The 72,089-nt window shown below is 33.2% G+C and overlaps 3 protein-coding genes across 3 annotated transcripts in view; all 3 read left to right on the top strand.

Annotated features, from left to right (window-relative positions):
• The window catches only part of LOC133197900 (multiple epidermal growth factor-like domains protein 10), a gene marked incomplete at its 5' end in the record, with an annotated part of 10,545 nt that extends 6,264 nt beyond the window's left edge, over positions 1-4,281 (top strand). The window contains one exon of the mRNA XM_061334080.1: positions 4,163-4,281. Coding sequence (XP_061190064.1) covers positions 4,163-4,281 — 119 coding nt within the window. The remainder of the gene's footprint in view (positions 1-4,162) is intronic.
• An 8,721-nt stretch (positions 4,282-13,002) lies between these two features.
• Positions 13,003-49,134, top strand: LOC133197899 (receptor-type tyrosine-protein phosphatase T-like). The gene is made up of 16 exons (XM_061334079.1): positions 13,003-13,104; positions 13,928-14,015; positions 14,409-14,482; positions 17,054-17,090; positions 40,180-40,277; positions 40,978-41,106; positions 41,343-41,491; positions 41,887-42,022; positions 42,404-42,550; positions 43,398-43,491; positions 43,843-43,916; positions 44,398-44,532; positions 44,745-44,864; positions 46,292-46,440; positions 47,107-47,242; positions 49,017-49,134. Exons 1-16 carry the CDS (start codon positions 13,003-13,005, stop codon positions 49,092-49,094), a joined length of 1,746 nt encoding a protein of 581 aa, XP_061190063.1. The 3' UTR covers positions 49,095-49,134.
• Positions 49,135-69,144: 20,010 nt separating this feature from the next.
• Positions 69,145-72,089, top strand: part of LOC133197898 (uncharacterized) — a 20,292-nt gene continuing 17,347 nt past the window's right edge. The window contains exons 1-2 of the mRNA XM_061334078.1: positions 69,145-69,238; positions 69,972-69,974. Of these exons, the coding sequence (XP_061190062.1) occupies positions 69,145-69,238; positions 69,972-69,974 (97 nt within the window). The remainder of the gene's footprint in view (positions 69,239-69,971; positions 69,975-72,089) is intronic.

Genomic DNA, 72,089 nt, shown 5'->3' with positions numbered 1-72,089 from the left:
GTCCGCACGGACCAATAAAAATTTCTGAAAAACAATATGAATAAATTACCGATGTCCGATTCTCGACAACTTTTACTGGAAAACCCCGCGTGTATTTTTAGATATCTAGCTTTTGGCGGGTAGTTACAAAATGCCGGGTCAGTTCAGCGCCTTAATTTTTCGACTGATCGATATGAAGTATAAGGTTTTAGCAATGACACTTTTAAGAAAGATGTTGGACGTTTTGGATGTAATGTAAAGACCAAAAAAAAAAAAAAAAAAAAAAAAAAAAAAACGAGATCGTGAATACGATCGTACTTGCTGATTGCGAGATTTCAATGTATTTGTGGAATAATATATTTCACATAAATGCTTTATTTCAAAAAATAATACGTATATACGTATATAATTGTCACGTTAAATTAATGTTAAAAAACATTGATGTTTCTCTTTTTTTTGGACGGACTAATAAAATCGCGTGCGGACTAGTAAAAGTAATGAAGCACTAGTCCGGCTGGACTAAAGCCTTAAAAAGTTAGTGTCGAACCCTGCCTCTTATTTTTTCCTCAATGAGAAGGGGGGTGGGGACTGGTTTGGCAGCGCCTCTTTTCACGAAAAAAAATCATAAAGAAAATTGAAAAAAAAATATGTACGGACAACTCTTATTGCTTCTCCGACTAAAATATTTTAAGCAAGCTTTTGTTGATTAAAATCAATCTTGTGCTGATTGTGAGACAATAAAACAAGGATAAATGAACACCTGTACATGTATTTCAATTATGATAGTGACCCACATATCAGCAATATCAGTGTAGCTCTACTCTTTTTATAAACCATAAAAACCATAATGTGCAAATGAAATCGAAAGTGTGGATTTTACACAATGGTTACGTGTGATAATAACGAAAAATTCCTCATGCTTAATCTTCTGATACATTTACATGGAAAATAATCATAGAATTTTCGCAGACTCTACCTTTACAAAATCCCTGCAGATATTAAGGTATTTGGAGAAAAAAAGATTCGAATATTTTGCAAAAAAATGGGGGGTCGAGGGTTCTAGCAAATATTGTTAAATATATAATAATGGACAGTGACGAGTGATTTTTTAACGAATTTATTTTTCTTAAGAATATTTTTTGAAGTGTACTCTACTGTTTTCCATATTACTCCAAAGAAACTTACATCTAGGGCTAGAATGTTTTGATGAGTTCTGTTTACTAATTAAACCATTCTGATAAATTGCGAAATCCCTTTCCAATTAATCTAAAATTTTCCCTGTTTCTGTATCGAAAACAACGTTCAAATTATTGTTACAAATGAATAAATGGATTAGAAACAAGTCCTTCCAACTTTTTCCTTCATCCTCTTGTCCAAATAATTTAGATCTTTTATACGTTAAAATACTCGCAATATCAGGATCTAAGAATTTTGCATTGAAAGTCTCTTTCAATTTAAACAAAACCTTTTTGCAATTAAACTTTTACCTACACTGTAGTTATAGAATTAGCTCTTCAGTTCAGAAACATTCGTTTCAAGATCATTTCAGGTATGTTTTCAATTATTTTTTTTTTCCGACTGTCCACTTCCCAACTTTGAAAAACGATACTACGTGCCTGGACGCACATGCCAAAGATCAGCTTAATATCTGCTGGCCTGTAGGGGAAAATCCGGAAAACTTAGTTGGTCAGACTATCGGCATTTGAAGCATGTCGTATATTGTTTATGATGATCTATACACAATACTTCACTAGGAGCGAAGCATCGCTCAAAAATGTGTTGAAGGGATATAAATAGAATATTCCTTTTTTTTAATATTATCATAGGGACCAGGTAGAATGAAAATATTCCAAGACAGTCACACAGATTATTAAACTCCCGCTTGAAAAGTTGGGGTATATAGTGATGGGGGTGTCCTTTCCGTCCGTCTGTGCGTCCGTCCATTACGCTTTGGGGTACACATCTCTTATCCGCAACTCCTCCTATACCACTCAATAAAATTTAATGATACTTTCGCAGAATCTTTGTAGATAGTGCCATTGTGCACCTCCTATTTCACTTTTTGATCGGACACATATTTCAGGTTTCCAATAGCAAAACATAGACACTGCCATTCTTTAAATAATATTTAGGGTACCCATCTCTTATCCGCAACTCCTCTTATACGCCTGAATAAATTAAAGATTTAATGATACTTTCACAGAATCTTTTTACATTGTGCCATTGTGCACCTCCTATTTCACTTTTGATCAGACACATATTTCGGGTCTCCCATAGCAAAACATGGACTTTGCCATTATAAATATATGATAGGCGGGGTATCAATTTGTGAGCTCAGTGCTCACAGTACCTCTAGTTTTTACTTCATGTATCTATATAATTCAATCAGTTAAACACGAGGTTACCATAAAGACGGCAAGTTAAATCAAGTTCCAAATGCTTTTAATCGTCTTAAATTAATTATGATGTTTATTATATTATTGATACTAGTTTTATTTCAAAGTCACATATTCATACATGCAAAATCGATCAAGGAAATTTTTCCGCCCTACGACGTTACGTTACAGAAAATGACGTTCTACTAGCATTTTTCTTTTAAAACACCACCATACTTCAAACTCTCTTTTTAAAAAAATATAATCGATATCGAAAAAAGAAAAACGGCAAAGCAAAGCTAAAGGTCTTCACTATCAATTGACAAAAACCCATTAATTTTTGACACAGGGCCATTTTTGATGGTTCGTGGCTTTTGCTCTTTGCCACAAAGCATCCTTGGGTAAAGGGAATTCAAGTTTGTTCAAATGAAGAACTACGCAGATAATTACGAATAAATGAAAATTTGATGGCAATCTGTTAAAAATCTTCTTTTCAAGAACCACGGGGCCAGAAAAGTTGAAACTTATGTGAAACCTTCACTACATAGTGTAGTTTAAAGTTTGTTCAAATCATGACCGCTGGGGGTACCTATGGGATAAAAGTTTAACATAGGAATAAATAAGAAAATAAATTCTCCTCAAGAACAACAAAACCATGTTTAGTCATATTAATGTGGAAGCATCCTCAGGTAATGTAGATTCAAGTTTATTCAAATCATGAACCAGGGGTGGGACCACAATGGGGGATCAAAGTTTAACAAAGGAAAACATAGGGAAAAAATCTTGAAAAAGCTTCTTCTCAAGAACAACAAAGTCATGATAAGTCATATCGATATGGAAGGATCCTCAGGTAGTGTAGAATTTAGTTTGTTCAAATCATGACACCCAGGTGTAGGGCGGGGCCACAATGGGGGATCAAATTTTTACATAGAGACATACAGGAAAATATCTAGAAAAATCTCCTCAAGAACAAGAAAGCCATTATTAGCTTTATTGATATGGAAGCATCTTCAGGTAGTGTAGATTTAAGTTTCTTCAAATCATGACCCCTGGTTTAGGATTGGGCCACAATAGGGATCAAAGTTTACATAGAATTCAATATAAGAAAAGAAAAATCTTCTTCGAAACAGCAAACCCATTATTAGTTATTTTCATATGGAAGCATTCTCAGGTAGTGACTAGATTCATTTTTTTTATATATCATGACCCCCAGGGGTCACAATTTGGGATCAAGGTTTTACATAGGAATATATAGGAAAAAATCTTCTGAAGAACAACAAAGTCATTATTAGCTACATTGATATGACAGTATCCTCAAGTAGTGTAGATTCAAGTTTGTTCACATCCTGACCCCTGGGGGTAGGGTGTGGCCACAATGTGGATCGAATGTTTACATAAGAGTCAATATAGGAAAAAAAGATATTGAATAATTTTCTTCTCAGGAACAGGAAACATTAACAGTCATACTGATATGGAAGTATCTTCAGGTAATGTGGAATTAAGTTTGTTCAAAAATTAACCCCACCCCCACCCCCGGGGTAGAATGGAGCCACATCTCTAAAAATCTTCTTTTCAAGAACAACCAAACCATGATTAGTCATATCAATATGGAAGCATCCTCCTATAGTTTAGATTCAAAATTTTTCTACAACAAGGGATAAAATATTTACATAGGAATATGTAGGAGGGAAAATCTGCTGGGCCATATTGACTCAGGAGAGCGTTGTGGCCCATGGGCCTCTTGTTTTAGGATGTGACGATGGATATTTTGGTAAAGACTGCAAAATCAAGTGTGGATATTGTCTTAGTGATGCGCAATGCCACCATATTAATGGGTCGTGCTTATATGGCTGTGCAGCAGGCTACAACGGAACTCAATGTTTTGAAGGTGACGATATGGCAGAATTCTCTGGTTTTAAAAAGATAAAGTTCAGTCGTATTAAATTGAATCTTATTATTATCATTATTATTATTATTATTATTATTATTATTATCAATTATAGAATTAATATTAAACCAAAATTACAAAAGCTTAATACAGATCCACCCTTCGCACAGGTTAGCATTTATGCTCCTCGTTATAAAGGGTAGAATGAAATAATAATAAAGCTGAATTCAGTAATCAGTTACAATGGCTTATTATGTTTCTATGAAGCATTTACAATATGCAGTAACTTAGTGTGCATTGATGTAAAATATAGTAAAATATAGTATAAACGTACCTAATTTTGCGTCAATCATATTTTAGCCCGTTTCCGCAGCACCCTTAAGGCTACATAAAGGGGATTGTTTATTGTGACATCACACACAAATATCAAATCAACACAATACCAGACAATGAAATAATTTGCAATTTTATTCTGTTCAAGAGTAATGAACTACATCAAATATTACCACTGCATCCATTTTAGACGCTAGTTAAAAACCGACACAGCAAGGTCTAAACAAGTCACTGATGGCAATACCCTTGTCGACATGAAGTCTTCATGGTAAAAAAAAATCTGTGCAGTGAATGGCGAATTAAGGATTTTTTTTCAATGTCAAAAATATATTTAATTGTTAAACAGAATAGTATATACAGATGTAAGGTAGAACATTAATACCAATGCAAACCCTTTGTCTAGTGCCACTAATTAATTATTATAGAAAGCATGTATTAAGTTGATTCTACGGATTTTTGAGTACAGGTTCTGCATATTTTACATCGATGTGTCTCATTAAACGGCTTTTTTAAAAGAATATACACGAATAAACTTTATACGAGGGTTGTCCAAAAAGTTCGTGGACAAATGATTTATTTTCTTAATAAAGTCCGCAATGGCAAACGTGTACGAAAATATCTTAATATTATAAATGTTAAATATATTAACTTCGTATATCTTGACCAGTTTTTGAATATGCATAAAATTAACATGATATGCTACTCCTTTCTTGAAATCGCTAATTTATGTACGTTTGCAATATATGCTTCTGAATAATGTGTTCTGAAGATTAAATAGAGGTCAACTAAATCTAATAGGATGTTGAGGCCTATTGCTGGACCCAGAGCATGCATTACAATCAATACCGATGTAAGCACTAAATGTGCAACCTTGGTTTGGTTGCTCCTCGGTTTTAGCTGGAAAGTAACTAAAACATTTAAAACAATTATCTGGAAATAGCGTTCAACTAGGGTACAAACAATATTTTCTATTTGAAAAAAAAAAACATTTTTTTCTTTAACTTGAAGTCTGCTATAAAGGATTCTATGGATTAAACTGTATACAAGAATGCAATTGGTGTAAAGAAAGGTACTGCTGGCCACATAACGGATCTTGTGTTTTGGTAGGTTGTCGACAATTTCATATCAGGGGTTATTGGAATTTGAGAAAATAAACTTTTTTTGAACATGAAATAGGAAAAAATATATAAAGATAAAGATTTTTACTTTTTTCACTTGTTTGGGTTTACTTTTATAAATTTCTTTGAAGCGTGCTCTAAGTATTTTGTTTCAGTAAATATATACAAGGCATTTCGGACTATATGTTCTAATTTCATTGCTAGTAAAGTACTGTTTCTATGACTTGTGAAGATTTTTAAAAAAAAGAATGATATTTGTTTTATTCATTCGAAACAGGGGTTAAAACTAAATACAGAGACAGACATCTCACAAATAGTAGGAGCAGCTGTGGGGACTGTTGCTTTTGTGCTGATAGCAGTAGTTTTATTTTTTCTTGTTGTGAAAAGGTAATTATTTATCTTCAAGTTTCTCTCTCTATCTCTCACTTTTTTGACAAATGTATTCTACAAGAAATCTGTCTCTTATTCAGCCAAGTTTTTCCCCCTTAACATATGTTCTAATTATACCCGCACTTTCGAAAGAAAGTGCTGGTATCTTCGCGGGTATGTTAAGGAAGCAATCAAATCATTTCTCGTGAAATTTAGACTTTTGTAAGAAAATTAAGATTGATAATTTATCAAAGTCACCGATAAAACGTAAACTATTATTAACTATTTAATAAAGACACGGGTGTCTGAGGCCAAGTGGTGCACCACCTCGACGTCATCACGTGACTGCTATTAATAGCAAAATATTCCTTAATAAAAAAGTTAACAGAACAACACTAACCCGGGGTTTAATAATTTCTTTGAGTAAATAATATAGTTGAAAAACAAAAACATCTCTTATGCCTAAAAAGTGCTGCTAGAATCCCACTGTCTGGTCGGGAAAATAATTATTCAATATATTTGCACGAAACCTTACCCGATGTTTTGCGTTATATACATATAACCCGAGATATTTCTTCAAACCATCTTTACCTAACGATTCTAGCAGCACTTTCCAAGAATTATAGAACACAAGCTTTCGATATGTACAAATCTAACGTTTTTGAGTATTCAGCTTAGTGTTGTTCTTTTGCATTATTGTTGTCACGAATGACAGAGGAAAGGCCAACCGGGATACACAAATAGCTGACTGTCTTCAATAGAAGATATAATCGATGAAAATAAATCAACATACCTGTTTAACAAACTTTAACTTCACATGAATCACACACAGTATTAACGGTATTTGCTTCTGAATCCCCTTTTACGTATCTTTTTACATGCCGTTTTAGCCAAATTCTCGTTACACAACTTGATCAATTCTCAAGTTACCTGTTGAACAGTTATGCCGTCATCGGTCGGAGATTTCAATTCAAGTGACAGATACAGCATAACAAAATAAAAGCATTTTATTTTTGTTAATATTTCCACGTTTCTATTCATTTTCAGGAGGTAAATTATATCTCTAAATATCAATATTAAGAAAACTTGTTTTCTAAAATTGTCGTCATCTCGCCTACTATGACGTCATATTGTATCACTGATTCGGTCAAGTCAGATTATCTTAGTGCTTTCTTAAAACACCTGCGTTGTTGTTTCCCTAGTCCTTCCGTCCGTCTGTCACACTTTCTTCTTCCTCAAATTCCTCTTTTATTTTAACCAGTAACTAATGAATCTTTCTGAATATAATAAGTAGTGTCCTGTAGATGTGCAATAAGGTTTTGGAAGTTTCAATTTGACCCTGAGTGTTAAATGGGGGTCAAAAAATGTTGTTTTTCTACTATAACCTGGTTCTTAGAACTCCTCTTACATTTCACGCAGTAGTCTAATCATCTTTTGAAAAATGATTGGTGGTGTCCTGTTAATGTGCAATAAGGTTTCGGAATTTTCATTTTCACCCAGGGTCAAACGCAGTACAGTTAAGGTGCCAAATGGAAATATCGGCAATTTTTTTAGATAGAAAATACATTCTTTACAAGGATGGGCGTTTCTTTTTAGGACTTTACTATTATCGGACAAATGCAATGTGGTTCAAAACTACATGTTGAGGACGATTAGATTTCTTATTTAGACTTGTCACGTGATGTGGCAGTCACGTGATTTTAGCAAAAATACCTGAAGTATTGAGGTCATCTATAAATTCTAATATTGCAAGGACATAACCAAGTTAAAAATCTAAGTTTAACATATAATTATTTTCAACACTCTTTGTAGTTTGTGAAAAGTGCTGCGAACCTTTATAGATTCTACTATCTAATTTCTAAAATTACATTTGTTAGACCGTATGTTGAATATTTTGCTAGTCAAGTACATTAAATATAGATATAATTAATTCATTTGCAAGATTTCAACAGGCTCGCAAATATCTATATATATATATATATATATATATTTTCAAATATCTTCATACTTCTTGAGTTTATGCGTAAAAGCTTGTCATAATTCATTGAGGGTATGTCCTTGCAATATGTCGATTTATGACGACCCTTCTATAACCTTTCAATGAATCTGCTTACAAATATACGACAGTATCGCTTGTCTAGGGAATGTGCAGGAAGTATATGAATAAAATCATGAAATAGACATCGCATCCAAGTTAATGGCCTCTTATATATCTACAATTTATATTTTATTTAATTACAAAATACATTTTTCATTGCATAAATATGACTTGATCCGCCTCTCACTGCATACAAACTGCGTCAATTTTTACGATATGACGTCACATTGACGAGTGCATTGCGATTAGTGAATTGTTTATATATTGCTCTGTGGGATTTAACCAACGACAATTATGCATGCACTAGTTAGTATTGATGTAGTTTAAAGCTATTCAACAGTTTAAAATAGCAAATTATTTCATTTTGTGATAATTTGAAGAACTTATATTTTGGTGTGATGTCATAGTAAGCATTTCCCGTATAAATTAGGCCCCGCCTCCTTACTGCAACCTTAACTGTGCTGCGAATGGGGGTCGAAAAATGGCGTTTTTAGACAAAAAACCCCTGGTACCCAGAACTTCTCTTACATTTTACGTAGTAGCCTAATCATATTTTGGATAATGATTGGTGGTGTCCTGAAGTTGTGCAATAAGGTTTCGGAATTTTAATTTTTACCCTAGGGGTTACATGTAAATGGGCGTCAAAAACGACTTTTTTTCTTAAAGGAAAAGAAAAAAAACTGGTTCCCAGAATTCCATCTATATAATTTCGAGGTTATCTCGAATCATCGGGTATCTTAAAGTTTAATATTGGTTCCATCTAGTTTGAAGAAAAAGAGGTTTGACTGTATCTTTTTTCAGTAACCATGGCAACATTGTTCAAGGAAGTCAAAAACAGATAAACAGAATTGTGTATTTTAGTATAGTCTACTTGTGCAGTCTTATTGAAATTGGATGAAAACTGTGGGAGGAATAGTGTTTTGAAAGAACAATTTTGATTCTACACTATGTAATGAATCTTTCAGCTCTGGTGAGGCTAAACTAAGGGGAGTGGAGGGGTTGTTAGGGTTGACCATGGGGCACTTGCCCAGCATAATACTCAATACATAGCTCTTCCTAAAATCCTAAAATTTTGAATGCATAAGATAAGCATATGTTGGAAAACTTTTCACAAGTACCATGAGATTTGGTACTGAGTAAACGGAGAGACCAAATGGACCCAAAGGAAAAGTTTAACAACATACAAAATATGCTATGTTTTACATGAAAATTAATTCTTTGTTTTTCTATCTATTTTATAATACCTTTAGTGTGTTTCTTGAGATTTTAATTAAGATAATGATGATTTAATCCTGCCTAGTCCATTTTTTTTAAGCAAAGGTCTTTTTTTTCAATTGTTTACCCTGAGGGGTATGTTTACATATACCTATCTGCAACAAGTCAGGTGAGGGTCCATGTGAGTAGTTTTCAAAGTAATTTAGTTCATTTTTGCATACTCAAAATAAGATGACAGTCATGTATTTTCTAATGGATTTAAGCCAGGATCTCACTTGTAGATTATTAGTGACTTAGATGGGAGAAAAATGATCGAGAAATTTATTTACAGAGGTTTGCTATAAACTTGACAAGCAACCTAGAAACTTGAAGTTTGAGCCAGGTAGGTCCAAGGGGAGAAAAATGTACCCTGGACAAGGATTTTACACAAAGATGTTTTCTGACTTTGCCCTTTCATCTATAAAAATTAGATCAAGGTCACTGCACACCCTCCACATTATGAATGCTCTGTGAGTGAAATATGAACCAAACTGAGCCAAGAGAAAATGTGCTTTGGACAGGGATTTAACGCAGAAAGGTTTTTCAACCTTGACATTTGATCTAGAAAATTAACTCAAGTTCACAGCACATCCTCTACCCATGTGCACTCTTAAGGTGACGTTTGAGTCAGACTGAGCCAAGTTGAAGAAAATTTGTATTTTTTATGCAAGGAGATTTTCTGACCTTGACCTTTCATCTAGAAAACTGGTTCAAGGTCACTGCATACATCTTACCCATGGGCACTCTATGGATGAAGTATGAGTCCAACTGAGCCAGAGGGAGAGAAAATATGCTCTGGACAAGGATTTTATACAAAGAGGATTTCCACCTTGACCTTTCCTCGAAAACATTAGTTCGAGGTCCCTACACGCCCTCTATCCATGGATACTATATGGATAAAGTTTGTGCCAGGTAAGGTCATGGGGAGAGAAAACATACTCTGAACAAGGTTTTCTTACGCAATTTTTTTTTCTGACCTTGACCTTAATCTAGGAACTCGGTTCAAGGTCACTGCATACCATCTACCCAAGGACACTTTTTCATAAAGTTGAGCCAAACCGAGCAAAGGGGAGAGACGGTGAGTGACTGGAAATATGCTCTGGACAAGGATTTTACACAAGATTTTCCACCTTGACCTTTGCTTGAAAATATTAGTTCGAGGTCCCTTAACACCCTCTACCCATGCGTGAAGTTTAGGCCAATTAGGGTCAATGGGAGGAAGAAAATATACACCAGACAAAGATTTTTATAATCAAGGTTTTTAAAGAAGGGTAGGGCTGACCCCAAGGCAATACCTTCATACAACTAAACTGTTCCTGACAAAAATGCAAGAATACATGTCTTTAAGAACCCTCTCTAGAATTCTATTTCCATGGTACTTTTTTGCACTTTGAGTGATCTGTCCCTCGATGTGAAAACTGCAATTCTACAGTGTATGTTTATATTTGTTTATTAATTTAAGTACCAGTGTATTCTAGAAATTAAAAAAAAAAAATAAGAAAAATAGTCGGAAACTTTATTTGAATGTATTTTCTCCAAATAAGCAAGCAAAAGTACTGGTACATTGTAATTTATATAAGTCAAGAAAATTGTTTCTGTGAAATTGTCATTAATTAAATTAATTAATAATTTGAGGAACTGAATATTACAAAAATATTTTAAGGATTGAATTTAATAACTACCAAAGTTATTGCTTTCAATTGTTTTTGAGGTATTTAACCATTTACAGTTTAAGAGGGAAGGGATGATTTCCATGGGTCATGACCTATATACTGTTAAATGCATCATGACACAGAGATGCAAAAAAGAAAGTATTTATTGTATTTGAAATTGGTTTTGGATAAAGCTTTCAACTGTTTTTGAGATATTTGGCCATTTCCAGTTGGAGGGGGGGGGGGGTGACCTGTATTATTTTTCATGTGTCATAATACAAAGACCAAGATTATATATGGCAAAGAGTAAAGCTTAAATGTTTTTGAGATATTTAGCCACTTCCAGTTTCAGCGGGTGGAAATGACATCTAGGAGTTATGAACTATATACCATTTTATGTGTCATGACACAAGGTTATATATCTGGTTTAGGGAAAAGCTTTCATTTTAGATACTTACCTGTTTTCAGTCTCCCATGCTGAGTTATCATTCATTCCCCTCTCAGAAACAGTGAATGTATGACCTGATGGTAGAGAGTAATATTCTTTTGTCAGTTAGTCCATAAGTCCATTTAAAACATGATACAAGTTCCAACTTAACACCACAAAATAGATTGTATATGAAATAATTCATCATGTTAGTACATGTAACACAGACACCATGTGCAAATCAAAGAGCATGGTGAAACTAGTACCACTGCTATAATTCTGGAAGGGTGCTTGTAACTTCGGGAGGATGCAAAAAGAATTTTTTTAAAGATGGATAGTTGGGGCAAATATGATAGGAAAACAAATGAATTTGGGATGTGTATTTGGGTGAAGTCAATTGGGATCACCCGGGTGGCTTTAGAAAGCCCGCCCCCATTATATTCCGATGTTTTCCCCGTAAAATGTAGTTTTAGCATCTAAAATTTTCAATTTCATCAAATTGCACACACTGAAAGGTATTATTTAATGTTTTGCAACAACATGAACAGATTCATCAACCACCAAACATAAACTGATTTTAAAAAAAAAAATCTTTCTTAAAGAGAACTCCTGAATTAATTTTCGGACTGGTAATGAATGTATTATTGAAATACTAACACAAGAGGCCTATTGGCAAAATGCTAATCTGTGAATTTTTTGCTCAATTTAATGAATGAATATATTTTACGCAGATTACAGAATAACAATTATGGGTTCTTCATTACCCAGGTAGAGGGAGAGAGTACATTTAGAGGCAAACACTTATGTTCTGGTATTACTGTCTTATGACAGCTTTTAGTTGGATTTGTAACCACATGTTAGTTCATTTAATTGTTTCTGGAAATAAAACCGCGTAATATGTGTGTATTTTTTCATGATTATGACAATTTAAAGTTAACAACAGTCTTGATTATCACAAAAGGGAATCATTATGTTTAGTTTTGTTGCACACAGAATATACATTATATGGAAGCTTTTAAACCGTGTCAATATTAATGCTTTTAAATCGCACTGCTAAATAGGTACAGGAAGCCAAAGGAACAAAGGAAAAACTCAAAACTTTTACCAGGTATGCTCATATGCTTTGTTTTATGTACGTCAGAAAAATAGAAATGTTAACTGCAAAAGTGTTCTTTGTTTCCGAGTACATAATTTTACTAGGAAAAAACATTTTTTTTTTTTTACATTCTTTCAACTGAAATAAAACCTAAAGGCGCTGCATGGCTTTTTTGGTATCTGATTGCTTAAAAAAATATAAAGTTCCATTTGAGATCTACTTTCTGGTTTCTAAATGTAGAAAGCAATGACGAGCATCAATTTAACAATGTATACACGAATTCAAGTGCTGTACAAGAATTGAGAAAGAAAGGATGTCAAAAGTACAATTCAGATGAAAATTTAAACATGGAACAGTTGATAAGTAATGGAGAAGATAAAGAAGAAATTCCTGATGATGTGGATGACTTATACATGAACCAGCTCAGTTTCTCCGATATCCCCATTGATCAGTTGGGAGCATCTATAGCTGAAAAGAAGGAAAATGACAATGAAAAGTTTCGAAAGGAATATGCAGTATGTTTTATTTAGATATTTTCAATATCTCCCAGTTTTAAGGAAAGGAAAGGGACGGTTTGCAATAATATTAAAGTGTCCCTTAAAATAGTAAACAGACTACAAAAATGCACTAAAATATTGCCGGTTAATTGTTTTCTATGCATATAACTTACAGCCTCTAGTTAAGTGCAAATTACCACATGGGAATATCCTAATTCCTCAATTTAAATCCTACTTGACAAGTTTCACCTACCTATCTAAAGGTTTCAGAAAGGTGTTTATGGTTTGAATAAAAATTGCATTTTACTTGCTAATATTTCATATTAATAGCCCTTAAGCTGGAGTAAGCTTGAGCTCCATCAATAAGATATGGAGATAACGAACAGTAATCAAGCTCAAAAGTCCATTGAAACAATACAAATCGGGAGCAGAGCAAACACACCCCAAAAAACATAAGATGTGGAATCAGGTGCCATTGAGGAGTAAGCATCCCCTGTCGAGCAAGACCCTGCCTCTTGTTGTTCCACCTTAACAATATTAAGTTACTGTATACCTTCATACCTCTCTTATCTTATTCAAATGGATAAAGTTCCTCTATTTTCCTGATTTTTAGATGTTTTTGTGGGTTTTTCTTCTTTTTTGCACAATCTTTTAAGCGCTTATTCATAAAAAGAATTTGCTTTAATGCAGATATGAAAAATGCAAACATTGCAGGTGTAAATCAAGACAAGGCAAAACGTCATTTGGGTTCATAAACATCAAATATCTTTAAACAACGTAAAAGAAATGTGCTTGCTATAGAAAGCTGTTCATAAAATCTTTAAATTGGTTACAATTTTAGGTCTTTCCACCGGGCCAACTACATAAATGCGATGTGGGGAAAAGATCAGAAAACGTTCCAAAGAACAGATTCAAAACAACATTTCCATGTAATTTTTTAAAATATCATTATTAAGTGTAAATCGATCAATCCAAAATTGTTATATTCACGCTGCAAACAACGTAAGCAGTGAAAATGATCTGAAATAAATAATAATCACATCAAATGTTAAAAGTACTTTCTTTTCTTTTTTCTGTTTTTAAAGGGTATTATTTTATTTGAATGCCTGAGATTTACCAAAAAAAAAAACAACAAAACAAAACAAAACAAAAAACAACAACAACAACAACAACAAAATTAAAAGTAAACACAGTCTTAATATTTAACATAGAAAAGAATATAGATCTGAATTAATGTTTATATTTTCATTTCAGAATTAAAGTAAAGCTCATTCGTGGCAGTGTTCAATTACAAAACATTGATTTTTTCTTTCTTTTTTAAGATGATCACTCCAGAGTTGTATTGAGAACACAGGATGAAAATGCATCGGATTATATTAATGCAAATTATATTGACGTAAGTTACAGTATTCCTTTAAGCAATTACGTACTTGAGGACTTAAATGTGACATTATTTATTCAACGCATTTAGTATTAATACTACATTTATAACAACCAACGCATTTCTAAATTGTAAACAGTCAGAATCGGAAATAGTTTTGCCTTAACTAGACACAAGACCCATATTGCGGAAAAGGGTCATTTAGTCACAACGGAACTTTACTCAACATATTGATAGTATTAATTTCGCATTTTAAAAAAATGTACCATTTGATGTGATTGAATAAATGACATAAATTTGCAAAGCTGTGAAGAAATTGTTTGATACCTGACAACAAAAGTGTCTAGAGCTTTTGACGGAAAATATAGGAAGTATGTGTGCGGGATTTTAAATAAAATGCAATGAAAAGCAAAATCAAAAAACTGTGACAAACGGTTCAAATCCTGGCCCCAAGACCATAAACTGAGAACAGACTTAAGTCAAAATTTCGAATCAGTATACCGGTAACCTTTGAAATAATTTTCATATTGAAATAAAATTTTCATCATATGTTTAAATTAGAATATTATACAAACCTGCAAATTTTTAAGTACATATGTTAAATAAAACTCAAGATATTCAAATTCAAAATTTTGACTTAAGTCTGTTCTCAGCTTATGGTATTGAGGCCTAGTATACAATTTATACTTAGGAAAAATTACGAAAGGCCAATCAAAAGCACACATTCCGAGGTATGCAAGTGCAGAGATAAATCCGGTCGACAGCGAAAACTTACTCCTATTGAGCCAATTAATTTCAGATGATTAAGTAAGTTAAAACTCTAGATACTGAAGTGGAATATAATACAAAACCACGATAAGCATACTTATATCAAAACTTTGTTAACTTACATTCTTTGATTTTGTAAATAAAATCAATTATTCTGAAGATCTAACAGGATAGTGTACGGGAATAAAAAAAAAGAAATCAAAGCCTTGGTTGTTCTCTGTATTATCGGTCTTCCTAGATTCGGAAAATCAGGAAACTGTTTATCATATGTTCGTTCAATGACAATCATGAAATGGGCGGTGAAAGTATCTTCTATATTTCTGCGAGTTTAAAAATCAGATTGATCATGCCTTAAGTATATATATATATATATATATATATATATATATATATATATATATATATATATATATATATATATATATATATATATATATATATATATATATATATTATATATATATATATATATATATATATATATATATATATATATATCTTAAACACCCAATTTTACGTTAACGCCCTCAAAAACTACCTGATTCAAGATCAATAATATACCGCCTGTCAATCATAGAAAAAAAATAGCTACTGATTTGATTGACAGACCAGCTACCCGTGCTACCTGATAATCTGAATTTGCAGGTTTTGAAAATGATCGCCTGGTCACGCGTCAAACACTTTCATGTACCGCGTGAAAAGTCGCTTTGTATATACACTGAGGGTTAAAAAAAAATCAAGTCGCTGTTATATTGCATGGTTAGTCATTTTATTAAAATAATTAAGAGTAGAGAATTAACCCTTGACTTCATATTTTTTTTTTTCAATCTCCACTGCTGTTTGGCACTTTTTAAAAGCGATATGATGTCCATGTCCAAAATAAATGTAACTCTTTTTTGAAGAAAAACTAGTGGTTCGATCTTTTTCAATTACTGCCTGGGACTTGGATCCGGAGAGGAACGAAGTTCCCGTAGCAGCTAAGACCAATAATTCTTCCGAGCCCCTTCTTCAACCTTTGCCGAGATTTTAGTAATCATCGTAATGCCCCTGTCGACCCTGCATTTAGGTGTACAGAAACTCAATGCGAAGCTCGCCAATTAAAAGCATGACAAAATAAAATAAAATGTATAAGAAAAATATTTAGCATAAACATCATGAATTACGAAAGATTCCTTTATCACATGCTTTATCTTTGCATATATATGAATACGAATAGTGATCGATCTTAATTAAAACTTACAAACAATACAAATCTGTGAACACGGACCTTCGGAAATGCTGAATATTTTGGACAACATTGTTGGCACCTGGAGAAAAAATAAATACATTCCGATTGTGGTAAAAATCCACATGCCGGATAGATGTGATAAATGGGATTTTTTTATTTCAATATTCATACTTATTTAATAAATTTTATATTAAAGTTTTTTTTTTTTTTTTTTTTTTTTTTTTTTTTTTTTTTTTTTTTTTTTTGCTCAAAATTAGACACGAAACGCGTAATGTTGACCGTGATTACCAAAGACAGACTTCCTGTGTTATGCAACGTGTATAGGGATTTTTGACATCTTGAGTATTGGGGCTCTCCAGGTAAATAACACCAGTACTACGAAGACCACTCCCCCTCCTCAGGTAACCGTACGGTAAAAAAAATTGGGTCTTTAAGTATATATATATATATATATATATATATATATATATATATATATATATATATATATATATATATATAGATTTATGATTTAAGACATCTGTAACAAGAAGAAAATATATCTAATTAATTGATATTGATTTTTTATTCACTTTTGCTGTGTTATCTAGGGACCAAATCGGAAGAAAGAATATATTGCTGCCCAAGGTATCGTTATTTATGATTTCTCTCTCTCTCTCTCTCTCTCTCTATCTCTCTCTCTCTCTCTCTCTCTCTTGGCCAACGTTTTCCATTTATATGACTCTTAAAACTTTAATTGAATAATTTTATACTGATTAGGAAAAATAATAGCATAATGCACTAAGAAGTGGAGTTTTTGGATTCGTAAGAGGAAAAAAACTGTTTTTACTTTCAACTACATCTAGTTTAACATCCTCCGTGTGTCCTGTTGGTATTTCAAAATATACTAGTTATAATTGTAACGGGGACCGTTACAGATGTTCCCAAAACGCTCCCCAGCTCCCTTTTGGTGTCTTATTTGCTGTAAGCTTCATTAAATAAGGCAATCAAGTATATTAGTCGTTTTACGCATTACACGTGCATGCACGTGCATGCATAGGCCTGATGACCATATCATCTTGTCTACACTTTAAATATATTTGTATTTTTCAGTTTCAAAGCATTTCATCAAAAAGTTTAAAAGTTATGGCTATATGAAGTATATTGGTCATTTTACGCATTGTGCGCGTGCGCACTTACATGCATGTCTTTGCATTCAATTTTGATAGTAGCATAATGTGGAAATCCGTTATACCTATTCATATTCTAAATTTCATCCAGTTTTGTTGAGAACTAAGGAAGTTATAGGCATTTCAAGTTTAAGCCAATCAGATTGCAGCACACATGCTTGCGCGTGTTTTCATAATGATTCTTATACATCATTTTGTAGAACCTCCTAATGTATGACTATGTTTTAAATTTCAAAGTATTTTGTCAAAAAACAAGAAAGATATTGAGACTTTTGTTTCAGCCAATCAGAGCGAAGGGCACGTGCCTGCACGTGAGTTCATGATAATTTGACCATGTCATCTAGTCTACACTTCTAATATATTCTTATATTTTGAGTTTCAAAGTATTTCATCAAAAAGTTTAAAAGTTACGGCTATATCAAGTATATTGGTCATTTAACGCATTGTGTGTGCGCGCACATACATGAATGTCCTTGCATTCAATTTTGAGAGTAGCATAATGTGGTAATCCATTATACCTATTCATATTCTAAATTTCATCCTGTTTTATTGAGAACCAAGAAAGTTATAGGCATTCAAAGTTTGAGCCAATCAGATTGCAGAACACGTGCATGCGCGTGCTTTCATTAGAATTCTTATATATCATGCTGAAGAACCTCCTAATGTATGACTATGTTTAAAATTTCAAAGTATTTTGTCAAAAAACAAGAAAGATATCGAGACTTTTGTTTCAGCCAATCAGAGCAAAGCCCACGTACATGCGCGTGAGTTCGTGCTATTTTGACCATGTCCTCTTGTCTACACTACTAGTATATCCTTATATTATGAATTTCAAAGCATTTCATAAAAAAATAAAAGCTATAATAAATATATCAGTCATTTCACTTATTGCACGCGCCCGCACGTGCATGCATGTGCGCGCAAAATGACCTTCGACGAGCACATCTACACAACATGCCTATTAACCCTAAAAAGGTTTTAACTCAATTGGATGAGCAGTTTCCGAGAACACTCGCGGAACAAAAAGTACCGGAGAAGAAATAAGAAAAAAGAAAGAATAATAATAATAATTATAAGAAACAGAGTAAAAACAATATGTTCCCAAACTTCGTTTGGGGGACATAAATATAAAATTACTTAAACTGCGTATTTGGTATCGTTATGTAAAGGAGGTCTAAACGAAGTAAACAATTGCATTGTAGATCTCTGATTTTTTGTCCCCCTTTATAAAAAAGTCGAGCAATTGTATTATGGTACAACCTAATAATTGAGTCCAATGCTAAAAAACCGATATGCTGTCTTTCTTCAGAATTCAGGTGTGCTACGTTCGTTACATGACTTTTGTGGATTTATTATGTTCCCCAAACGAAGCTGGGGAACATATTGTTTTTACTCTGTTTCTTATTATTATTATGTTCCCCAAACATAGTTTGGGAACATATTGTTTTTGTTTTGTTTCTTCTTATTAAGGTCTTCACGTAAGACTTTATAGTGATTCTACTGTTTCTTATTATAATTAAGGTCTTTCGTCTTCACGAAAGACCTTAAAGTGATTCTATTGTTTCTTCTTCTTCTTCTTCTTATTAAGGTCTTCCGACTTCCTTCGGAAGACCTTATTGTTTTCCGTCTGTTTTCTATTATTATTATTATTATTATTCTTTTTTCATAGTACGGCCGATATCTCAGCTGTAAGTGGGCGGATTTCAAAGATTTTTTTCAGGGAAGATGCATCGTGAGAATATCTCCAGACGTGTTTTTCATTTTTTGAAAAATCACTTCCGTTAGCGATTTTTGGGGAAATTTGTTTTTTTAAATGGAATTTTGTCCGTTAATTTTCTCGAGAACGGCTAAAGATATGAAATTGAAACTTATGGACGTGATAGAACATGAAATGGAGATATGGTGATCGACCTTTATTTTTCGTCGTTCATACTTCCGGTCGCGAACGGAAGTGAATTCAAAAATGTTAAATTTGCAACTTTTTTGTTTTTCAATATTTTTCTTTCAAATTTACAGGGTTAATAGAGAGTCTTTCAAGAATTCTATGTACGTTTTCATCATTTTGATTGATGCATTTATTGCAAAGATATGACCGATCCAAACTTTCTCGTATGTTGCGCGTTCGAATCCTGCTGGGGCGGGAGATTGTTTCTCTCTTTTTTCAGTTGAAAATAATATTTTTCTCCGTGAAGACATGTATGATAGTTTTTGCTTATTTTTTTAAAGCTTTGTTTTCAGAGATTCTACAGAAATCCTTTAATAATTATGATCTATGTTGAAAGACTGTGTTACATAAACGTAAACGAAAAATACCTTCAATAAAGTATTAAATGAAGTGAGATAGCAGAGCGTTCTGGAGAAAAGTTCGGTCGGAAGACCACTTGTTGCCCTAGCAACAAGAAACGCATCTAGTTATTATTCTTTTTTTTTTTTCGAAAAATTTGTGCAGGCGATCTCTCAAACAGTATTCACTGGATTTCAGTGAAACTTTCAGAGGTAATGGGCAATGATATGAACTTTGTTCATCACAAAGAAAATTTTAAAAATTCCCTTCCGGTTCCAAGTTATGGACAATTTCCTGTATTTTAATATGGATTTTTGTCTTCGCAACTCCTAAAGAACGGCTAAAGAAATGAACTGGAGACATGTTAAGATGATAGAGCATGAGTTGTAGATGTGCATTGTCAACTTTTTTGTCGTCGTCATTAGTTCCGGTCGCCGCCGGAAGCGAATTTCAAAAGTCAATTTTTTCAACTTTTTTGTTTTTCAATTTTTTTTAAATTGATATTAGTAAGGATAATAGAGACTTTTATTTGATAACTAGATGTATAATTTAGTTTAAAATTAATTTATTCACTTTCCAGTTATTATTCTTTTTTTCCCAAAAAATTTGTACAGGCAATTCCTCAAACAGTATTTACTGGATTTCAGTGAAACTTTCAGAAGTAATGAGCAATGATATGATCTTTGCTCATCACAAAGAAAATTTTGAAAATTCCCTTCCGGTTCCAAGTTATAGCCAATTTTCTGATTTTAAAATGGATTCTTGTATTCGCAACTCCTCCAGAACGGCTTAAAATATGAACTGGAGACATATCAAAGAGGATAGAGCATGAGTTGTAGATGTGCAACGTAAACTTTTTTTGGCGACATCATTACTTCCGGTCGTCACGAGAAGTGATCAAAGAAATCGAAATTTTCAACTTTTCTTTTTTTAATTAAAACTTGCATCACATTATTGCATCTCTTTCGCATTTTCGAAATATGTTGATCCCACCGCAAACAAAAACGACAACTTCCGGTTAATAGAGAAAAACTACATAATTTGAGTACTTTACTTTCCCATAAATATCTTTTATAGATAAAGTATTTGAAATGATTTTTAAGTATGTTATTTAGACTGGAAATATCTAGAGTGACGTCAAATATCTTTGTGAAAATTCCTTCCGGTCGTGTGTTTTCCTGTCCTCAAAATAAGAAGTTGTCTGAGCCAGGTCTCAGAAACGGTTAGAGATTAAGGCACCAAACTTATACTAATAATAGACCTTGAGAAGTAGGCGAAACCATTGCGTTAAACGCGTCAGTCGTCATTTCCGGTCGTCACAGGAAGTGATCAAAGAAATAAAAATGTCAACTTTTTTTTTTTAAATTAAAACTTGCATCACTTTATTGCATCTCTTTCGCTATTTTGAAATATGTTAGATTCAACCTGAAACAAAAACGTCAATTCCGGTTTAAAAGAGATAAACTACGTTATTTCTATATATATATATTTCTCATAAATATCGCTTATAGATTAAGTATTTGAAATGTCTTATACATGTTGTAGATACTGCAAATGTCTAGAGACACGTCAGAGATTTCTTATAAAATTCACTTCCGGTCGCGTGTTTTTTGCTGTCCTCAAAATTAGAAATTGTTCTCACAATTGCTCTGCAACAATAAATGACTGAAGTCTGAAACTCTCAGGACTGAAAGTCAGTCATCAGTTTATTTGCTTTGTGTGAAAATCGTGTGTCGCCTTTACTTCCGGTCGTGACATGTTGTGATATAAAAAAGTAATTTTTTTATTTTTTTTTCGGGGGGGGGGGGGGGGGTCTACAGAAGTTAAAGGCTAATAACGACGTAAGAAAGGACATGTCCATGCAAATTATTTCCGCCGGAAGTGCCGGCCGAAAAACTGAAAGTTGTCTCAAACATCAGTATATTATTATGGGAACTGGATGATCAGTTGCGGATACTTTAGATGCAGGATGTGCGTTGAATTCTACCCATCTATTTTAATGTGATATTATCCTTAATAAGCATTTCTTTAAAGTGCGTTTTATCCTGTGTATGTCACTAGCATATATAGTTAGAAAGATATATAAATATATTTACTTGCAGTCAATGATACAAGGATGGAAAATAGGACGGAAGACCTCTCGTTGCTCGCAACGAGTTTCTAGTTATTATTATTTTTCCGCCCATCTAATTTTGTGCACGTGAATTCTCAAAGACTACTAAATCGATTAACATGAAATTTGCAGGAACAATGTGTTGTAAACTTAAGTTATTTAATCCGAGAGGAAATATAGAAATTTTTTTTCCGGTGAAAAGTTACGGACCATTTTCTGAATTTAAAATGACATTTTGTCCGCGGATAATCTCAAGAACGGTAAAAGATATCAATGTGAAACTTTCAGGGATTTCAGAGATCGTGATAAATACTAGCCAGGACGTGACTTTTCGTACGTCGTCAATACTTCCGGTCGCTACCAGAAGCGAATTTAAAATAGTCTAATTTTTCAACTTTTGTTTTTCTCAGTATTTTGTAATGAAATTTACAGGAATTATAGAAATTCTTTTCAGCATGCTTAATATATAATTTGTTTGGAAATGGATAAATCCAATTTTGAGATATTTATCTGTTTTCAAAACTGAATTAGAATGCTTTTTGAAAGTCGAATTTCAATCCAATGTTTTCGCAGACGTCCGCGTCGAATTAAAGAGCGGACGTCCGAGAAAACATTAAATTGATTTTTTCTCAGACGTCCGCATTGGGTTTATTGCGGACGTCGGAGAAAACATTGGATTGAAATTTTTCTTTGAAGTTGAATTTCAATCCACCTTGATCTTTCTCTTAGGCAAAGTGTTAATGATTCATCTAATGGACAAACTTTTATTTTTAATTTTAGTTTTATATAAAATTAATACAAATAAGACCTTTCTATCCAATTTCTAAAAAGAAATTTATAACTTTCTTAGGAGTAATTTGACAATTAAGGACAGAGAAGATGGCATTTTTGGAATGAACAATCCGTTTACGAAAATATGAATACTCTGTCCTGCAAAAGCAATAAAGTAAGTAATTGACATTGAATTATAGGCCTTCAGTCATCTGATCTGTGAGTACCTGTAATAAATTCCAACTAGAAAAAATTGAAAAATCCAGTTCATTAATATCCCTCCTCCTTGTTTTGTTTAAACGATAAAATAGGATCCTGGTCATCTCAGGAAAAAATATATTGCCTGCAATGGCATAAAATGAACTTTGAGCAATAATTTTGATCTCAAACGTCTGCGTTGAATTCTACCCACCTATTTTATTGTGATATTTTCCTTGATAATTATTTCTTTTAAAGTGCACATTTCTTGTGTGTTACACTATTACAAGCATATATAAATATGTTAAATTGCACACAATAATACAAGGATGGAGAATAGGACGGAAGACCTCTTGTTGCTCGCAACGAGTTTCTAGTTATTCTTCTTCTTCTTTCTATTTTTCCTTTTTTTCCCCAAAATTTTGTGCACGAGATTTCTTAGCAACTATTCAATGGTTTTCAATGACATTTTCAGGAATAATGTGCAATTATAGGGACTCAATACATCTGAGAGGAAGTTTGAAAATTCTCTTCCAGTGCCAAGCTATGGACAATTTCCTGATTTTAAAATGAAATTTTGTCCGCCAATGATCTAAAGAACGGCTAAAGATATAAACTGGAAACTTATTGGAGATGATAGTACATGACTTAAAGGTGAACAGAATCACCTTTCCGTGCGTCGTCAGTACTTCCGGTCGCTATCGAAAGTGAATTTAAAAAGTAGAATTTTTCAACTTGTTTTCTTTTTCAATATTTTTCTTTGATGTTAGTATGGTTTATAGAAACTCTTTTCAAAATTCTAAATAAATGATTTGTTTTCAAATTGATAAATCCAAACTAGTTATTCTATTTTTTTTCCTCCCAAAATCTTGTGTACGCGATTTCTCAGCAACTATTCAATGGTTTTCAATTAAATTTTCAGGAATAAAGCGCATCTATGAGAACTGGGAGGAAATTAGGATTTAAAGGGTTTATAGAGTGTCTTCTAAGAATTCTATATATATACTTTCAATATCTTGATACGTACATTTATTGCAAAGATATGACAGATCCAAACTTTGTCACACTAGGGGGGTTCGAATCCCGCTGGGGGCAGTAAAAACAATTTTTTCTTTGTTTCTCTCTTTTTTTTCAATTGCAAATGAGTTTTCTCTCTTTGAAAACATGTCTGGTAGTTTTTGCTGATTTTTAAAAGCTTTTTTGTCAGGGATTCTGTAGAAAACCTTTGATAATCATGATCTATGTTGAAAGACTGTGGACGTGAACGCAAACGAAAAAAATACATTCTGCAATGTATTTAATGGGATGATGTAGAATATCGTTCTGGAGAAAAGTCGGTCGGAAGAACACTTGTTGCCCTAGCAACAAGCAACGCATCTAGTTATTTTTTTTTTTCCAAAATTTTGTGCACGCAATTTCTCAGCAACTATTCAGTGGTTTTCAATGAAATTCTCAGGAGTAATGCGCAATTATAGGAACTCGACACATCTGAGAGGAAATTTGAAAATTCGCTTCCGGTGCCAAGTTATGGACAATTTCCTGGTTTTCAATGAAATTCTCAGGAGTAATGCGCAATTATAGGAACTCGACACATCTGAGAGGAAATTTGAAAATTCGCTTCCGGTGCCAAGTTATGGACAATTTCCTGATTTTAAAATGAAATTTTGTCCGCCAATGATCTAAAGAACGGCTAAAGATATAAACTGGAGATTTGTTGGAGATGATAGTACATGACTTATAGGTGAACAGAATCACCTTATCGTGCGTCGTTAATACTTCTGGTCGCTACCGGAAGTGAATTTAAAAAGTCGAATTTTTCAACTTTTTTGTTTTTGAATATTTTTTGATAATATTAGGATGGTTATACGGACGGAACACCTCTCGTTGCTCGCAACGACTTTTTAGTTCCTATTATTATTCTTCTTTTTCTCTACTTTCTTCTCCGGTACTTTTTTGTCCGCGAGTGTTCTCATAGAACCACTCATCCGATTGACATGAAACCATTTTAGGGTTAATAGTCATGTTATGTAGATGTGCGGAACGAAGGTCATTTTGCGCGCACATGCATGCACGTGCGCGCATGAGCACTTAGTGAAATGACTGATATACTTGATGAATCCGTAACTTAAATATTTCTTGATGAATTGCTTTGAAATTCAGAATATAAAGATACATTAGTAGTGTAGACAAGACGACAAGGTCAAATTAGCATGAACTCACGCGCATGCACGTGCCCTTCGCTCTGATTGGCTAATACAAAAATCTCAATAACTTCCTTGTTTTTTTGACAAAATACTTTGAAATTTAAAACATAAGTATTTAGTATAAGTTTTACAACATGTTATGTCGGGAATTTCTTGAAAACACGCGCATGCAGGTGTGCTGCAATCTGATTGGCTGAAACTTTAAATGTCTATAACTCCCTTGGTTTTCAACAAAACAGGATGACATTTATAATAATGATTTGCACATTGTGCTCCTCCATTACGGTACTATCAAAATTAAATGCAAAGTCACGCATGCCTTTTTTTAATGAAGCTTGTAGGGAATGGGGCATCATAGGGGATTGAGGAACCGTTTGGGGAACATCTGTAACGGTTCCCGTTACAATTAGCACTAGTTATTAAGGTCTTCCGACTTCCTTCGGAAGACCTTATGTTTTCTGTCTGTTTTCTATTATTATTATTAAGTTCTTTCGTCTTCAAGGAAGACCTTATAGTGATTCTACTGTTTCTTCTTATTATTATTATTATTTTTCATCCCAAAATTTTGTGAACGCGATTTCTCGAAGACTGTTTGGTGGATTTGAATGAGATTTGCAGGAACTGTATGTTGTAATCTGAAGTTATTTTATCCGGGAGGAAATTGGAAATTCCCTTCCGGTTCCGAGTTACGTACTAATTTCTGAATTCAAAATAAGATTTTGTCCACAGATAATCTTAAGAACGGCTCAATATTTCACTCTCAAACTTTTAGGGATTATAGATCGTGATTGATACTAACTTTGTCGCTACTTTTCGTTCGTCGTCGGCACTTTCGGTCGCTCACAGAAGTGATCAAAGAAATCAAAAATGTCAACTTTCCTTTTTTTTAAATTAATATTTACATCACATTATTGCATCTTTTCAGTAGGTTCGAAATATGTTGGTCCAACCGGAAGCAAAAACGCCATTTTCCGGTTACAAGAGAAAAACTACATAAATTGAATATTGAACTTTCCCATAAATATCGCTTATATATACAGTATTTGAAATGATTTTTATATATGTTAGTCAGACTGGAAAAGTCTAGAGTAACGTCAAATATCTTTGTAAAATTCACTTCCGGTCGCACGTTTTCCTGTCCTCAAAATGAGAACTTTTCCGAGTGAGATCTCAAAAACGGTAAGCGATTTAGACACCAAACTTATGCGAATAATAGACCTTGAGGAGTAGGTGAAACTATTTGGGTTAAAAGCGTCAGACGTCACTTCCGGTTGTCACAGGAAGTGATCAAAGAAATCGACAATTTCAACTTTTCTCTTTTTAAATGAAACTTGTATCAAATAATTTTATCTCTTTCAAAGTTTCAATATGTGTTGGTTTCACAGGAAACGAAAAACGACAACTTCTGGTTATACGAGAAAAACAACATAATTTGTTTTTTTTAACTTTCCTATCAATATCGCCAAGAGATAAATTTTTTGAAATGATTTTTATATAATTTATTTAGACTGCAAATGTCTAAAGAAACGTCAAATATCTTTGTAAAAATCACTTCCGGTCGCGTACTTTTCTGTCCCCAAAATGAGATTTTGTTCACGCAATTGCTCAACAACAGTACAAGACTGAAGTACAAAACCTTCAGGACTGATAGTCAATTATCAGTTCATCTGCATCATGTGGAAAATCGTACGTAGCCGTCACTTCCGGTCGTGACAGTGATCAGTTGTGAATAATTTAGATGCAGAATTTAATTTTTATTCGTTTGGAGCACTTCCGGTCATGAAGGAATTCTACCCACCTATTTCATTGTGATATATTCCATAATAAGCATTTCATTAAAGTGCGTTTTTTCCTCTGTGCGTCACTATTAAGAGCATAAAATATAAATAAATATGTTTGCTTGCATACAATAATACATGGATGGAGAATAGAACGGAAGACCTCTCCTTGCTCGCAACGAGTATCTAGTTAAGGTCTTCCGTCTTCACGGAAGACCTTATAGTGATTCTACTGTTTCTTCTTCTTCTTCTTATTTTTTTTTTAGACAAATTTTTTCCAAGCAATATCTCGAGAACTATTCAGTGGTTTTTCATCAATCTTTCAGGGATAACGCGCTAGTTAATGGCATTGTTACATTTAAAAGAATTTTGGTAAACTTCGCTTCCGGTTCCAAGTGATGGACATTTTTTTGATTTTAAAATGAAATATTGTCCGCGGGATATCTAAAGAACAACTAAAGATATGAACTGGAGACTTGTTAGAGATTATAGAACATGACTTCTAAATATGCAAATCTACCTTCATTTTCGTCATCAGTACTTCCGGTCGCTACCGAATGCGAATTTTAAAAAGTCAAATTTTTCAACTTTTCTGTTGTTCATTATTTTTCTATGATATTTGTAGGGTTAATAGAGACTCTTTTCAGAATGATAAATATAGAATTTATTTTAAAATTGATACATCCAAACTCTAGAGAATTTTAATTATTTTCTTTTTTTAAGACAAAACATTTTGCACGCGAATTCTCGAAAACTATCAAATGAATTTCTTTGAAATTTTTAGGGATAAAAGATCTTTATATGAGTTTTATATTAAATTCCGTTTTTTTGTTTTTTTTTTTTTTTGTTTTTTTTGTTTTGTTTTTTTTTTTTTTTTTTTGGTAAATTCGGTTCCAGTGCCGAGTTATGGACATTTTTCTGATTTTAAAATGAGATGTTGTACGTGAGTGTTCTCAAGAATGGCTAAAGATATGAACAGGAGACTTGTTAGAGATGATGAAACATGATTTCTAGATTGAAGAGGGGGCCTTTTCATGCGTCATCGTTACTTCCGGTCGCTATCGGAAGCGAATTTAAAAAAATCGATTTTTTTCTACTTCAATGCTTTTCTGTAATATTTGTAGGGCTAAGAAAGGCTCTTTTCAAAATACTAAATATATAATTTGTTTTCAAAATGATAAATCCAAACTCTAGACATTCGTCATTTTCACTTTGAAGCGGGAGTCCAAATGGCGTAATGGTTAGTGCGTTATATTTTCACGCTGACAACAAGGGTTAAATCTCCAGTGTCTGATTTTTTTTTTTTTTTTTTACCACTTTTTAAACTTGAATTTACGTTTTCATTTTCAAAATCGGACGGAAGACCTCTCATTGCTCACAATGAGTTTCTAGTTATTAAGGTCTTCCGTCTTCACGGAAAAATAATAGTGATTCTACTGTTTCTTCTTATTATTAAGGTCTTCTGTTTCCAACGGAAGACCTTCTACCACTATGATTATTTTTTTTCTTTCCGATTTTTTGCAGACGATTTCTCGAGAACGCCTCGATAGATTTTCACGAAACTTTCAGCAATGATTGCAAATTATCTGAACTTTATGCTTTTTTTATTTTGTCGTCGTCACTTCCGGTCGCGAGATATGGCCAATTCTCCTTTTTTAAAATGGCATTTTGTCCGCGAGTGTTCTCAAAAACGGTGGGAGATTGAGTCTTAAAACTTTCAGGGATGATAGATTGTGACTTGTAGATTTGAGAAACCAGTATAGTTTTTGTTGCCGTGACGTCCGTTGTCCACCGGAAGTAGTTTAAAAATATGCAAATTTTAATTTTTTTTTTCTTATTGAAATGTTTTTAATGGAGACAAAGAGACTTTTTCGAGTCATATTATTTCCACCGGAAGTAGTCGAAAAAATGCTCATTTTTCCTCGAAACTTTGAGGGATGATTCCTCCAAACTCAGTGAGGAGTTAAAAGTCATTTTGAGTACTTCCGGTCATACCGGAAATGAATAAAAAAGACTGGAAATTGTTTAAAATTCATAGATTTCACTCTTTTATGAGTTGCTGAACAATTTTGAAGAATTGATATCAATATTTTTTTTACATTTAAAGTTGTTTTACTTTCTTTTATCAATCAAAATTTCCCAATCAAGATTTTATCAGAAATCTAAATGAAGACTTACTCGTTGCTCGCAACGAGATCTCATCTAGTTATTATTTTTATTTTTCAGACAAATTTTGTGCACGCAATATCTCGAGAACTATTCAGTGTTTTTTCTTCAAACTTTCAGGGATAATGCGCTAAAAAAATGCCATTGTTACATTTGGAAGAATTTTGGAGAAATTTGCTTCCGGTTCCAAGTAATGGACACATTTCTGATTTTGAAATGAAATTTTATCCGCGCGAGATCTAAAGAACGGCTAAAGATATGAACTGGAGACTTGTTGGATACCATAGAACATGACTTTAAATGTGCGGGTTTGTCTTTTCGTACGTCGGGAAAACTTCCAGTCGCTACCGGAAGCGAATTTAAAAAGTCAATTTTTTCAACTTTTACGTTTTTCAATATTTTTCTTTGATTTTAATAGGGTAAATAGAGACTCTTATTGTAATGCTTAATATATAATTTGTTTTTAAAATTGTCTACCAGAATACATTTTAAAAATAGATTTTTTTGACAAATCTTGTGCACGCAATATCTCGAGAACTATTCAATGGTTTTCCATCAAACTTTCAGGGATAATGCGCTATAAAATGCCATTGTTACATTTGAAAAAATTTTGGTAAAATTCGTTTCCGGTTCCAAGTTATGGAATTTTCTGATTTTGAAATGAAATTTTATCCGCCCGAGATCTAAAGAATGGCTAAAGATATTAATTGGAGAATTATTGGAAACCATAGAACATGACTTCTAGATGTGAGGGTTTGCCTTTTCGTGCGTCGTGAGTACTTCCGGTCGCTACCGGAAGCGAATTAAAAAAGTCAATTTTTTCAACTTTTAAGTTTTTCAATATTTTTCTTTGATTTTAGTAGGGTTATATTCCTTTATAGATGCAAGTTACCGAACATAATAGGTATCAGATTCCTTGAGCGTCATAAGGCGAGACGTGTTTTGTTGCAAAACATTCAAGTCTTTTCATTAATGTGTTACTTATTGGAATAGTCCACTTTGTGGGTAAAAAGGAATATAAAATGTGTAAGAAAACTTAGCGCTGCCTTTATGTCACTTGCCCGTATACGGTATGTTATATGTACAGTGTGATAAATAAACATTCTTAGGCTCGAAAATCGGGGTATAGCAACATGGTTTTTTTTTTTAATTTCATTGAAGCTATCACGTACACTTATTCAATTGAAGACACATTTCAAAGAAAAGGTGCGAAGATTTACTCATAACGTTTGGCGCGAAATAATGTATCTTGACCCGCCTTTCACAAATGGTCTGATGCAGTAGTGTATAAGTACAGAAAAAGATTACATGGACATGTCTGTATTTGGAATTGCATAGAATAGAAAGTTGAATGCATAAAGAATAAAGGAAGTAAACACAATAGTTTATTTTTTTTTAGTTTTTATCAGTAACAGATTATTTTCTCTGCTATCAGTTATTGATAAAACTCAAGTAACAAATCCGATGTAAATCTACTAGCACTTGCACAAAATTTAACTGGCTAATTTTCATCCTATAATTCCGCACCATAAGAAAAAAAATAATAACCTGCCTGACACTCGTTACTTCAGGGAATGAGTGCAAGGTAAACATCGATAATAGCTGGTACATTGCACTAGTGTAGTGGTTTCAATATTAAAAAACAAGGTTCACTTAGGGCCTTTTTTGGCCCTGTGAATTTCAGAAAAACTGAAACTGCTTGGTTTTAGTTGGCAATGCATTAAATATCATTTAGACCTTTGATGACTGCGTATCTGTCAAAATGACGTAATTTTCTGGCTAGCCTATGCATTAAGACGTCATGAAATGCGTCATTTTCCTCGTATCCTGAAAATTTCTACAAAACAGCCATTTTTTAAAGCTATTTTTCGATATTTAATATAGGACGTAACCTCTGATCTTAAATATGCAACTATTAAATGATACAACTATTTCTGAGGATTATAAACCCTGTTTTATTTTTTAGATCAGAGGATGCGCTCATATGTTTTCTCTTCTTTTTTTTGAACTAAAACTTGCATCACTTTATTGTGTCTCTTTCGCTGTTTTGAAATGTTTTGTTAGATTCCATCGGAAATAAAACGTCAACTTCCGGTCTATTTCTCGGCAACAGTAAACGACTGAGGTCTAATACTTTCAGGACTGATAGTCAGTCATCAGTTTATTTGAATCGTGACAAAATCTTGTATCGCAGTTACTTCTAGTCCTGACAGGAAGTGATGCAAAAAAGGGAATGGTTAATGGTTAGCACGTTGGATTTTCAGGCTGACGACCAGGGTTAAATCTCCAGAGTGTCTGAATTTCTTTTATCACTTTTTCAGCTTGAGTTTTTTTTATTTTTTATTTTTTTTTTTTTTTTTTTTTTTTTTTTTCAGAATCGGACGGAAGACCTCTCATTGCTCGCAATGAATTTCTAGTTATTATTATTATTCTTTTTTCATAGTTAGGGCGATATCTCAGCTATGAGTGGACGGATTGAAAAGATTTTTTAAGGGATAATGCGTCATGACAATATCTCCAGATGTGTTTTTCATTTTTTTTTTTTCAAAATTCACTTCCTTTCGCGATTTTTGGGGAAATCTGTATTTTTTAAATGGTATTTTGTCCAGAAGTTTTCTCGAGAACGGCTAAAGATATGAAATTGAAACTCACTGAAGTGATAGAACATCAAATTTAGATATGCGGAACGACCTTCATTTTTCGTCGTCGGCACTTCCGGTCGCAAACGGAAGTGAATTTAAAAAGTCCAATTTTTCAACTTTTTTGTTCTTCAATAGTTTTCTTTTGGATTTATAGGGTTTATAGAGTGTCTTCTAAGAATTCTAGTTATGTTTTCAATATTTTGATGCGTGCATTTATTGCAAAGATATGACCGATCCAAACTTTGTCACACTGGTGGGGGTTAGAGTCCCGCTGGGGGGAGTAAATTTTTTTTTCTTTGTTCCCCCTTTTTTAGTTGCAAATGAGTTTTCTCCCTTTTAAAACATGTATGGTAGTGTTTGCCGATTTTTAAAACCTTTTTTGTCAGACATTCTGTGGAAAACTTTAAATAATCATGATCTATGTTGAAAGACTGTGGTACATGAACGCAAACGTAAAAAAACATTCTGTAATGTGTTTAATGGGATGATTTAGAATATCGTTCTAGAAAAAAGTCGGTCGGAAGACCACTTGTTGCCCTAGCAACAAGCAACACATCTAGTTATGTTCCCCAAACGAAGTTGGGGAACATATTGTTTTTACTCTGTTTCTTATTAAGGTCTTTCGTCTTCACGGAAGACCTTATAGTGATTCTATTGTTTCTTATTATGTTGCCCCGAACGAAGTCGTGCGACATATTTTGATTGTACGCATGAAAACTTTGTCCGGGGATGTTCTCGCAGAGGGCTGGGATAATCTTCCTGAAACTTTCCACAAAAGACGATCACTAGGTGTACTTGTGCAGTGAAGTCTTTCAGTTTCAAAATGGCTACCGTTGCCATGGAAACGTACGAAAAGTGAGGAATTTTGTCCGGGAGTGTTCTCACTGGTCCCTTGAACATTCATCATGAAACTTTAGAGAAATGGTGATCAGTAATTGTAGTTGCGCAATTCACATTTAAAAATTTCTAATTACCAATCGTTGCCATGGAAACGGAGGAAAAGTGAAAATTCTTTAACTTCATTTTTTTCAAGAACTGCTCAAGCATTCACTTTGAAACTTTAAAGGATAATTCCTTGCATTATGTCAAAGTTATTTCTATTTTTTAAAGAAACTGAAATTGATCGCAAACAGTTACCATAGAAACAAAACAGAAAAAAAGGTATTATGCGCACATATGTTCTCAGAGATGGCCTGGACGATCTTGATGAAAATTTACAGAAATTATAATTAGAAACTCTAGGTGTGAAGTCAACATTCAAAATTTTCTAAATTTCTACCGTTGTCATGGAAACGGACGAAAAGTGAAAATTCTTTAATTTCTTTTTTTTTCTCAGTAACTACGCAAGCAATCTTTTGGAAACCTTAAAGGTTTATTCCTTCAACTGTATCAAAGTGGCTTCTGCAAAAAAAATTGATTCGATTGCGGTAGGTCTATCGCTTCAGCCACCGGAACGATGTCGTACCTTAGTTTTGTCCTCGAGTATTCTCATAGATGGCTCTCAAAATCTTTATAAAACTTTACAGAAATAAAAATCACTAACCCTAGTTGTGCATACGATATTTTATTTTTTCAAAGTTTGTCGCTGAAGCCAGGTAAAGAACATATGATTTGAGAAAAGTCGCGGTCACGTGACCATGGTATGCTATCAGAAGTTTCTTTAAAAAAAAAAAAATCATTTTTTCACTTTTTCCTCCGACATTCTTGTTATTGAATATTTTTCTGTGAGGTTTTTAGAGCTTTAAGTCTATCTACAGACTTAATAAACATTTTTGCAGGTTCTTAGTACGAATGGCCAAAAACGTTGTATGTACATTTATTTCTGATTTTCTTTATCAAACTATATATTATTATTCACGTTATGTTTATTATCTATACCGAAGTTGTCAAGTTACAGTAACTGTGCTATGGTAATAAATAATTGTTATGAGTGCAGAATAAACCTGTTTGATGAGGGAAAAAAAACTATTTGTTTATTTCTAACCTGTTAAACACTGCAAATTATTCACTTTTATTTTCATTGATATTCATCAGAACTGTTGATTTAGTGTGAGAGCACCGAGTGAACACGGAATGTGTTGTATGTGCAAAATAAGCCTCCGAAGGAGTTGAAGGGGACGGAATACCTTCTTGATGCTTTTAGAAATAAAATTCGGTTGTATATGTAGTACACCGGCGTTACTTTTTCTATTTCTAAACGATTAATAAAAATATGTTTTTGATAAGTGTCGTACTTCTCTGAGTTTTTTTGTTGATTAATACTTTATTTTCACATGCAGTTTTCAAATAAAATTCTGTTACATAATAAAAGTAAAGATAAGAAAGTTATTTTACATTTTTATTTAACATTACCGCTACACACACACAGACGAGCGCGCGCCTCACCCAGAATAACAACATAAAATATTTCTCTTAACCTGAAATCGACCTCTGATCGACTTTAAATGTACTTAAGACCCAAATAAATTTTCTTGTCAGTTTGTTTGCCTTTGACCCATGCATGAGGAAATGATTAGTTAATTAGCGAATTTCTGTACAGATGAACAGAGAAATAAAATTTATCTTTTGTCTTGTTTATGGCTTTCACAATCGTTATGAAACTTTACAAATATTTTCATCCGTCAAAAATGCAACTTTATTGATAATTTAAATATAAGTTGAGATCAATGGAGAAATAAATATTTTGAAGCTAAAATGCTGAGATCCACCCACACGGCCTTTTAGGTTTTTCCAATTTGGAAGCAAACAGGTTTTGGAGTTTCTGAAGTATTATATACATGTATTCACTAAACTAACTATCTTTATTCCTTCAAAACATAAAACCGTTCACGGTAGCTCAGTCGGTAGAGCGCTCGCTCCGTGATCGGGAGGTCGTGAGTTCGAATCTCGGCCGCGACAGACCTAAGTCGATAAAAAATAGGTAGCAACTGTTCCTTCGCCATGCGCTCGGCACTTTGGAGTGAAAGTTGCGGGTCTTTCGGATGAGACCTTAAAAACCGAGGCCCCGTGTCACGGCAGGCGTTGGCACGGTAAAGATCCCTCACTGCTCAATGGCCCTGAGTGCCGAGTAAAGGTCAAAATTTGAAGCCCTTCACCGGTATATGGTGACGTCTCTATATGAGTGAAAAATTCTCGAATGGGACGTAAAACAATATACAATCAATCAATCAATCAAAACATAAAACAAGTAAAAATGAGGTATATCAGAAAAATCAATATTTTATTTTACACCAACCACGTCTCTCAAAAACATTTTTTTTTGGTTCAACTACAAACAAATCAATCGGCAATCCTCGGCTGACTCCGCTACGCTTTATAGTGTGCAAGGTACGAGCCACCCGAGGAGCTCCGTGTGACAAACAAATACGCAATCTCTACTTTCGCTTTGTAAAATTTGGGTTTCACCAAAGCAAGCAAACATAAAGTGTTTCCTTTTGAGTGTATGTTTATGTGTATGTGTTTTTTAAATGCATCTTTCTTTGAGCATCAATCAATCAGTTTTGGTATCAGTTCGGGGTGACATAAGCTATTGCTTGCAATAGCAGATTTTCTAGTTATTATTATAAAGGTCTTTCGTCTTCACGGAAGACCTTATAGTGATTCTACTGTTTCTTCTTATTATTATTAGGTCTTCCGTTTTCAACGGAAGACCTATAGTGATTCTACTGTTTCTTCTTTTTATTATTATTAAGGTCTTCCGTCTCCACGGAAGACCTTAGAGTGATTGTATTGTTTCTTATTATTATTCTCTTTTTTTAAGACAAAATTTTGTGCACGCGATTTCTCGAAAACTATTCAATGAATTTCCTTGAAATTTTCAGGGATGAAAGGTCTTTATATGAATATGTATATTCGGTTCCAGTGCCAAGTTATGGACAATTTTCTGATTTTAAAATGAAATTTTGTCCGCGAGTGTTCTCAAGAATGGCTTAAGATATTAACTGGAGACTTGTTAGAGATGATAGAACATGATTTCTAGATTGGAGAGGGCACATTTTCGTGCGTCGTCGGCACTTCCGGTAACTTCCGGAAGTGATCAAAAAATCGTTAAATTTCAACTTTCCTTTTTTAAATCAATACTTACATCACATTATTGCATCTCTTTTGTAGTTTTGAAATATGTTGGTCCTACCGGAAACAAAAACGTCAACTTCCGGTTATAAGAGAAAAACCACATAATTTGAGTATTGTTCTTTCCCATTAATATCTTTTGTAGATAAGGTATTTGAAATGAATTTTAAATATGTTATGCAGACTGCAAATGTCTAGAGTAACGTCAAATATCTTTGTAAAATTCACTTCCGGTCGCGTGCTTTTCTGTCTTCAAAATGAGAAGTTGTCTGAGCAAGATCTCGGAAACAGTAAGAGATTAAGACACCAAACTTATATGAGCAACAGACCTTAAGATGAAGCCAAAACCACTTATGTTTAGAGCGTCAGCCGTCACTTCCGGTCGTCACAGGAAATGATCAAAGAAATCGAAAATTTCAACTCTTCCTTCTTTAATTGAAACTTGCATCACTTTATTGCACCTTTCTCGGAGATTCGAAAGATGTTGGTCCCACCGGAAACATAAATGGCAACTTCCGATTATAAGAGAAAAACTAAATAATTTGAGTATTTTACTTTTCCATAAATATTCTTTATAGAAAAAGTATTTGAAATGAATTTTAAATATTATTCAGACTGCAAATGTCTAGAGTATCCTCAAACATCTTTAAGAAATCCACTTCCGGTCGCGTTTTTTTCTGTCCTCAAAATGAGAAATTGTCTGAGCGAGATCTCAAGAACAGTTAAGAGATTAAGACACCAGGTGAGAGATTAAGACACCAGACTTTTATGAGTAACAGACCTTGAGGAGTAGGCAAAATCATTTTGGTTTAACGCGTCAGTCGTAACTTCCGGTCGTCACAGGAAGTGATCAAAGAAATAAAAGATTTTAACTTTTCTTTTTTAAATTAAAGTTTGCATCACTTTATTGCATCTTTTTCACTGTTTTGAAATATGTTAGATTCAACCAGAATCGAAAACGTCAACTTCCGGTTTTAGGATATAAACTACGTTATTTCAATATTAACTTTCTCATAAATATTGCTTATCGATAATGTACTTGAAATGTTTGTTATAGATACTGCAAATGTCTAGAGAAAAGTCAGAGATTTTTCTAAAATTCACTTCCGGTCGCGTGACTACCTGTCCTCAAAATTAGAATTTGTTCTCACAATACTGCTCGGCAACAGTAAACGATTGAAGTCTTAAACTTTCAGGACTGATAGTCAGTCATCACTTTATTTAAATCGTGAGAAAATCTTGTATCGCCGTTTCTTCCGGTCGTGACAGGAAGTGATGCATAAAAGTGAATGGTTAATTGTTAGCACGTTGGATTTTCACGCTGACTACTAGGGTTAAATCTCCAGAGTCTCTGAAATTCTTTTATCACTTTCTCAGCTTGAATTTTTATTTTTATTTTCAAAATCGGACGGAAGACCTCTCATTGCTTGCAATGAGTTTCTAGTTATTATTATTTTTCTTCTTCCTGGGTATTTTTTTGTACGCGAGTGATCTCGTAAACTACCCATCAAATTGAGTTGAAACCTTTTTAGGGTTAGTAGGTATGTTGTGTAGATGTGCGGGACATGGTCATTTTGCGCGCACATTCATGCACGTGCGGGCGCATGCAATGAGTGAAATGACTGATATACTTAATATAACTGTAACTTTTATATTTTTTGATGAAATGCTTTGAAACTCATAACATAAGGATATATTAGTAATGTAGACAAGATGACAGGGTCACAATAGCATGAACTCACGCGCATGTACGTGTGCTTTGCTCTGATTGGCTGAAACAAGAGACTCAATATCTTTCTTGTTTTTTGACAAATTACTTTGAAATTTAAAACATAGTCATACATTAGGAAGTTCTACAATATAATATATAAGAATTACCGTGAAAACACGCACATGCACGTGTGCTGCAGTCTGCTTGGTTTAAACTTTAAATGGCTATAACTTTCTTGGTTCTCAACAAAACAGGATGAAATTTAGAATATAAATAGGTATAATGGATTCCTACATTATGTTACCATCAAAAATGAACGCAAGAACAGGCATGCACGTGCCGCAATTCGTTAAATGAGGAATATACTTGATATAGCCGTAACTTTAAAACTTTTAGATGAAATGCTTTGAAACTCAAAAAATAGAAATACATATAAAGTGTAGACAAGTTGATATGGTCATCGTGCATATGCAAGCACGTGCGATGCTGAAATGACAAATATATTTGATATAGCCGTCAGTTTTATACTTTTTTATGAAATGCTTTGATACTCAGAATATAGAAATATATTAATCGAGTACATAAGATGATGTGGTCAACATGCACATGCATGCACGTGCACGCGCATGCAATGCTTAAACGACCAATATACTTGATATAGCCGTAACTTTTATATTTTTTGATTAAATGTTTTGATACTCGGAATTAAGATGCATTTATAGCATAGACGAGATGACATGGTCATCCTGCACATGCATGCACGTACGCGCGCGTGCAATGCGTAAAACGATCAATATACTTGATTGCCTTTTTAGCTAACCTGAGCTGAAAGCTCAAGTGAGCTTTCCTGATCACCCGATGTCCGTCGTCCGTCCGTCCGTCCGTCTATCTGTCCGTCCGTCCGTCCATCTGTAAACTTTTCATATTTTCAGTTTCTTCTCAAGAACCAATGGGCCAATTTTAATCAAACTTGGTACAAAGTATTCTTTGGTAAAGAGTTTAAATTGTTAAAATAAACGGCCAAGTCCCCTTACAATGGGAGATAATCAAGAAAAGACAAAAATAGGGTTGGGTCATTAAAAAATCTTCTTCTCAAGAACCACTGGGCCAAAAAAGCTGAAACTTATGTGGAAGCATCCTGGGATAGTGCAAATTTTAAATTATTAAAATCATGACCCCCGTTGGTAGGGCGGGGACACAATGGGGAATCCAAGTTTTACATTGAAATAAATAGGACAAATTTTTAAAAATCTTCTTCTCAAGAACCACTAGGCCAGAAAAACTGAAACTTATGTGGAAGCATTCTGGCGTAGTGGAGATTCTTAATTGTTAAAATCATGACCCCCGGGGGTAGGTCGGGGCCACAATAGGGAATCCAAATTTTACATTGAAATATATATTGATTGATTGATTGTATGTTGTTTTACGTCCCCATCGAGAATCTTTCACTCATATAGAGACGTCACCATTTACCGGTGAAGAGCTTCAAATTTTGACCTTTACTCGGCACTCAGGGCCATTGAGCAGTGAGGGATCTTTACCGTGCCAACGCCTGCCGTGACACGGGGCCTCGGTTTTTAAGGTCTCATCCGAAGGACCCGGAACTTTCACTTCAAAGTGCCGAGCGCATGGCGAAGGAACAGTTGCTACCCATTTTTTATCGACTTAGGTCAGTCGCGGCCGAGATACGAACTCACGACCTCCCGATCACGGAGCGAGCGCTCTACCGACTGAGCTACCGTGAACGGTCATTGAAATATATAAGAAAAATCTTTTAAAATCTTCTTCTCAAGAACCACTGGGGAAGAAAAGCTGAAACTTATATGGAAGCATCCTGGGGTAGTGTAGATTCTAAATTGTTCAAATCATGACCCGCAGGGGTAGGGTGGGGCCACAATAGGGAATCCAAATTTTACATTGAAATAAATAGGAAAAAAACTTTAAAAATCTTCTTCTCAAGAACAACTGGACCAGAAAAAACTGAAACTTATGTGGAAGCATCTTGCGGTAGTGTAGATTCTATATTGTTCAAATCATGACCCCCAGGGGAAGGGCGGGACCACAATAGGGCATCCAAGTTTTATATTGAAATATCTAAGAAAAATCCTTAGAAATCTTCTCAAGAACAACTGGCCCAGAAAAACTGAAACTTATGTGGAAGCATCCTGGGGTAGTGTAGATTCTAAATTGTAAAAATCATGACCCCCGGGGGTAGGGCTGGGCCACAATAGGAAATCCAAGTTTTACTTTGAAATATGTAAGTAAAATCTTTAAAAACCTTCTTCTCAAGAACCACTGGGCCAGAAAAACTGAAACTTATGTGGAAGCATCCTGGGATAGTGTAGATTTTAAATTATTAAAATCATGAACCCCGGGGGTAGGGCAGGGCCATAATAAGTATTACAAGAGGGAAATCTGGTAAAGAACAGGATGGCCAAAGTTACTCAGGTGAGCAATCTGGCCCATGGGCCTCTTGTTTAATGAAGCTTACAGGAAATAAGACACCAAAAGGGAGTTGGGGGGCGTTTGGGGAACATCTGTAACGGTCCCCGTTACAGTTATAACTAGTTAAATATATATTGAATTAAAGTATAATGGTATATTTAAAGGTCCAAAACAAAATACACTTGGTGATTTCTGGACAATGCTTTGGCAAGAGAATATATCCACTATTGTAATGTTGACTAACCTACGAGAAGGGGAAAAGGTAAGATGTTTATTTCCTTATTTTATATTTAAAAAATCATTCATGAATCTATGCAGCAATGTTGCTTTAATCCTCTTAGTAATGAAAGCATCTATTGCTTTAAATGTACTGATTTAAAGGCATAATTTAAAATAAGTGCTTCCCAATGCATTGTATTCATCAACAGTTGTAAAATTTTGATTTCACGCAATAACCAACAACTCATAACAAAAATCCTTAAATGAAACAAGAATAATCATCCATCTTAGATTAATCCATATGTTTATCTTACATGAAGAGTGTTTTTTTTTTTAAAGTTCCTGAAATATTATAAGATAGATTAAATAAACTATCCTGAAAGATACTAAAACTTACTCAGTTTCTCCAAATATGTTGTTAAATTCATATTTACATTTTTTTTCAAACTCATAATCTCTTACCGTTGACGTCTAAACCGCTCAATTATGACTTCACAGCCTATGACACTGTGTTACGAAAAGAAAAGGCAAAGGGAAAAATCACCGAAAATGTAATAAACAAAATTCAATGTTTTGCAGTTGAATATGGAATTTATTTCACTCATGAGACAGGATTTTTTGACATTTTTCATTCGCTGCACAATGGTGAAAACAAATATATAAAGAATCCCGTCCCGCTAGTGAAATATTTCATTAATTTTATTCAACTACAAGACCTAGAGTATCCTTTATATATATTTTAGATTAAGTGTACACAGTACTGGCCTGATAAGGGCAAGCACATTAATTATGGGCCTGTCTCCGTCAAATGGATGGAAGAACGAGAATACGCTTTCTTTGTTAATCGTAAATTAAAAGTCATTAATAAAGAGGTATGTAACACATATGGCCTTCTTTCTGATCCTCCTTTGATCCTTTCATTTCAGGTTGTTTTTTTCTAAAACGCTATGTGTATTTCCGTGATTAACAGAGTTTTAGTAATGTTAGAATACCCAGTTACTAAGCCTTTGCATATTTCAAAGATTTCTTTCTTGTCTTTATATAATTATAAGAAAAATATTTTTGGGCAACTTGAGAAAACTATATAATGAATTTCATGCTTTAACAGATGAAAAAGTCACGTGTTCTGACACATTATCACTACACAGCTTGGCCAGATCACGGAACTCCAGATCCACTTTGTTTAATCATATTTCATAATCACGTGATCCGAACCAAATCCAATCAGAACAATGCACCGACTGTTGTTCATTGCAGGTATTTCGTAAAAGTTATGCATGCTTATTTTTAATTCATTTCCCCTTAAAGCTTGAAACCTAGTGTTTGCCATAAATGTCCATTAGGGAAAGTATTTATTAAAACATTCACCTCTCACTTCATGAGAAAAAAAATGAAATAGCAAATTTTCTTTTATACAAAATAGTTTTTATTACACCTTAAGATAATTTTATTCAAAATATTATATTTTTCTTCCAAATGCATATAGTGATGGCCATATGTTTTAGTAATGGCCATATGTTTGATGACTTTTTTCATTATACAATACTGGTAATGACTAAGCAACTTCAGAATCTATACATTCTGGCCACATAAAATCAAATTGCATGTTTACTTAAAATCAGCACGACTTGTTATATATTTCTTTTGAGTAGCGCGGGGGTTGGTAGAACAGGCACATATATGGCGTTGGACATACTTCACCAGATAGGGAACGAGACAGGGAAAGTCAATGTTGCTGATTGTGTCAGAAAAATGAGAGAAAACAGAATGACCATGGTCCAGACCTACGTAAATATTCCTATCTGTTTTATCTAAAAAATAAAATGAACATCTTCATGAACTCTGTAGAGGGGGATTTTTACTGGAGTATACAAGAGTCGATTATTCTAGATTGAAAAAGTAGAGAATGTATTTTCTGATTTCATCGCAAGGTTTCATAGGGTTACTGAATTTATCAAATAATAATAATAATAATAATAAGAGCATAAACTATTGCATTTTTTGGCATGTACATGTACATGCAGAATTATTTTCAGACATTTGTCTAATTTAAGCTGAATAAGTTTTTACCTACTTGTTGATTCTGGCCAACAACATGCTAAACTATATGCTCAATTGCACCTGTTTATGTATTTTCTATTACTTGTTTCTTCTGATTTCATGCGTCAGGAACAATACATCACAATATTCCTGACTTTACAAGAAGACTTCAAAGCGCCAATGAAGGTAGACACCATAGACGATATTAAGGAAAAGATTGAAAACTCTGGAAAAGATACGCCTCTCAATCAAAGTGTTCTTCATAAAGAATTTCAGGTACGGAATTAAAGACACCACAGAGTCGGCCATATATATTTCATATTGTATTTTACAGACTATAGCCAGTAAAGGCCAAATAACAACTAAGTTATATGACAAACGAGATATTTTTAGTTATTCCATCATCAACTTTCCTTATCTATGTAGTAATAGTCACATGAATGGTGTTAATGTCTTCCAACTTATTCGATGAACAAGAGCATGCTCTGAGTACGATTAATTTTCTAACTAAGGCACTCAATTGCCACAAAGTTAAAGAATTTCAACAACATTTAAAGTCAGTATTTCATAAATTCAATCACCTTTTCAGCAAATTTAATCTATCATTGGGTTGCGTTTTGATTGACATATTACATACATGTGTACCAATTGTTAGGCCTTCGTTTGTATACTAAATTTGACTACAGAATATTTCGTCTACCTGATCAATACATATGACTCACGGCGGGTGTGACCGGTCGACAAGAGATGCTAACTCCTTCTTTGCCACCTGATCCCACTTCTGGAATTTTTGGCGTCCGTGTTTTATGACCTGTTCACAGATTTCTAGTCTGTGGGTTTCATTGAGATCAAACACTGTTCTTTATCTTCACCTTTTTCCATTAAGGTGATACAGTATTTTTTTTAACATTTTGTGAAAGAAGTAAGACGATGCATTAGAATAAACGTGTATATAGTTGATTTATATGATCATTTCCTCTATGTAAAATATCAAGAACTTGTTCCATAACATAAAATAATCTCCTATAGCATATAAAAAAAAAATCTTTATATTAAATGTCAAAAAAAATTTGTTCTGTACTCAATAAACTTTATTATTTATTTATTTATTTATTTATTGCAGCTTCTACTTAAAATAAGGCCAATTTATACTGAGGCAGACTACAAGTTTTCTAAACAGAGTTGTGGAAATAAAAATAATAATGGAATTCTTCCACGTAAGTTTTCATGACACTTGATCCCATCTCACGGATCCATGTTTTTTCTGTTCTCATTTTGTGTGTGTGTGTGTGTGTGTGTGTGTGTTTGTTAATTGAATTTAGAGTTTGATTACACTTCCGCATCTTCATTTTTTTTCAATCATAATAATTGAAAAGGAATCATAATAGTGGCAAAAATATGTTCTGGATTATAAAGTATTCACAAGGACCATAAACAAAAAAAAAAGATAGAAAAAAAACCAAGGTCTCTGCTGCCTCTGGAATCGGTCCTTAAATAGTCGTAAGAGTTATCGAAATAATGATTTTGTCCTCTTTTTTTTCCCTTCATTACACATATTTTTTTTTCAGTTGACAAATACAATGTTCACTTATCATCATACGTCCCAAAGAGAGGCAGCTACATTAATGCAATTTCAGTGCCAGTAAGTTGATGTTAATTTCATACTTTATTTGATTAAACAAACTTTATGAATTTATATTTGTTTACAATTGTATATACATGTATTTTCAAGGACTGAATTATCTTATCTCTGTCTACATCGAACCTTTCAATACATGATAAAAATAAATATCACATTTCAATCCATTTAGATGTTATTTACTATCTTACTTTCAAGGAAAATTGTTTGTAATGCATGGTCATTACACAACAAGGTCTCAAATTGAGCTAAGATATAAAATTTCAACTTTTGTTTAATTTACCAAACAAATTGTATTTTTTTTCCAAATGTATTTCAATATATATATATATATATATATATATATATATATATATATATATATATATATATATATATATATATATATATATATATATATATATATATATTCAAATAAAGTTTTGGATATATATATACATTGTATTTTATTTGCATAATATAATGGTCTTAAAAAAACTTTCAGTCCTTTACCAAACTGAGAGGATTTATAGTTACGCCATATCCTGCGGCAGAGGACGCTGTTGACTTCCTACGTCTGCTTAAGGATCATGAATGTGACACAGTCATATGTATGGACCCGTTGGCAGAAATCCAGTCAGTATGTATCAGATAAGGGAGAATGCACCAATTAAAAAAACACACAAATGTCTAAAGTAATACCGTATTGAGGTTAAATCAATATTTGGAATTGTTTTCTTTTTTGTTAGAATTTCCTATAATGTTTCTATGCTGAGAAAAACAGTCTTCAATGTAAACCAATAATAATAGTAATTAAAATAATAAGATGCATATATTTTGTACATTTTTTAGTCCAATGAATGGTTACCCTCTAGTTCGTCATCCAAATGTGTTCCTCCATTCATGGTTCACTGTCAATCATATTCTCAAGCAGATGTCACTAGCAGCACCATCCAGATTGTTCTTGATAAAGTGAGTTGGTTAAATTCTTTTCTTTTTTTTGGTCGCCCAAATTGTGCAGTGTTAAGAGCGTTTAGAGGAGCGGAGTAAACAGATGATCCTTACAATGGGGTTTCGAATCTTAATGTGAGACGTTGCTTCAGGTCTCTGTCTTGTGTTACAATGGGTGCTGGCTCGAAAAAGAGTTCTCACTGTTCAATCCCTAACAAAAACAATACTTTTGTAAACTATATTTGCTATAGTAAACTGTATTTTTCTATAGTATCAAGTTTCTATTATAGCTAAAGAGAGTTTTTTTTTGTTTGTTTGTTTTTATGCAACTAACGTATTAGGTAATAAAATATTCAGATGCCTCGTCAGGCAAAATATCAGAATAAATTCCTCTCGGTAGTTGGATAGCTCATTGAGTTTAATTTCCCTCAGCTGTTAGCTACGGGCAATGGAACACAATTTGCTGTTCCCAGCGCCTTGAAAAATATATTTCTAAAACATATTTCTATTAAGTGCATGAGTAGGCATTATGCATGTATAACTGTATGAAATTATAGCCTTGTTAAAGAATAACCATGAGAGCTGAGCGCAGGTCTGGTTTTGTATAATTCCATCATTTGCAGCAATTCAAAGGAAATTCTCGAAGAGATGTACACCATACACAATCAAAGAATTTTTTTTTAATGTGGCTTTTGCACTTTCAAATAGTATATAAAATTGCTGCGTAATAATACAATTTACCATGTTTTGCCAAAAATAGCTAAAGCTAAAATTTTCCGTTTGTCGTATTTCTTTATTATTTTTTACGGCAAAAGCTGTAATTTATATCTATTAGAGAGAGAGAAATAGGGACCAAAGAGAAGGAAAGCTTTCAGAAAGAAATGCATGTATTAAATTAACTGACCTAGGAATATTTTTTCAAATAAAAAGGCGCCAACTCTCTTGCACAAAAAATGTTCTCTTGTAACTGATATAATTTCTATATACATCTTTATTTATATCAGAAAATGTACTGTCATTTCGGATACATAGACCTATAAGTGTACGATTGTTACCCATAAAGACAAAGATATAGTCTATTGTTTATGTTAGTGGAGGGATACATAAAAGTAGGTTGGTCCAATTTTGAAGATCAATCAAGATACGACTTGCATTTTTAGATACGTGTAATATATTTTCAAAGTCACCATACATATGGGCGCTCTATTTCGTACTTTTTCGAACTAGCACATTCGAATGAATATAGTCATGAACGAGTATGGCATTCCAAAATCTTGACTTGCATGAAGCTCACCAGGAGTTAAATTGTATTGAGGGGCTGTTGGGTAATTTTACGTTACAGATTTGACTTGAAATTCCTTCCCTGCCTTCACATTCAAATTATTTTTTTTAAATATAACGCACACATAATTAAGACAAATTGCATTTTCGTATCATTGTATAAATAGAAAGAAGATGAAGCACACATTGTGAGGATTGTCGAACCTACGGGGAAAATGAAATCATCTGGAGATTCACTAGACACATCACAGCTTCGGAATCTTGTGTCAGCTGCTCTAAACACCAATACTGAAAACCCCATTGTTGTGATGAGCAGGTACTTGATTATAATGATTGGTTAATAGGAATAAGGCCTGATGTCTCTTTGTTATATTTTTATTTTATTTTATTTCAGTACAATTTGCATTTGTTTTACTTATTTATTTATGTATTTATGTACGTATTTCTTTCTTACTTCTTTCTTTCTGTTTTTTTTATTTATTTAATTGCTATTTATAGGCATTGGTACAGACGTGATGCTTTTACACAGTGATCAAAATACTCACCCACCTCATTTTCTTTTTATTTTCAACCATCAAGCCTCATTGTAGTGAAGGAGAATATTTTCAGTCTGCAGTTGTTAGGTTACATCCATCATAGCATTTTCTCTAAATGTACGAAAAACATTTTTTCTAAGAGAAATGTGACATAAAATCCTTCTCCAACCTAAAGGTGTGCATGTAGAATTACGTATATATATTAATTATTCATTATTGTGACTGGTCGGGAGTTGTCTTTTAGCAGTGATTTACATTCCATTCCAGAAATGCATGTATTCATAATGAAAAAGAAAAAAAATGAAAAAAAAAAAATCGTAGCTGCTTTTAAAAATCTACCATTTTCTTTTTTAATCATCAATTACATGAAACCGATTTTCTATCTTCTTTACTTATCGCCTACATTAAAACAGAATAACAGTTCTCAATGTTTACTTTTCAAACAGAGACGGCGCTTCCCTATGTGGTGTCTTTTGTGCAATACACAATATCGTAGAACAAATAACCATAGATGAATGTGCTGATATTTTCACTTCTGTGAGACAAATTCTCATTAGAAGACCAGAGTTCTGCAATAAAATAGTAAGTATTTCTCTGTCCGACTTCATTATTTATTATTATAATTAGCTACATGTATTTAAAAAAAAATGTTCCCCGAATTTAAAAAAAAAAATTATTTTGAGTGTTTCAATTAAAAAACAACCATTTTGCAGTTGCACAAAATGAATATCAAAAAAGAAAAGAAAATAAATAAATAAATAATATGAAATAATAAAAAAAAATTATAATAAAAAATCGAAAAAAAGGCATGATTTATAATATACCTTCACAATGTAATGCTCATCTACCCTTCAATTAAGAATGACGAAAGCATTGAAATTATAACCATATATAAGTATACTCATTAATGTCTGTTCTGTGATGATATACATGAAATGAATTGTTACACTACACTTTCGATCAGGGGGTCGTAACATAAAGCTTGCTAAGTTTTTGACTTAAGTAGGGTCATAAGTATGTTTTAGGTTCAATCTTAAGACCTGCCTAAGTACTACTTAAGTATGTCTTAAACCGTAACGTAAAAAGGACTTAGCTAGGTCTTAGCTAAGTCAAACTTATGTTCAAAAATATTTTTTTATGAATCATCCTAGTTATTCAATTTATATATATATATATATATATATATATATATATATATATATATATATATATATATATATATATATATATATATATATATATATATATATATATATTTGTAAAAATAATTTAGTAAAATTTTTAATCACACATTTGTTAAAGTTGACGTCCTTGCCTATCGGTTTTAGCTCGGTTAGATTAGATTTCGTATTTAAAGTATAATTCTGTTTAAATTATTCTTAATATTTGAAAACAAATATTACACGGTCACAAAGTGGCACTAGTGGTTCATAGTAAATGCGTGAATATTGTTTATCGATCACTCGAGACTGCGATGTTTTCAGTTTACCGTTTGTTGTTATTCATTTGTTTTGACAAATGTTCACTTGCTTTCAAATTATCATTCTCGCAGACATGGCACGATAACCGAACGTCTATGTACTTGAAATTGAAACTAAAATAAAAAAAAGTACAAAATAATAGGGACATTTTGAAATTTTTCCTCCCAATATCACAAGCAGAGACTGGCTGCAGACGTTTTATGATACACTTATTTACAATTTAATGAAGGATGGAAAAGAATTGTTTTCAGAAAACAATTTTTCGTATATCTCCAAGTTATCAACAACTCTCTCCCTCTCGAACAGTAGTGAACCCTGTCTGAATCCTCGCTTGTTGCGTTATACATTCAATCAATTTATTTTACAGACAATCTTTGTTAGTTTTCTATTCATCATCCTTTAATTTATCGACAATTTTGAAAATCTATTTGATCTCATTTTTTCACAGTGAACAAACAAATCCATGATTACTGTGTACAATTTACTTATAATGATTAGTGATATTGAATGATATTGGAATCGGTGATGAATAACCCCCCCCCCCTCCCCCCGACGAAAAAATAAAATTCTTATTCCAATATATTAGGTACAGAAAATTATTCTTTAATGCATTATATAAATAGAGGAATGTTTTAACATAGAAAGTCAACCTCAAATAGTTCTAAATATATGTTGAAGAAAGTTAAGACATACTTAAGTCACCTCTACCGGCCGCCTAAGTTTTGCTAAGATTGTCAAATCTTAGTACGTTTCTAGTTACAGTCTTAAGTTTAAGACTGTACTTAAGTCCTACTTAAGCATGGTCTTAGACTTAAGTACCCTTTATGTTACGACCCCCTGCTGACTAAAATGTGTGTTTTCATGTTAATTTACAGGAGGAATACAAGCTAATCTACAAAGCTGTCAATGACCATCTACAGAGTTCATTAGAAAATATCTACTTCAATCAATAAGGAATCGTTTGTTTACAGGCGTGTTTATTTTTACTTGGATCAATAAGGAAAAGTTTGTTTGTAGTCGAGTTTATTTTTACTTCAATCAAAAAGGAATCGTTTGTTTGTAGGCGTGTTTATTTTTGTGTTGTTTTTGTCGAATAGTTAACAGGACACTCAACCACAAACAACTGTTAATTTTTTTTTTCATTTAATTGATATATATATATATATATATATATATATATATATATATATATATATATATATATATATATATATATATATATATATATATATATATATATATATATATATATATATATATATATATATATATATATATATATATATATATATTTCATCTAAGTGTTTAAATCGTTATGCGATTACCACCTCATCAAAAGGCTAAAGTAAGCTTTTCTGGTGAAGGTTTGATCGTCTTTTGTTTTGTCACACCGATATATAAATATGTCATCTTTCTTATTCTAAACTCCCTCTTTTAAGCTCATATTACTATATTGGTTACTATTATCGTTTATAAAATAGTTGCGAGAATTGAAAAGTGCTTAAATCGAAAAAAGAAAAACATGTCTTCTTCAAATGTGTGTAATATTAAATGCTGAAATGATGAAACCGTTAACAGATCTTCTAAAGAAATACAAAAGAAATTAAAGGACATATTCAAATTTATTACTTTTTTTAACTTAGATTTCTCTTAATGAAAAACATACCTTTAATGGTTTTATGCTATAATCACAAATATTGTTTAATATATTAAAAAGTTTTAACAGAAATTATTGTTTTTCTTGCAATAATATCCCATCATACATGTTGTTACTCAGGTGACTGTGAACACATTGTAGATTATGAAACCTGGAACAAGGGCACAGCTGCAGTAATGGTTCAAATTTTACACAGGAAAATTTAAATAATTGATTTGCTGGGAAAGAGTCTGTAACATTCAGCATGTATTTGTCTGAGATTTGCACTGAAATATGCAGTGCAAGAAATGATCTTTATTATTATAATCTTATATATACAGCCAAACTTGCCTTATCCGGACACCACTGGTTCCATGAAATTGGCTGGATTAACCAACATTCCGGATTAGACAATATTTTACACAATTGATTTTACTGAAAGGGACTGAAAGTTTACATCGTATTTTTTTCAAGATTTCGGAATACACAAGGTCCTGATTAGACAAGTTTCATTGTACTTCTGTTAAATCCATAAAACACTTGAAAAATTTAAGATTTATTTTCAGAATATTCTCTTTACCCATGTCAATCTTTTAACATAAGTTCAATTGTCGTTTACTGATTTTTATATGAAAATTAGATAGTACACGACTATTTAAAAAAAAATCAGTAAACGAGACTTCTGATATGCAAAAATGATTATTATTATCATATTATTATTATTATTTTTTCTTAAAACCTCTAAGTAAATATAAATGATTCCATGCTAAAGGGAATTTGTTTCATTAACCTGTATGGGGTATTCATACATTTTTAAAATACATAGAATATATTCTTCCTTGCAAGCTAAGACATTCGTATTTATAATATCTAATCCTCTCATCAGATCAAACACAATGATAAAACTTGTGTTACTATCAGCATTGTAAACGAGTTCTTCGCTCAAACTTCCTCGTGCACATTGCACAGCATGGGGTCTAAACCTGTTCACGGTTTTTGGAGGAGGTAAGCATTATATCAAAAGGTTATGATGATTACAATTATAACAAGTGTCATTGTTACCAAAGAATTCCTGACAAAATGAAAATCAATAAAATATAATATCTTCTTTTGCCAAATTATTAATACTACAAAAATTAGTAGGGGGCTAAGCCCCCCTCCCCCCCCCCCCCCCCCCCCGGTTCCGATGCCTATGAGACACATGTATCACCTATCATCAAAAATATATTTGACCTAATGAATATAAAACACAAACTGTGTAACGTACGTTTTTATGCGATAAGTAAAATTTAATGTTCTAAAAAGAGGGACCTGTGGATCTGTCCATAGTAAATGATAATTAAGCAAAATTTGTGTATTTCATATGAAAAACATATATATTTTTAAAGTTGTACTTCATAGAAGTAAATCTGAGGTGTATCTCGTAATTTATAAAGGGAAAGAACATTCTGATGTATAATCTTTTTAATGTATAGTTAACCATTAATTCTTTTTTTTAACCATTAATTCATTTTTTTTAATGGCTCGATGACAATCTTGATGGTTGCACAAAACCTAAATTATATGCTTTAAGTAATGGTGGCTAATTCTGTAACATATAGTAGTGATATATTTGTCATCATATGCAAATACATTGCAAAAATAATATTTAGGTTCTATGTACATGTATCATAAAATACACCAGCCCTGCAATTTTTGTTGTAATTTCTATTTTTTTAGTGTGTTGAAATGAATTGATTATCAGTAATACACTTTATTCAAATACCAGAGCTTGTTTTTGTATAAAGTAAATAAAAGAAGTAAATGTAATGTATTACAGGTTTGCGGATATAAAAACCGATACAATACACGTGAAAACACTGCCAGAACTTAGATTTATCGTATATTATCTCAGACCAATTTTCTTTCCATGCATTGAACAAATCTGATTTTCGTTTCTTGACAGGGAAAAAAAAATACAAACAAACAAACAATAAAAAAGAAGAGTATTAGACAGAATCCTGAGATATGTTGATGCATGTTTGTATAAGGAAGAATTTGAGTCAGGAAGAAAGTCAAGTGTTATAAGTTTATCTCTCATCATCATGTAGTGTAATTATATATACAGAGGATTAATGCAAGTGTTTGAAAAGCGTGTAATAGAAGAGAAAGGAGACAGTTGTATAGGAGGATAAGATATAATTTTACTGAATCTATAAGAATAGGCTATTTATAATTTATCATTTCAGAAAACTACTTCAATCTGAAATTAAAACACTTTTTCTAATTATATCATGCACAACAAGGATTCGCTAGTCACATCTCTCTCTCTCTCTCTCTCTCTCTCTCTCTCTCTCTCTCTCTCCGATATCTGAGTTTTTTAAATAGCATTTCTTCAGGACGAATAGATACACATCAGTATAAAATTTGAACCTAGAAAGGCATACATAAGAATGTTGACGTTTTTTATGTTGACTATATTATAGAGTCAACCCACTCCTTTTTGAATTTCCAGGTTCAAATATTACATACTTATTAGAAAATATATAGTTCGAAAAAAGAGAAAAATAAAGCTTATGAATGAATTATCAACTTCTTCATAGTATATACTCATATTCATTACTAGTTAGAAGGAATAAGAACAATTCAATATTATTATCATCGTTTCATAAATGCACTCAAACCATGGCACAGACACTTACAGGTACGAAGAATGATATGGTTTAAAAGAATATAATGATAGAAAATACATTGAATTGGGATTGGTTTATTACAGTTAGCATCTCCTCTTCTCTGAAAGGAATTTTAAGATTGTTCTTTTCAATTTTCTCCCACAAGTTTTACCGTTGCCACAACTGAGTTCAAGGAAATACTTTTTTTCTGAAGATGTGAAGGTATCATTTCCCGACACAACTATTTGTGTATCCTGTTTTAACCTTTTGAACTGAGTACTTAATGTTGATCATGAATAGCTGTTCACTAAGGATTTATAATCTGTCTCATGTTCCTTCTCCCCTGTTGATGTGATGAGACAATCGAGTTTTACACAGTTATGTATGAATTATTTCTCCTTTTTGTCTCTTGAGGTAATCACAGGCATACGGTAAGAAAATCAAGTCTTTAATTTTTCTGTGTAAATTTTATAAATTATTCATTATTGTCATATCTTTGATGTATGAAGGTAAATTTATATCCTGTGTCATATATTTCTTTTCAAAATCTGAACACAATAAATTTCCCTTTGTTGCTTTATTCAGTTAAGAATAGTCTCTTTATTCTCTACGAAGGTTGTCCGGTAAAAATCTCAACAATGCGGTTTTAATAAATAATGGCACACTTAGCTGAAATTTTCAGCAACTTTTTTATTTATCGTATTTAAACATATTATAACTTTTTTTGATAAAGTGTAGACAGGAATAAGGTTTTTATTATGTATGAGCATAGGGTATGGTCCTACGGCGCACGACCACACCACCACCCAAAAATCAGGGTTCATCAGAGAATAGGCCAGTCTTTTTTCATAATAATAGGCATAAAATAAATCAGCTTGAAGTATCTTCTATGCCATTATGTATAGATGTTCGAAGTAAATTTTGACAGTTTTCCGGGTATTGGAAAGCTCAAGAGAGGTAAAATGGTGACATTTGATGTTATTACGGCGCAACGGAGAGAATTTCATCCATGACAGACGCCTCTTCAGACTTTTTACCGAAAACAGAAGACGAAAAATATAGGAAACTCACTTGGTGTTTAATATAAAAATAGTGTGCTCGACTTTTCAAGCTGAAGTATTGATTTCGAGTTCATAAATACGGTATACAGGGAAATTTTCGACCCCGTTTTATTTTTGCTCCTTTCGCCCTATTCACAGGTGGGCGAATATGAAACGGGGCGAATTTAAAAAACACTGTATAATTTCATAAACAGAATTATGACTGGGCGAATTTAAAATGAAACAAAATTGCCTGCATGTGTGAAAGGGCGAAAATAACACGGGGCAAAAATAACCCTGTGTACAGTAGAACAAACCATACTACTGGCAGTAGTCATTGTAATGAAAGAAGCCATCAAAGCAAACAGTACAAAAACCGTGAGATGCCTATTTAGTCCTCTTTAGTTGAATATTGTTGGTCTTAGTGTATGTCGATAACACGCCAATGCAAAACTTCAGGAAATTCCATGTGTGTATCTGAGATAATTCCTCTCGCCTGCATAAAAAGTGAAAATCCTGCTTAGCAGATTATCAATAATCCAATCCACACTTTGCAAATTTGTTTCCCTTTGTTGGGTCAACCAAACTGTCAAAAGGGAAAAACATTGTGTCTCTTCTTAACACTATCAAACATTTGGACATGCTGCAAGGAATTCACTGTGATTAAAGTGGATAGTTTCATCCTGACGCAATCAAAATCCAAAATACAATACAGTTAGAGGATCATATTGGTATATAAATGTAATATTTATGAGAAAATGTACTGTGATTGATATTTTCCAGTTAGACACTATTTTTGAGACTGTTTACAGGAGATAATCACTCTTTTCTTTTTATATAATGTATATAGACATTTACATATATGTGTAAATATTTACATACATGTAATTAATACACATAGATATTCACATTCATATAATCAATATACATAGATATTAACATTCATATAATTAATATACATAGATATTTACATTCATATAATTCTCGATTTCAAATTATGTTCTTAAAAGAAAAGTAAGATAAGTGATTCCTCTGTGCACAAAATGCTGTTAATATATAACTTTGGGCTCCCGGTTATTTAAAAAAATTTGACCACGTACCAACCCGTATTTATATCCCGATAGATGTTTAAAATGATACCTTACTATTTATATTTACATTAGTGACTTATAAATAATGTATATTTGCCTGATTATAATCCCTTACGCATGAAATGTTTCATTTTTCAAAACTCAACGGCACAAATTTGTTCCATTGAATGCGCTTCGACCCACTAAGAAATTACATCGAACATTTATGACATTAGAAACCTGTGTTTATACAGTGATAGATACATGTATGCGTTGCTTTCATAGTGTTATATCTAAAAAAAAACATTTACAAATGTAAATATAATAATAATAATAGTAGTAGTAATAATAATACTAATACTACTACTACTACTAATAATAATAATAATCAAATGGTCGTCCCTTTAGAAATAATGGAATCTTTCTTTTATATATTTTTTTCTTTTTTATTTTCTCTTAATATATCTTTATATTCTGGGTATCAAAGCATTTCATCAAAATCCCATATACTTAACTGAAAGTTAAGAAGACTCAGAGACCATCTTTTTCTCAGTTTCCTAGAAACTATCTTCTTTTTTTTATAGATTTTCAGCAGACAATATCTTTCTTTGTCCGGAGAAGTTTCATCCTTGACGTTTGATCTTGTGATCTTAAATCAACAGGAGTCATCTACTCTCCAGGGGATACCAGCGTACTTTCCTAAAATCCGCTGTGTTCATGTATGAAGTGTAAACATTTAAAATGGGAAGAGGAATGTTCCTCAGATATGTTATGTGTTTAAGCTTATGAAGCCAGTGTCAACAGATAGGAGAGGAACGTTCCTCTTATGAAGCCAGTGTGACCAAATAAGAGAGGAACGTTCCTTTGTGAAACTAGTGCCAACAAATAGGAGAGGAATGTTCCTCTTATGAAGCCAGTGTCAACAAGTAGGAGAGGAAAGTTCCTCTATGAAACCAGTGCAAACAGTTAGGAGAGGAACGTTCCTCAGATTCATTGGGTTCAGATTCATGTACATAGTGTTCCTCTTTTAAAATATCAACACTATGTACATGAATCTGAACCCCATGAATCTAATTCACTGAGTTCAGATTCATGTATATAGTGTTAATATTCTATAATGGGAAGAGGAACGTTCCTCAAATGTTCAGTGTATTTAGATTGATGTATGTTGTATTATTGATTAGAATTGGTAGAGGAACGTTCCTCATATATAATCTTTATTAGGATTCATGGATATAGTATGTATTATCAATTGAAATTGATAGAGGAACGTTCCTCGTGTAACATTGTATATACAGACACACATATTTATTATAAACAATCTGAAAGAAAAGAGAAACGTTCCTCAAATACAGTTTTTTGTGCATAGAACTAAAGAGACAACAAGGAAGATTACTGATGAAGAGGAACGTTCCTCTCTTAAATTGCACTTAAAGTGACGTATTTCTCAAAAAGCTCCCCTGTAGAGGCTCAATTATTGACTTTTAGACCATTTTCGACTTAAGATTTGAAAAATCAGGTTTAAAAAAAGGAATTTTGATTTTCTCTTTTTGATTTGGATTGTGTTATTTTTGCATCGGACAGATCAAGAGTTAAAAAAACACTGAATTGCTGGAGGCGTGATTTTACATATCTGCTTAAAATTTAAGTTATAATTCCATTACTGCCCTCAAATGCATTTTTTTTTCTTTCAAATATTAAACATATAATTCAAATTTATTTCCCTCTGTATCACTGGATAAATAGAAGGAAGATGACGCACACACTGTGAGGATTGTTAAACCAACTAAGAAAATTAAATCACTTGAAGATTCACTGGACACATCACAACTTCTGAATCTTGTGTCAGCTGCCCTAAACACGGATACTGAAAACCCCATTGTTGTGATGAGCAGGTACGTGAGTACAATAAGAATTACTAATAAAAATGCAACCTGAAATGTTTTTGTTATATCCTTATTCCTTTAGTTCATTTCAATATGTAATTTATTTTTTTTCTTTCTATTATTAAGTTTTGTTGTATCATGGCTGCGGTGTTTTTTCCTTTGATTGTTTGACTGATTGTATGTTGTTTAACGTCCCTCTTGAGAATTTTTCACTCATATGGAGACGCCACCACTTGCCGGTGGAGAGCTGCAAATATTGTCCTATACTCGGCACTTACGGCGATTGAGCAGTGAGGGATCTTTTTCGTGCCAGCACCTACTGCGACACGGGACCTCGGTTTATACGGTCTCATTCGAAGGACCAGTCTCCACGTCCGACAGTGGGATTCGAACCCGCGACGTAAGGATCAACTCCTTACTTCCCGACTCTAGAGCAGACGCTCTAACCACTACGCCACGCGGGCGACTTTTTCCTTTGAAGTCAAGTGTACAATAACTGGAGATACACCGATGGGTGGAGCCAGCAAAAACTGTGCCGTGAAAATAAATTATTGAACACTAAGGCAATTTCAGCGTTTTAATTTTTTAATTTGAATTTACAGAATAAAATGTTTTTATGCCCCCGGATCGAAAGATCGCGGGGGTATATTGTTTTTGTCCTGTCTGTCTGTTTGTCTGTTTATCTGTTCGTCTGTTTGTCCGTTTGTCTGTTTGTCTGTCTGTTGTCAACTTTAACCTTGCCCATAACTTTTGATTGGTTGGAGCTATGACTTTCATATTTCACATTTATATTCCTTGTGACAAGACCTTTCTTTGGGTACCATCATCTTTGACCTTTTGACCTTGACCTTTGAGTTTGACCCACTTTTGGAAAATTTTTTGAGACTTTTACCTTGGCCATAACTTCTGAACAGTTGGTGCTTGGGGTTTCAAACTTCACATGTGTATTCTTTGTAACAAGGCCTTCCTTTGGATACCAACAACTTTGAACTTTTGACCTTGACCTTGGAGTTCGACCTACTTTTGAAAACTTTAACCTTGGCCATAACTTTTGAATGGTTGGAGCTAGGGCTTTCATACTTCACATATGTAATCCTTGTGACAAGACCTTCCTTTGGATATCAACCACTTTGACCCTTTGACCTTGACCTAGGAGTGTGACCTACTTTTGAAAAACTTTAACCTTGGCCATAACTTTTGAATGGTTGGTGCTAGGGCTTTCATACTTCACATATGTAATCCCTGTGACAAGATCTTCCTTCGGATACCAACCACTTTGACCTTGACCTTGACTTTTGACTTATATTTATAAACTTTAACCTTCGCCATAACTTTTGAACAGTTGTATCTAAGTCTTTCAAATTTCACAGGTATATTCCTCGAGACAAGACCTTTCTTTGGGTATCAACATTTTTATCTTTTGGCCTGGATTTTGACTTGCATTTGAAGAAACTTTAACCTTCGCCATAAGCTGCCATACGGGGGCATCAGTGTTTCACAAACACATCTTGTTTAATATAAAAACAATACTTTTGTCATTGAAATAAAGTTTTGTTTTGTTTTTAAATTTAAACACATAGTCATGTATCCAAAAATACTTTGAACAGTTTAATACTAAATGAAAGTGCAGTTGTTAAATGTACTGCTACCACCGGTCTGACCCAAACTTCCACTTTATCATGAACGTTCATTTTATTAGATGTAGATATATCCAGTAGAGGTCCAGGGGCATCCTTGGGTTCTTTCTTCAGCAATTTAGGTTCTTGGGGATTTAAAACTTTTGACACCGTGCACACAATCTCTGCATTTCCACGTTTGTAGGCCCGCACTCCCATTTCTGACAGATGCCCCGTTCGACCCATAATCTCCTGTTCCTCGACTCCGTTTTTATAGAGTGCCGTTGCGCATGTTCTTTTTTCCTCAATGGTTTGTATAGTTTCCCTTCAGACCTGCTTTTTCACAGATTACCTTCATCAGGGATTTTAATTTATTAACACCGACTAATTGCGAGCCGTAACGAGGGGGCGAGCCTGCCAGTGGGCGGCGGTAAAACGATTTTTTTCGTTTCGAAGAGCGTCTAGATATACTTTAAAAAAATCAGCCATGCATCGCTCCCCCGAAAAAATACGTTCAAATATATATTAAAGCTTTACATGAGCAACAACACATTTTTTTTAAATTAACTTTAGGAGTTGAGAAAAAAAAGAAAACACAGTATCTTGATATACAATGTAAACAGTAACCTCAACATGCGCGGATCCGGAAGGCGGTCTGGACCCCCCCCCCCCTGAATTTGCATTGTTATCAAATATATATACTGAAGCAGATAAAAAAAAAATGACTTTCGACACCCCTTAGAAAATGTTGACCCCCTCAATACCCATACAAAAAGGGTTTCTTCACGTTTGACAATAGACTTCCCCCTTTTTTTTTTTTTGTTTATTTTTTGTTCATTTTTTTTTTTTTTTTTTGCATGTCAAGAATTCTCTGGGTTGAAAATTTATTTTTTTTGACTGGGTTGGACCCCACTCCCTGGCAAAAATTTCTGGATCAGCACCTGCTCTAACCTACAATATATACAATAAATAAAGAGCGGGGAAGGGACTTACCGGGCTGACAGTAGTGCCGTATTTGCTTGTTGTGTAGTTCCTTGTGAGCTAGTCCTCCCTTGAAGGTCTTTGTTGATCTGCCTGTGAATTCAATGTATCCCCCCCCCCCCCTATTATCCTCACCAAGAAAAAAACTGGTCACATTGAAGAGAATGATGTTTGCCACGGCCCCTTAATCCAAAGAACTTGCAACTGTAATAAAACACAGTGTTCTGAAGGGTATCTGCATTGTTCATCCCGAAAATCCCTTTTTCCCGGATTGTAGCCTCATCTTCGGGAAGTATGGGATCTGCTTGTTTTCGTTTTCCTCCAACTCCTCTGCTAAATGCGTCCTTCATTTTACTATCCAATATTTTACGGAACCCTGCAAATCTTGGATCCGCCGCATCGAGAAAGTTCTTGTCATAAATTTCACGATCCCGTAAATATCTTAAGATGCCACAGCTGATGTAATACAATGTTTTTGCGGGATATTCATTGCCATCTTTTCTAAGTACTCTCATAATAAACCTTTCTAAATAAATGTTCAGCTGCACCGCGTCCATAGTTTCGATTTCTGGTATAAAGAGTTCTTGCCCTTGACACTGCGCATTTCGTTCACGCCGCCAGCTTTCAAAAATACTATATGACCAACGTGTATTTTTTTTTCGTGTTGCGATTTTCTTGACTCTCTATCAACTCTTGAATTTCCTCCTCTTCAACTTCAAAACCAAATCGTGCTTCTTCGAAATTTTGAACACATTCATGTTTTTTGTTTCCATATCCATGTCACGAACCCCGCCATTCTCTGTCTCGAGGCTCACGTCAAAATTCATTAGATTCCCCAGGTCTGCGCCAAAATCCATGTCGAAATCCTCAAGTTTAATTTCTCCAAAACAATAGTTCATTTCTATTTCTTCGCAGGTCTGAGATAAAATCAAGTCCTCATCATTCGATAAAAAATCGTGGCCTAAATCCCCTAAATCGTCCGTGTTCACAGTTGGAAAGCTGCAGTCCGACATCCTCTACCGTTGAAACACGGGCAGAAAGTGCGTATTAGAAAAAATAGTGGCGGGAAGGAGAGAATATGCACGTAGTCACCTGACAAAAACTAGATTTTTTTTTGGTCTTATTAAAAATCACGCATCGAACACCGGTCACAAGACAATTATTGATGTTTTGATTGGCCATGATACAAGAAAGTTATTGAATATTTATTATGGTGTATCCTGATTTATTTGGACGAAGGGGCGGGGACTCGTGCTTCGCACTCGTCACCGCTCTTCGTCCAAATAAATCAGGATACACCATAATAAATATTCAATAACTACTACTTAAATCTATTTTGGCTAGAAGGAGCATGGATTTGTTTACTATCAACTTGGTAGCAATCGATTCCTATGCAGTATACAGGGTGTTTCACAATATATGTCACACATCTAAATGCACAAAGAAAAAAATACAACAAATGCTACATATACATTTTAAATATCATTTTAATCAGCAGATATTCAAAATTATTATTTTAAGTCAGAAGTATCCAACATTCTCCATTTCAGTTTCTATGGCAACGATTTCCTAAAATGTTATACTCAAAGTGTTTTCCTCACCATTGTCCTAAATATCTTAAGAGACTCGTGTTCAGAAATTCCCGACCACTGCTTCGTATGTTTCACGGGATACTGGACAATTTTTCTTGTTTTATATCTAGCTTTTTAGACCTCCCCCCACAGTGCATATTTATATTTTATTTAAAGATGTATTTAAATAAATGTCTTACTTCAGAACTACTGGTGTGTGCTGACGTTCACTTCTCTCGCTCTTCCTTTCAATCAATTTTTCAAACTGAACCGACTCTGAATGTCAGTTGGCTTTGCTTTAAATGCTTCAATGCTGAAATCTTGTATGCAGACACGCTCAGTTCAAATCGAAAATTTCTAAATACACTTGATACACTAAAATTTTACTAATCCATTTCCCTAAACTCAGATCTAACTGACTTTCTTAAGGTTTTCTCAATGATTGACTTCAATTTGAAAATGTTCTCATTGGGGGGGGGGGGGGGGGGGGAGGAGGAGGCCAGGATTTTACATCTTTACATTATGTTTTATTTAAACTTCTTAATTAAGCTTAATAAATGAAATCTAGACAGGGCTTTCTGGTCTGGATATTTTTCTTCATCACACTCTGTACAATATTTAGGATATTGTGCTTATAATTAAAGTTTACAAATTCAATTTTTTGTTGCTAGTTGTACTCCATTTTGAGAACAGCTGAAATTATGACATCACTGATTACATCATCAGTGTACTTCATGATATTATGGATTTCCCGATATTTTTGCAATATCATAATTTTACATTAATATGATTGTCTATTGTATTTTGGAATTTTTGGTATCATGCTTGATATTCAGATTATGCCCATTTAGATGTATGACATATATTATGAAACACCTACCACTAAAAAATGATTCGTGATTTTTTTTTCTAAGTGATGCCTGTAGATTATCTGTGTAATGGTTATATCCTTCCAAAATTGCCAATACGCCCCCACCCAATGGGATTAACAAAACTTAGGTTCACATAGAACTTTCCAACTTCCCCCTCTTTCACTGACAGTGGAGAATATTAAGTTGGTTCTGTCCGTCCGTCCGTCTGTCATTTTCTCTGTGTGTTTCGTTTCCAGGTGATATTCCAAAAAGATTTTGAGCTTTTGCATAGAAATTTCATATCACAATTTCCAATGGTGTAGAGAAGGCCCCTATCGATCTAGAGACCAAAAAGTCAAAAGTTAAGGTCATAAGTTAACACATTGATTGCTTTTCTGTTTGTTTGTTTGTTTGTTTAACATCCCTTCGAGAATTTTTCACTCATATTGAGAGACTACCACTTGCCGGTGGGGGACTGCAAATTAAGACCCCTACTCTGCACTTACGGTATTTGATCATTGAGATGCCATCTCCTACTGCGGCACTAGACCTTGATTTATACAGTCTCATCTGAAAGACCCTTCTCCAAGTCCTGCAGTGGGATTCGAGCCTGCGACGTAAGGATCAACTCCTTACTCCGCTACTCTAGAGAAAACACTCTATCAACTGCGCAACTCGGGCGACATTGCGAAAATGAATTCCGGATAAAACTTTTAGTTTTCTTTAGCTTTTTGAATGAAACTCAATATTTTTAAAAAAAAAAAAAAAAAAAAGACTCCTATCAGTTTTGAGGTCAAAAGATCTAAGGTCAGGGTCAGAAGTTCGTATGTTTTCCAGATGACAACTCAAATTTTCTTTGAAGTTTTTCAATAAAATTTTATTTTTATTATTTCTATATTTTATATAGTCCTTATGACTTAAGGAAGACCCCTATTGATTTTGTGGGCAAAGGGTAAGGCCAAAAATTCATATCTTGCATAAAATAGTTTCCTGGATATAACGTTAGTTCTCTTTGAATTTTTGAAATGCAATTTTATACCTTTAGTCAACTTGACTTTAAAAAAAGACCCCCTATCAAAGATCAGAAATCTATATTTGCACACATGTTTTTAGAGATAATAACTTTGTTCTTTAAAGTCATGAATTTCATAAGCTGAAAAAAAAAACCAATATTGACTTTAATGCGAAAACATGAAAGGTCAAGGTCGACCTCTTCTATCTCTCTCCATCTGCATTTTTCCTCAGTTCTTCCTCCTCTTCTTTTTTTCCCTTTAACACTAATTCCCTGTTTTTTTTTTTGTTTTTTTTGTTTTTTTTGTTTTTTTGTTTTTAAAGTCACAACCCTCGTCGTGATTAGATTAAGGCCTCAGTAACACTCTTTTTTAATGTATGAGTTTATTTTCCTCAATGAATTGAAAGTGTAGAAATACGTATATTTCTATCTTCCTTTTTATTTTCTGTGTGAGTTTTAAAATATCTCTTGCTTACATGAAACGGAATTACTCTTTTCTCTGCTTTTTACATATTTTAAAACGGAGGAAAAAATTATTAGTCTGTATTTTCAAACAGAGACGGTGCTTCTTTATGTGGGGTCTTTTGTGCAGTACACAATATCAAAGAACAAATAACCGTAGATGAATGTGCTGATATTTTCACTGTTGCGAGACAAATTTTAATTAGAAGACCAGAATTCTGCACTAAAATTGCAAGTATTTATCTCCACGTCTCCGATTCCGGAACCATTTATTATTACCCCCGCTCCGAAGGAGAGGGGGTATATTGTTTTACCTTTGTGTTTCTGTGTGACTGTCTGTGTGTGTGTCTGTCTGTCCGTAACAAATTTTCGTCACATTTTTTACAGCAACTACTAATTGCAGATGCTTGAAATTTTAGAACAATCTTAATGTTGGCATGCTATATAGTGGGATTCATTTTTCTACGAATCAGAATGTCAACTTCCTGTTTATCCGTGCGTCTGTCTGTACCAAATTTTTGTCACAGTTTTCTCAGCAACTACTCATTACAGATGCTTGAAATTTTAGCACACTATTTGATTTGGCATGTCATATTATGTGTTTTATTTTTGTACGAATCTGAGGTCATTTCCTTGTTTATCCGTGCGTCTATCCGTAAGAAATATTTATAGAGTTTTCTCAACGACTACTCAGATGCTTAAAATTTTAAGACACTATTTGTCTTGGCATGTCACATGGTAGGATTCATCTTTGTACGATATCTTTGTACTTCATATTTATCCGTCCATCTGTCACTTTTAAATTTCCATCGCAGTTTTGTCAGTAACTACTCATAGTAGTTCACCTAGTGAGCATTGGCTCTCAGATTTCTTGTTTTAGTTAGAAATAAAAAAACATATTCTTTATATTTTTTTTCAAATCCTGCCTAATGCTTAAAATGAATGAGATGTCAATTAGCAGATGCATTTATACACAAAAGAATATTTTTTTTTTTATAAAAAATGAAAATGTTAATTTAATAATTCGACATTTTTAAATGAATTTCAATATCATTTTTTTTTTATGAAGGAACACATAAAAAAGATGATGAGAAAATGATATACATATATATTTATACCTATTCATGCCTGTTTTAAACTGATGTACATGGTATGAATTGTTTCACTATACTATTGGTCAACTGACTAACGACTTTTATGTTAATTTACAGGAGGAATACAAGCTGATCTACAAAGCTGTTAATGACTATCTACAGAGTTCATCAGATAATATACTTCAATCAATAACGTATTGTTTTATTGAATGGGTAGATGTGAACAAAAGATTTTTGTGCGAATTTACTTGATTTTTAACAAGGACACTCAGCATCAAATAATTGTTTTAGTGTAACTTTGATACTCTTTTCTTATTTAATTAGATTATATAAACTCCTTTTCCTTTAAATTTGTGATTTATTGAATTGGGATCACTCCGTCAAGAGTCTGAAGAAGGCGATTCTGATGGAGGATTTTTAGTCTTCTTTCTATCGACAACAATTTAAAAATCGATTTACCTTTCTCATTCTTAACATCCCTTCCTATATGGTAAGGATAGTATGCTATACAACTTATATCATCATTTCAAAATTACCCAGGTGAAGTGAATTTAGAAGTACTTCTTTGCGATCAATGTTATATGATCCGCTAACACCTCAAAAACAAGTGGCCTATGGTGGTATAAAAAGTCGGTATTTCTTTTTCTCGAGTTGTGATTGTAGTTTATTCATTTCGACTAACCACTTAGCGATTGCTTTTTTTTTAAGTGACGACAGGTCTGTTCGGAATATATCTTGACTCTATAGTCTCGGGAATGAAATTAAAAATAACGGTAAAAACGATCCATAAGCTTACATGAAATTAGAAATTAATATGATATTCATAGTTCAGTATTTACATTTGCTGTGTTTTTCTACGAAACCAACTGTGAAATTGACTTGAAAGCCATTTTTGTGTATACTCACGCGTAGAAATATACAGGGAGAAATTCGGGCTGAAGTGACGCCACAATGAGGCTACAGAGACGTTAATAAAACATGACGATATGGGGCAACAAGAAATATTAACATTGAGTATATTTTGTTGCATTTAAACATGTAAAGTGTAAATATAAGGAATGTTTTAAAGATTAGTGTGAATTGTGTGTGTGTAAATCATACAGACTTGCACATAGGCATATTTTTCATGAAGCGCTAGCGCGCTTCGTGTAATATGCCTAAGTGACAAGTCTGTGATTTACACACCAATATTTACATTTGCTGTGTTTTTCTACGAAGTCAACTGTAAAATTGATTTGAAAGCTATTTTTAGCTCTACTGGTCAGAGACCAGAAGAGCTTATGCGATAGTAAGGTGTCCGTCGTCCGTCCGTCTGTCTGTCTGTCTGTCCGTCTGTAAACAATTTTTCAAAACGCTTCTCCTCCTACAGTTTTTGCCTGATTTCAACATAACTTGGCACACAAGTAGACTACACTAATATACATAATTCTGTGTATCGGATTTTGATTTCGATGGACGGTTTTGCCATGGTTACTAAAAATAGAGATTTCTGAGAAGTACTTTCAAAACGCTACTCCTCCTACAGTTTTTGTCTGATTTCAATATAACCTATACACACAAATAGACTACACTAAGATACATAATTCTCTGTATCGGTTTTTGATTTCCATGAACGATGTTGCTATGATTACTAAAAAATAGAGATTTTTGGGAAATACTTTTAAAACGCTACTCCTCCTACAGTCTTGGTCTAATTTCAGTATATTTTAGCACATGAGTAGACTACAATAAGATACAAAATTGTCTGTATTTTTTTTTATTTTGTTGAATGATGATGCCATGGTTACTAAAATAGAAATTTCTGTAAAATTCTTTTAAAAGGCTACTTCTCCTACAGTTTTAGTTTGATAGCAATAAATCTTAACGATACAAAAATCTCAATAAAAAAAAAAAAAAAAAAAAAAAGAAAAAAAAGTGACGTCGCAATGAGGCTACAGAGACGTTAATAAAAATGTGACGATATAGTCCAGCGAGAAATTCAAACACTGAGTATATTTTCGGAGGAAATGGACATACATCAAAGCGTTTTTAGGATAACAATTATAACGAGTGCCCTTGCTACCAAAGAATCCCTGATAAAAATGAATTAAAAAAAATGAAATGTAGTTTTTTTCATCTTTCTCATTCAGTATTGTTCTCGCATTCAACGAACACATTTAATTTTCATCTCATAAAACAGAAAAGAAACATGAGACACAATCCTGCGAAAAGTTGATATGTATAAGGAAATTTTTGATAAACACAAAAATATGAAGTGTTGTAATTGCTCCTCATTCTACAATATTATTAAGAAGTAAATGAAGTACAATGTAATATACGTGTTTGAATAGTGATGTGAAACACATGTGAAAAGGAATGGTAGAGAGAAAAATTGGAGTGGGTATGCTTATGTTTGCATTTCAAGGATCAAGTTTTATATACTGATGTGAAAAATGTCTGAAAATAGGAAAGTTTTGCGAATGGAGTATAAACTGCTTAATATTCCCCATGCTTATTTGAAAATAAAGAAAGAAAAAAAAAGACAATTTTATCACATTTTAATTTATAAATGTAGTGTTAATCTCCCTCCCTCCCCTCCCACACACATACACAACACAAAACTACAAACAAACATACCATACATGAACAACTGATTAGAATACATTTTGCTTATGATGTATTACAATCCATGTCTGTTTTGAAAATGATGGTTTATTTTCTTTTATTCATATCATATATTCATTCGTTATCATATAGTCTAAAACACCCCTTTATATACTCAATCTCAAAACGTATGCTATACAGCTGTTAAAACAGCATCCATATTGAACACTGTCTGCAGAGGTCCTCTTCCTCAGTTTAACGTGGGGCATTTTTTAAAGATCTTAAGTTATTATTTCCTTATCTTTATGATGCAGTAGGGAAATATATCAGTATGTAGCAATTATACTTAACCTTTTGATAAGAGGACTTTATGTGGATCACAAACAGCTGCTGTGCAGTAAGCAGATATAATCTGTTTCATGTTCCTTCTTCCTTGTTAATATAGTGAGACAACCATTGCTTTCTGAATACAACCGTTGCGTTCTGAATAATCATGTTTGCATTTCTTCTCCTGCTTTGTGTTTTTACAATTTCTCAAGCATACGGTAAGTAAATAATGTTCTGTACCAGTCTTTATTATAAGTATAATATGTTCTTAGCGGGTTCCATTATATGATCTATACGTATACTTGAAAAGAAGACACTTGCTGTGGCTTTTTATTCGAAATTAAGATATATGGACGATGTGTTATCAATTAACAATAGTTATTTTCATTCATATATGGACTCGATATAGTCCAGTGAACTTGAAATAAAAGATACCACAGAGTCTAACACATCTGTTGCATAGTTGGATATTTTGCTAGAAAAAGGCGTTAATTGTAACCTAACTACAAAACTTTACGATAAAGGTGATCACTTCAACTTTACCATTGTCCACTTCCTTAATTTACTTAAGTAACAATACACTCTTATAACCTGTTTATTGGTTTATGTCCTCGAGTTAATTCGCTATGCAAGAGTATGGTCTACGTACTAACAATTTCTAAAACGAAGCAAGGTATTGACAGACACGTTGATGAAAGAAGAATATCAACAGTCTCGTTTGAAATAATTATTTGTTAATTCCTCTTTTTTTCTTCCAAGAAATACAAACAAATTTGCAAATAATACTTCACAGAGGATATAAGTGATATTATAAAAACAACACATGAAGTCAATTAGTTTTTAATTATACTGGTCAATTTTATTTGATAGAAAGAGTTTATACAATTACACAATGTCGTCATCTTTGGCTTTAGCTGTCTGATTGTCGGAAGCAATTTTCAAATCGCTTTCACTCCTACAGTTTTTGTCCGATTTCAATACAATTTGGAGTACAGATAGAATATACTTAAATACACAATTCTTTATTTTATCATTTTTATTTCAATAAACGGTGTTGCCATGGTTACAAAAATAGGAATTTGGAGAAGGCGACTTATTAAGGGTTTTTTTTTTTTTTATGATCTCAACACAATGATACGCATTAAAATTACAAATATAAACGTTATAAAAATTGACATCTATAAAACATCGGTCGAAGGGAGGGGTGGAGAGGTATTGCTAAACACTGTCTTTGAAAATAGCTAGCCTTAAATACATTTTTTCTTTTTGGAAAAACCCATGTGTTTTAAGGAAATAATACCCAGTCGCTTTTTACATCAATTGGGCCCAATTTACTTAAGAAGAGTTTCATCATTGAATAAAATTATTTGCCTGGTTCCAGCGATCTGAATCAGAAAATTCACAAAACCCTGTTATGGATTCGAACATATAATATTACAATATCACTAGTTCAACATAAGGTTTTAAAAGAGGGACAAGGGGAAGGTGTGGAAAAGAACTACGCACACAAACGCGATTCCAGCCAACAAATTACACCCCTTTATTTCAATAAAAATGAAAATTTTGCCATTATTGTTTTGGTTAATGCTAACAAGAGTTCAATAGCGATTGAATTATAATATGAATACCAGTACCAAATTGTTAATTGCTCTTAATATCCATTGAAATCAGGCTTTAAAACATCAAAAGATTTTAAAATAGTACTCAGATTTTTAAAATACTCATGGATATAGATAACAGATCTTTTACTTTTCCTTATGTTTAACTCATTTAAAATAATAAACATATTTTTGTTTTATACATAACCCCCAAATCCCCCCCCCCCCCCCCCCGCGAAACAACAAAAGCGTTGATATGAATTTGTTGAATAACAATTAATCGCAGTAAAAAGGAAATTAGTTTCACGGGGGGGGGGGGGGGAAATCCGTTTTCGGTTGATTTCTATATTCAAAAAACACAAGTTTTACCAAAATTATAGAGCGCTTAGGTAAGTTTCCGGATACTTCTGATTGTACTTCAATTAATATTTAAAACAACGTTTAAAAAAATAGTAAAATGGCAGATTTTATATTCAATAGCACATTTTGCTATTATCGCGCGATGTTCTGGCAAATCTTTTACATACTCGCCCCGATTTATGTATCTCTTAGAAGTAGATTCAACTTTTCCAGCTTCTTCTATACACATACTTGTAGTACCGTCTAATCTGTAAAGGGTTAGGCAATGAGGGATAATCTACAAACAATAGAAACTTGTGAACAGGACAAAAACACGGAACATCGGAAATTCCAGAGATGGAATCAGGTCCCTAGGAAGAGTAGGCATTCCCGGTTGACAGGTCACACTGTGAGCCCTATGTATTGATTATGTTGACGTAGTCATATTAAGTGTTAAAACAAAGGTTTATCTGTTTCTAAATAAAAAATACACATGCAAAATCCAACTGTTTGCAGTAAATTTAAGGAAATTATCAAACGTTCATGCTGCGGTAAAAATCTTAAAACCTTTTTTTTTGGAGGGGGGGGGGTGTAACATAACTCACTACTGTAGACATGGATTTAGATTTAGATCCCCATTCCACTTTTCCCTTCAATGAAAAAAAAAAATCTTTAAAAAAAAAATTATACCACGATCCCCCTTCCAAAAGATTTTATACTTTTCATTGCAAATGCAAAATAAACATTGGCTTCTAAACTTACAATTAATTATCCAACCAGGGCATAAAAAGGATTTTAACTGTTTGATTTCCATTACTTTCACTACCAAAAATAATCATTTATCTCCATTTACTGCCCTACACGATGAAAAAAAAAAAACATGGAGGGGGCAAATTAACAGCCTTTGAATGAAACATTCCTTACTAAATAAACACCAAAATTGTATTCTCGTTTGCACCCTCCCATAAAAAAAAAACAAAAAAAAAACAAAAAAACAAAAGAAAACAAACCTCCCCATCTGCATGTGGTTGAGTCCACATTGGGTCAAGCTCACGATCATGTTCTCAACCCAGGTCACTTGTATTTCTGTTCATTGTTGTATATGTTTTTCAGGAGGTAATATCAGTACAGGCTTCTGCGAAAGAATTTCTACAAACGATTTATGGACAAATCTTATGTATATCCCTTGTATTGTAAGGTAAAATACATGTACTGGAAAAATTGTTGTGGTGACATATACTTCGCTTTTTCTGGTGCAAACCGGTGTCTATCTGGCCACCTACAGAGAAGTAAATAAACATTGATGCAGCAAGTTCAAATGTTTATGCACAGACGAATCCTCTGCGGGGAGTTTTGCATAAAGGTGTAAATCGGGTCATGTGCTCCCCGCATTCGTGTTAGCCTGGTAACACAACCTTCATTTATAGAATGTGACACAGGCAGGGGACCTGATGAAAACCTTTCGCATATTTTAAACAAATGATTAATTGAAGAAGAAAGGAGAAAGTTTATTACCATTAATGTTTTTTGTTTGTTTAAAGAATTTCTTAGGTAACTTAAATTTGTTTAATTAAGTGTTTGTATTGCCTCAAAGGTGGTTGAACGTACGTACTATAGTCTTACTCGTAAATTTGATTTGGCGATGAGGAAGTAGGATTTCCGGTTGAACACCGTATCATAAGCCAGCTATTGCTCTACGAGCAATGAGCCTGGGAAGAATATGTAACATAAATAATATATTTATTGCATTTAGTATGAATTAAAAAAAATGTTTAAAAAATGAAATAAAATGCAATTTTAATTTAACAACGTAAATAATTTATCACATGTATCGTTTCGGGGCCGTATACCAATTACAGAAGTAAATAAACATTGATGAAGCAAGGTAAAACGTTTATGCACAGACGAATCCTCTGCGGGGAGTTTTGCATAAAGGTGTACATCGGGTCATGTGCTCACCGCATTTGTGTTAGCCTGGTTACACAACCTTTATTTATAGAATGTGACACAGACACGGAGACCTGATGAAAATCTTTCGCATATTTTTCAAATAATTAATTAAAGAAAAGGGGAGAAAGTATATTTCCATTAATGATTTTTTTTGTTTAGAGAATTTCTTAGTTAACTGAAATGTGTTTAATTTAGTGTTTGTATTGCCTCAAAGGTGGTTGAGCATACGTACTATATTCTTGCTCGTAAATTTGATTTGGAGGTGAGGAAGCAGCATTTCCTGTTGAACACCGTAACATAAGCCGGCTATTGCTCTACGAGCAATGAGTCCGGCTAATTAGCACTACAGGACGAAAAATGTGCTGAGAATACCAATTTTTACTGATAATGTTTGATAATTACTGATACGGTGCTGTTCTTGCTGATAAATACTGATATTTACTGTTATTATTACTGTCGTTGCTGATAATTTTAGTTGTTTCTGATAAATATTGATAATTACTGTCGTCTTTACTGTTGAGTCGGATAAATACTGATAAATACTGTTGATGCTGAGATTTACTGATAATTACTGTGGTCTTTGTTCTTAAGGTTGGAAGGGCTAAGGAAGAACTGAGGGCTGTAAAAACCTTCAATTATTTCTTTCTTTTAATTATAAATTACCGTTACGACATTTTCATATTTCTTTAAATGTTCTGCTAGTGACAAAAATTACGCTGATCTCATTTACTACAATATGGTTGTGAAAATGTTGACAATAAATAAATGAAACCTTCCGCGTATATTAAGCAAATGTTTTCTACCAATCTATGAAAAAAGTATAATTTATCTGTAAGCAAGATAAATGGAATTTTATTAATGTACTGTTAATAAAAAGAAAATAAGGCTATCTTTTAAAAAAAGATTCATCGCCGCCCTCTCCCAACTCCAAGATATTTGGGTAGGGAGGTCGATGATGTTTTTTTTTCAATAATAAGAAATAGTTCTTAATGGGTGGAAAAAAAAATCGGGATAAAAAATATTTCCTGCAGGTTAGAAAAGTTTGATTCGCACGGTTTCACTCCGTTAACTGGTCAAGAGAGAACGACATTTTCTTTTTAAAGATGACCTTTCCTATAGCTATTTTTGTTTTTTTCTTTCTCAAAGACATTTATTTCTTACATTTTTTAAATGTTCGGTTTTCTGGTCTCTGTCAAGATATTTGAAAATTTGCCCGAAAATTAGAAATTTTATGCATTTTTAAATTTAATAAAGAGATGAAAACAGAGGTGGATATGTTCA

This window comes from Saccostrea echinata, unplaced genomic scaffold (genome assembly GCF_033153115.1).
Source record: "Saccostrea echinata isolate AGI-Se365-2 ecotype Australia unplaced genomic scaffold, CSIRO_AGI_Sech_v1 ptg000032l, whole genome shotgun sequence".
Lineage (NCBI taxonomy): Eukaryota > Metazoa > Mollusca > Bivalvia > Ostreida > Ostreidae > Saccostrea > Saccostrea echinata.
Note: the sequence above shows the minus strand (reverse complement) of the source record. Positions and strands in the feature narration are given on the sequence as shown.

Excerpts from the sequence above, each read along its gene's own strand:
- LOC133197899 (XM_061334079.1), top strand. The coding sequence starts at position 13,003 with ATGAACCAGCTCAGTTTCTCCGATATCCCCATTGATCAGTTGGGAGCA. Across the intron at positions 14,016-14,408 it reads ATTCAAAACAACATTTCCAT|ATGATCACTCCAGAGTTGTA; the intron begins GTAATTTTTTAA and ends TTCTTTTTTAAG. Across the intron at positions 17,091-40,179 it reads AGAATATATTGCTGCCCAAG|GTCCAAAACAAAATACACTT; the intron begins GTATCGTTATTT and ends GTATATTTAAAG.